The 72,089-nt window shown below is 47.8% G+C and overlaps 1 protein-coding gene across 1 annotated transcript; it reads left to right on the forward strand.

Annotated features, from left to right (window-relative positions):
• Positions 1-19,447: 19,447 nt before the first annotated feature.
• ENSA (endosulfine alpha) lies at positions 19,448-39,377 on the forward strand. The gene is made up of 3 exons (XM_088467658.1): positions 19,448-19,635; positions 30,455-30,580; positions 38,268-39,377. The coding sequence occupies exons 1-3, from the start codon at positions 19,579-19,581 to the stop codon at positions 38,436-38,438; spliced, it is 354 nt and encodes a 117-aa protein (XP_088323784.1). The 5' UTR covers positions 19,448-19,578; the 3' UTR covers positions 38,439-39,377.
• The last annotated feature ends 32,712 nt before the right edge of the window (positions 39,378-72,089 follow it).

Genomic DNA, 72,089 nt, shown 5'->3' on the forward strand with positions numbered 1-72,089 from the left:
AAGTGAAGAGGTTATCCAAAGCAACCAATCAGCTTCTGTCATTTCATAGACTGTGCTAGATAGATGACAGCTAAAGCTGATTGGTTGCTATGGGCAACTTCTCCACTTTATCCCTATCAAAGGGTTAATACATCTCCCCCTGTAGTGTGGTGTCACAAAAGCTATTTACACTCACCAGGGAGGACCCTGGTAAAATAATACTCAATATATTTCAATTAGTTTCTTCAATACCTTAAAAAACTCGCACAAAACACTTGTTGGCTTCAGCCGCTTTCCAGCTGGCTTTAAAGAAGCTGTTGAGATTGAGATCTACATCGTGTGCTGGGCTGCTGATAGGTGTGAGGGAGGGGCGGGGGGGGGGGCGGCATTGGACCTGGGCCCTCGCCGGGCTCCACCAACAATCCCGGGTAATTAGTGCCCGCTCCACCCCCCCCCCCCCCCCCCCCCTCGGCACCCCTGATCATCGTCAGCATTACTTTTAGTTAATCAGCCATCTGCTGATTAACTCTGGTCTACATCCGGCCTACTGTGGTATAACACACAGGTACTGAACGTCTACAACTAGTATGTTTTTTTTGCCTATTTCCGCCTTACCCTTACCTTAAAAATGAGCAAAAACCCATATGTCGACAGTTTAGTGGCGACATGTTAAATGTCAACATTATGAGTGTGTCAGCATTTTGATCACGTCGACCTAAAGGCCTGATTCAGCAAGGAATGTAGTTGCTAATATACCAGCAATCGGCCGATTGTTGCGTACTGCGCATACGTATATATCGCAGCGCGCCTTATGCCAACTAGCCAATGCGATCGGGACTGCGATCGCAAGCACTACGCAGACCCATCGCAGAGTGATTGACAAGAAGTGCCATTTGTGGGTGGTAACGGGTGGGTGGTCGGGCGGAACGCAGGCGTGCCAGTGTGTTTCAACGGCATTGCAGGGGTGTATAAATTATCCACTGTGATGCCATATGCAGCCTGAGGACTGATAGAGTGCGTGGAAGTCAGCAATTCCTGAGTAAGGTCAGAGCTTGGCCCCAGTAACAGGGGCGTATCTATAATGGGTGCAGGGTGTGCAGGGAACACGGGCTCCTGGGTCCAGGGGGGGCCCCGCACCGCACACCTTGCCTTGCACCCATAATATTAGTTACCTCTCCGGGGTCCCACATCGGCGCACGGTTCTGGTGCTGTACAGCGACTGGAAAATGGCCGAGGCAGCCATTTTCCCATCGTTTGCACATGCGTAATACAGGGAATATGGCCGACGCATCCATTTTCCCGGTGACCTGTGCAGACACTATATACTCTGGGCACACTCTAGTGCCCAGAGTCTATAACTCCAGCGCTGGCCGCGCACAGCTCAGTGCTCTGCCGGCCGCCGGGTGGAGAGGATGGGGCCCGTGTCGGAGACTGCACACGGGCCCCCTCCTCTCTAGAAACGCCCCTGGGCTTGTGCAAGTGTGCATGAGGCTGCGATGGTACTTCATTGTACCGATGGTTTCGCAGTCTTGCTGAACATTACGAATGTGAGTAAGGTAAAGTGGACGTCTTTATGTTGTGCTGAAATTGCATTGCAATCGCAATGGATTAGCATACTATTGACGTTGAACTGCGTGCGTAGGCAATATTGCGTACCGTAGTGAATCAGGCCCTAAATTCAGAAGTCACATATATAATGATTACTGCGCTGTAATCATTATATATGTGATTTGTATTTTACCAGAGGATTCTCTCTGTGGTCCTAACCCGACCGCCATTACTTGCAGCTGATCTTTGATTATTAATATATCTATTAACAGCGCCAGGAATTGTAGCAGTTCTTTCTGCTCAAAATACCTAAATTCAGAAGGTCGACACTCTGACTGTCTACTTTCTGAATGTCGTTACCATCCAGACTCCTTGTTTAAGTTACGATGGTTCTAGAGAGCCATCTTGCGGCAGGTCTGAGGAACTGCAGCCTCTAAAAATTAAAGCTTAAAATCTATACGCTAACTGGCAATTTTGCTACCATAATGGATATATAGAATCCTTTAATGATTTTCTTTAATGACCCTTAATTATATTTCAGTAGTCTATCGCTAAAAAGTTCACGCTAAGTGCTGAGCTGGAATCTTTTTTTTTTCTTCACATAGGCCAAGTAGGGACAAAAAATAAGCTGCTAACGCTTGTCCAACATCCAGATAAGTGCATTTAGCAACCACTGCAAATATATTTGACATTCTTGTGAAATTCTGCAGGCAAAATCCTGCTTACAAAGGGATGAGGGACTAAACATAGTGTGACAGGATCACCAGAGGTGGCGCTGGTGAGCAGCAGATTCTGTGTGGGGCAGGAGAGATCCACAAACACAGAGAAGAAAAGGATTGTGGGAAAGTGCAGAGGGGCTGCCTTGTGGAGAGCGCTCAGGTGAGGGCTAACGAGGCAGACCTACAGTCAGGTTGCATTGGAATCAGTCCAAAGAAGACTGGCAGCTACAGAGTCCAGTGTGCATGGAGGGCCTGATTCAGAGCCGCTCGTTCGCTCCGAGCGATGTTCGCACATCTGCGCATACGTATGGGTCGTAATGCGCATGCGCCAACCAGTCAGTGCGGTCGGAAATCGAGCGCACGCAAAATAGCGAGTGCCTGCTAATTTGAGTGACAGGATGAGGCGTTTGTGGGTGGTAACAGGGGAAGGTGCTTGAAAACGGGGAGTGGAGATCCGAACGCAGGCGTGCCAAACGGTCAAAACGGGCGTTTTAAGGGTGTGCTGTCGAAACTAGATTACTGGCTGAGACAAGATCAGTTTAAAATTGAATCGCAGCGACACCATCTTGCGACTGGCCGCAAGACGCCATTTTGCGAGATGGCCGCCTAAGCGCCATTTTAGATAAACCCACACTTTAGTACATGTGGCGATAATACTATTAGCATCATGCGAATGCATCTGTGACCATCGCCATAAGTTACGGCGATTCACCAGAAGCCTATTTCATGACTTTACGTCTTATAAAGGATATATTTCAGAAATGGCTTTACAGTATGTAAAGAAAATTGGATTGCATAATGGCTACATGACAACTAGCTTGTGTAGATAAGCTTCCTGGACAGTGTCTGCCCTCACTACAGGTGGTCTGGCTAGAATACACACCTTACATTAGCAGGCTTCCTGCAATGACATGACTTCAAAGACTAGAGTGTCATCTTATGTCTGTCTCTTGTAGCTGGGCTATTTGCATTTCACACAAGAGACTGGGAGAATAAAGAGTTTTTCTTTTGAAGCCTGGGACAGGTGGGGGGGACTGCTGGCAGAGTGGGCATGTGGAACTATCTGGCTCAGCATGTCACACTGCTAAGATGTTCACTTAGTGAGAGTTAAGTGTACCCTTCCTCATACACACATTAATGCGTCTTTATATCAAACCCCGAATACTCACACATTACATATCCACACATAAGGTTTAATAAGCTTTAAAGTATATGATTTAAGTTGGTTCAGTTAGTTTAAATGCTGAGAAATTAAGATATTTGATAACTAAGGTTTTATATACATGTTAAGACAGCCGTGTTTGGTTTTGTGTTGATGCGTACTCTTTCCACAGTATTCCGGTGTAATCGGTGGGGAGATCGCATCATGCATTCTCGAGTTATGGATCGTAGAGACTTCAAACAACAAAATGTATATTTTATGAACAACTGTTAGGATGACTGTTAGGGGGCGGGTGGGCAGAGACCCCTAGTTGTTGGAGGCTGGGTTGAGTCTATTTGAAGCAGCCTGTTAAATGCTCTGTAACAGATGGTTCCCCATGGGAACCAATGGCATAAGCAAGAAACTTCTCTATTGTCCTGTCTAATCTGGGGGGGTATAAACATGTGTGCTCAAACACTGGGTCTTTAGTCTTCTTGCTGAATGCTGATAGACGGAGGTTTTCTTTCTGAATGCCGGGATCTGGTCCAGAGTGCATGCGTATGTATACTGTACTTGGGGTCTGTATAATTCCTTTTCGCTAAATTGTACACAGATGATAGCGTGTAACTGACTGTACTTTTACTTGAATAATACTTTGTGCTTTGAAACCACATGTTCTGAGTCTGGAGTCTCTATTTATTGTATGACTGCGTACGCAAATTAGCGTCATCCTTAGAAGTTTATAGGAAGGATTTTAGAAGGTATAGGCAGGGATATATAGAGGTTCATTTTTTTTTTATTTTTTTTTATTATAAACTCTTTTTATTGAGCAAATCACAAAGAAAACAGTACATTCCAATATTCAAAAAAATAAGGTGCAGCACATAACATAATTTTATAATGGAAACTGTACTATTTCAGAACAATAATATAATCTAATAGAAGATTTTCTCGTTATAAGAAAATAAAGAAAATAGATGCAAGAAAAAAAACTTGCAGCAACGGCGTGGCAAACCGTTTAAGAATAGAGGAAAGAAAGAGAGAAAAGGAGAAGAAAGACAAATGAGAGTAAAAGAAAAAGAGGATGGGTGGACTCCGTATGGAGTCACTCTTTTACAATCTAAACATAATAAAGAAAAAAATATAAAAGGAAAATTTAGTTGTTAAATGGGGAAGTAACATTCTGGTATGTCAGCCAAGGGGACCAGATTTTATCAAAGGTTTTGGATGTATTACTTAATAAAGCTGTCATGTATTCCATCTTGTATATATACCAGATACTTGATAATATTGCCTGCATTGGAGAGGGGTAAGGATTTTTCCAGTCCGCTGCAATTTGACAAGTCATAGCAGATACTATGTGTCGGAATAACCTATTCTGAGACCGGGACAGAGAAGGCAGACTCAAGGGAAGTAGAAAATGCTGAGGGTCATAGGGAATCGTAATCTCAAAAAGGTGCGAGAGGAGATCAATAACCTCCTGCCAAATACTAGCTAATTTGGGACAAGACCACCAGATGTGTAAAAAGCTGCCCTCTCCATCGCAACCCCTCCAGCATCTATCTGAAGCATCGGGAAACATTACTTGCAGCCGTGATGGAACATAATACCATCGGTAAAGCAGTTTATAAATATTTTCCTTAATTTTTACGCAAATAGAACTGGTGGCAGCGTTGTCCCAGATCTCCGTCCAATCCTCAGCATCTATAGAGTGTCCCAAATCTCGTTCCCACGCTAACTCATGAGGGTCCCGATTGGAGCTTACTTCCCCTAGTAAGGAGTAAATAGTAGAAATAAGACCTCTAGTGGGGGCTCGTCTCCAACATAAGGACTCAAAAGAAGTGAAAGATCTGCTAATCAGAGTCGAGCTAATTTTGGAATGGAAGTGTCTAATTTGTAGGAACCTAAAAAATTCTTTGGATGGAACTGCCACTCTATCCCGGATTTCAGAAAATTGGGGAAAATTAGTATCTATAGTAATATCATTCACATAATAAATATTGCTCGATGACCAGGCTGTAAAAGATGATTTGCATAGTCCAGGAGGAAAAATTGGATTATGAAGTAGTGGTATCAAAGGGGACGGGGCTGGAGCTAACTTAAAACATCTATTGGCTAAATCCCAAACTGCTAAAGAGCGAGAGATTACTGGGTGAGAAGAAACCGTCCGGGGGCGATGAATCTTAGATAGCCACAAGAGGGAGGATACAGTGGCCAGTCCCAGCTCCTCGGCCTCAATAGCCACCCAGACCTTCCCTGCAGAGAAGTTACACCACTGAGCACAATGAGAGAGCTGCGCAGCGTAATAATATTTTTTAAAATCGGGAATACCCAGCCCCCCACCCCTAGAAGGCCGCTGAAGCAACTTTAGTCTAATCCTCGGGCGTTTCCGGTTCCATATGAAATATGAGGTTTGGTACTGGAGGAATTTGAAAACGTATGGAGGGATGTAGATCGGAAGGGTCTGAAATAAATACAAGAGCCGAGGGAGAACGCTCATCTTAACTGAATGTATTCTACCTATCCAAGAAATAAAATAGTTGGACCAGTCATGCAGATCAGACTTAATACAATCTAGAAGGCGGGGAAAATTTGCCTGAAACAGCTGATGATGGTGATAAGTTAAGAAAACACCAAGATATTTAATCTTTTTTTTATACCAGGTACAAGGAAGCAAGGCCTCTAAGGTTTGCTTTAGGGTAACAGGGATATAGAAATCAAGAACTTCAGTCTTGGTGACATTAATTTTATAACCCGAATGTTGGGAATATGAATTTATTTCCTCTAAAAGTGAATTTAGGGATTGGGCTGGGTCAGTGAGAGAAACTAAAATATCGTCGGCATATAATGCTATTTTATATTCAGAGGGGCCCGTGGATATTCCCGAGATAGCTCTATTACACCGGATCCTTGCCGCCAAGGGTTCCATAATAAGAGCAAATATTAAGGGAGAGAGGGGACAACCCTGCCGAGTACCGTTAGTGATCCCAAAACTGGCGGAGTAGACACCATTAACCGAAACTCGTGCTGTGGGGGAACGGTAAAGTGCTGCAACGCCATCTAAAAATTTGCCTGAAAAACCCATTTTGTCTAGGACAGCAAATATGAAGGGCCAGGAAATGCGGTCGAAGGCCTTCTCCGCGTCTAGAGCTAAAATCAGAGAAGGAAGTTTCCTTTTATGAATAGAGTGTATCAGGTCAATGGCCCGTCTAGTGTTGTCCGATGCCTGACGTCCAGGTATAAACCCGACCTGATCCGGATGTATCAAATAAGAGAGCAAAGGAGCTAACCGAGTCGCTAAGATTTTAGCATAAATTTTCAGGTCGACGTTTAATAATGAAATCGGTCTATAGTTAATACAATGAGTAGGATCACGATCAGGTTTAGGAATCACTACAATGTCGGCCCGAGTTGTATCAGGAGCAAAAGAAGCACCCTCCAAAATGTCATTAAATAGAGATGTAAGATGTGGGGCAAGTTCCTTTGTAAACAGTTTATAATATTGGGCTGTAAACCCATCAGGGCCTGGGGCAGCAGAGGAACGTATTGATCTAATTGCAGCTATTGTTTCTTCATCTGAGATACGGTCATTGAGAATAGATAGTTGGGATTCTGAGAGCCTGGGTAGGGAAGTAGAGGACAAATATGAGCGCACCCCCTCGTCTCCAGCAGAAGTGGGATAGGAAGAATCTGATAAATTATAAAGGGAACTATAAAAGGTTCGAAAGTCCTCAGCCATAACTTCAGGATCATAGGTAAAAGAACCAGAAGACGGAGAGTGTAATTTGTCTATCGCACCTAATGCTTGTCTGCTACGCAGTTTATTGGCTAATAAAGAATCGATTTTGTCAGATTTGTCATAAAAGCGTTGACGAAGTTTTTGCAAAATAAGCGCAGCACGGTGAGACAGAAGGGCATTAAGCTGACCTCGTAGTTTCTCAATTTGGGTTAGCACGGAGGCGCTAGGGGATGTTTTATGTTGAATCAATAGTACTGAGATTTGTGACTCAAGGGACTGAATTTCTTGTGCAGCCGCTTTCCTAACCGCTGAGGTTTTAGAAATGAGAAAACCCCGTATAGTAGCCTTATGGGCTTCCCAGAGGACACTAGAGGTAATATCAGGAGAGGTATTCTCCTCAAAGTAGCGGGTCATTGCTAATTTTATTTCTAGCAGAGCGGGGGGATGTTGTAAAAGGGAGTCATCAAGACGCCAGTTACGCTTTCCACGAGGAGAGCGATGTACATCTAAAAGAATATAAACACCTGCATGGTCTGTCCATGTAAAGGGGGAAATACCAGCTTCCGTAACTAGGGAGGTAATAGTGGAGGAAATGTGGATCATATCTATCCTGGAATAATGTTGGTGTGGAGCTGAAAAATGAGTATAGTCCTTGCTGTGAGGATGTTTAAGACGCCAGGTATCACAAAGGCCATAATGTTTAAGGGAAGCCAGGAGAGTACGAGAAGCCCTAGGAAGAGACATCCCAGAGGAGTTTGAAGGTGGGTTCGATCTGTCTAACAGGGGGTCAATAATGGTGTTGAAATCCCCACACAGAATAATATGGCCCTGCGCAACTCTGCTAATACGCCTGAACAAAGAATCAAAGAATTGGGGCTGGTCTTGATTAGGAGCGTACACTGACACCAGAGTGAAAATCTCAGTACGGAGAGTACCGATCACTATAAGAAATCGACCCTCTGGGTCTGTCACAGTTTTAATGTGGACAAAAGGGATATTACGCCTAATTAAAATGGCTACCCCACGTTTTTTACAATTCGCTGAAGCAAAGAAGGTCTGGGCAAACCACCTACCTCGGAGCTGAGAGTGCAGGCCCGTAAGATGCGTCTCTTGCAAAAATGCAACATCGGCTTTCTCCCTCCTACAAGCCCCCATGAGAATGGTACGTTTCTTAGGAGAATTAAGTCCGTTTACATTACTGGATAACAATTTAAGAGACATGGAAGAAAATATAAAGAAGTGCTACAGACATAACACACACGTATAATAAATCAAAAAATTTGGTCCAAATAGAGCCACCCTTAGGGACAGAAAGAGAAAAAAAGGGGGAAGAAAAACAGAAGAGAGCCACAGAGAAAAAAAGGCACACACAAAAAAAGAAAGAAACAGAGAACCCATTTGGGTAACAACCCTGGTAAATTGGGTCCAAAGCAAGGACCGCAATAATATCAATCAACATAACATTAATCAAAAATATTAAAGGGAGCATGGGGGGTAGTGAAAGGACCATCCAATAGAATCAGGACTGCCTGGACCCTTAAATATAAGATCAGCTATAACCAAATCAAACAAAAATCCCTGTAATACAGGGATCATAAACCTGTGTCAATATATAGGGAAAGAAAAAAAAAAAAAAAAAAAGGGAAGGGGGGGGGGGGGAGGGAGTAGAATGGGAAGGACAAGGGGAAGAAAGAAACATTATCTAAACATCGTAATATTCATACACATAATAACTACGTTTGTCGCAGAGAACCAAGAGGGCAGGACTTTTCCTCCCAGTAAACTTCAAAAAAAACATTGTAGGGAGCTCAAACCCTATTATAAAAAGAATATACACCAGGGAGTGACGAAACAGTTCAAGTGGGGTCACAGTCCTTAGTATGGTGTCGGGACACCCTGGTCCAGTCCGGTGAAGGAGGTTGGGAGCGTTGAGGTTTGGAAGAGGGAGCAGCAGTTACCGGATCTGAAGTCGGCGTCGGAAGAAGATTAAGCTTGGCTAATAAATCTTGACCTTGAGTAAGGGTCTTGACACTATGCACAGTGTTGTTTGCTGAAACCTGAAGCATAAAGGGGAATCCCCAGCGATATCGGATTTGATGCTGCCGTAGAAACTTAGTGACTGGCTGAAGAACCCGCCGCTTCTGAATAGTAGAGGGAGCCAGGTCCTGGAAGATTTGTAACTGCATATCTTGGAATGGTATCACTGGAGAGTCTCGAGTAGCTAACAAGATCCGCTCCTTTGAACGAAAATAGTGCAGGCGAACTATGACGTCTCTAGGAGGTTGAGTAGGAGAGGGCTTCGCTCGGAGTGCTCTATGGGCTCTATCACACAAACAATCTTCAATTGTAAGAGCTGGGACTAAGTGTTGAAAAAAGTCCTTTAGAAATGATGGTAAGGAGGGACCAAGGACTGATTCTGCTATATCACGGATACGTAAATTGTTGCGACGAGATCGATTCTCTTGGTCCTCTTGTCTTTCTTTGAGTGTCTCCACCTCGTCATGAAGTCTAGAGAGTTCTTTATCAAGACGGATTTGGGAACGGCATAAGTCGTCCGATTTAGATTCCAGCGCATCCGTTCTGTTGCCAAGGGATGTCAGTTCTGATTTAAATTCCGTTATAGCTTTTGACAGTTCTTGCTTGAAAGCAGTCTGAACTCCCTCCAACAAACCAGTCATAACCGCCTGAATTTGAGGATCAATACCAGCTTCGGATGAGCATGGGGAGGAGGGGGATTCTGGGGGTAGTGACGAACTCTGAGAACCCTTGGATTTAGATCCGAAGAAATTCGTAGAGGATGGTGGAGGTTTCTTACCTCTCTGCGACATAGTGATATAATAGTAATAAAAAATTAAAGAGAACTATGGTATGAAAAGTGAGACACAGGGCTCTGCAAGAATAATCCAGGCAAGTTGGGTGACAATATTAAACGAACATCTTTAACTCCAGAGATGCACCATCCAGGAGAATCTTGACCTCAGACAAAAGAGTGTGGGAGGCTGACAGAAAATATAATAGCAAATGGAGGTACACTGATTGTGGCTGCAATTGGATTTTGATGTAATTATCACAAAAGACCACAGGAGGGAGCCAGCGTAGAGTAGTTGGCAAATGTCTACCAGCACAAAAAATAAAAAATGTCAGGGCAAGAGCAAGCTAGATAGCTGAGTTGGATTAAACCTGTTAGGCTAGAGAAAATGAGCTGGGTATATACAGGTAGTTATGCGGCAGCTCCAAACACAAAGAGGCATATATACACTTTCCTTACAATATATGTGGAGCACAGCACAACACCAGCAAAAATAGACTCAGTGTTTATTGGGTACAAAGAAGAGAAACACTGCAGAGTAGCAGCTATATGGCAGGAGCTGATCTGCAGGCTTGATCCTGCAGGGGTTAAAGCTTTAGCTCATAGGAGGGCAGCCTTTTAGCGGCTGAAATATAGAAGAGGGGCCAGGGAGCCACCTGCACTGTGGATGCACCCAGGCTGCGTCTGTACAGCCAGGGATATATGACAGGGCAGAGCAGAGCTGTGTACTTAGCTTCTGGAGCGGGCACCGGCTCCCTCACTGCCTCCAGGCTGAGCAGGGGATTTCAAGATGGCGGCGGGCGCTCCCTTTCTGCTGACTCCAGCCAGCGCCAGACGCCCATACAGGTCCAGATGGAGGGCAAACGGATGGGTCCCTCTGGATGCCTCCGCAGCCGCGTCAACCTGGGGGATCTCAACAGAGGAAAGTCGCGATTCCGGCGGACCCGCGATCCGCGATCCGCCACGGAAATTTAGGTCCCGGCTTCAAGGGGGAAAAATAGGCCACAGCCTGCAGGAAGGTAGGAGACCTTCCCCGGCTCCGTAGCTCTACCCCCGCGATGTCTACTGAAGCTGGGCTGTGACAGGGAGCTCGCAGGGGACACTGAGGCCAAGTTCAGCCAGGCAAAGGAGGTATTTTAATGCCTCTCTGCCGGGAGCCCCTAGCATGCACGGCTTTCCTAGAAGGCTGTCAAGCCACGCCTCCATAGAGGTTCATTTTAATATCATCAGTGCATAATTAACAAAGCAGCGTCATCGACCACGTCACTTGGTTGTTTCTTAGCCTGAACTGTTCGCATGATTGCGGTAGGAAAATCCTACCACAAGCACTGCGAGCAGTTCAGACGCCTTTTGATGTACTCGATTAATCAAATAGGGGAGATGACGTAGGATTCGAGCGGCCAGGGGGCGTCTTTACAAAATAGCGAGCGCATGTTTTGTTCGCTCGCTCAGACATAGAGGCGTCAACAGACCGCAAAGAGCGAGCACTCAATTTAAATAGCCGGCCCCTTTTTCTGAACGAGCGGCGCAAATAGCGTCCGGCTCTGAATCAGGCCCGGAGGCCATTGGGGGCCAGGGGGCCTGAGTCCAGACTTGCAGGAGGCAGGAAGGACCGAAAAACTCCAAAGACTGTATAAGTGACATTAAAGCAGCTAAGCTGCAGGCTGAGGAAGCCAGAGCCTATACCTGGAGGAGACAGGGAAGGCCACCAGGACTGAGCTCAGGTGCTTTGTGCAGCTTTGGTAGCCAAGGCAGGCTGGAGCCGGCGATGGACCTGCAGAGGAGCCCCGCATGACCAAAAACGGGGGTATAGCCTAAAATAAAGGGTGTGGTCTATCAGGAAATCCTGATAACATCACTCCGAGGGTGTGCCCAGCATCCCCGGAGATGCTGGGCTGCTCCCGGAGACTGTGCCTGCACTGTCAGCTCCTCCTATGTGACAGGAGATGAATGCTGCAGGATAATGTCACACTGCAGCACCTGGCTACTGTCACTGAGGAGGAGCCGGCATTTTGGTTTCACCCCCTCCGAGGGTGACACCCGGTGTGGCACTCCTCCCCCCCTGCACCCCCATAGCGACGCCACTGTCCAGGATATACAGTTACTGTCACCAAGTTGCTGCTGCAATTACAGTCCATCTCTGGGTGTACACAACATACTGTCCCTCTGCGAACTGCCGCTCTTTTTAATCAACTTCCGGGATAACATGCCTATTTGTAAGCCAACAATAAAGTTTTTTAAAATAATTTTTTAGCATAAATATGGCTCCCAACAAGACAAACGACGCGTTGGAGAGAGCACCAGTCATTACACAGGAGAGCCACAGTCCCGTCGCCAGCGAGTGACATCATCACCCGGCTGCCAGATTCTGTCAGAAGCCAGACCCAGTGCCCATGATCTCGGCAGCAACAAAACCAAGAAGATCTGCCACATCGCACTGGATGCCAGGCGGTAAGAGAGGGCCACTTACCATCTCCATTTGTAGGTTACACTGCCGGTTATATCTGCCGATACGCCACACAAGGACTCCCTGCCATCCAGTGGTGTAACTAGGGTATTTGGAGCCCAGGAAAATTTGAAAATGGAGGCCCCCCCCCACTATGTGCGGCAAAAAATGGGCGTGGTCACAAGGGGCGTGGCCACTGAAAAATGGGGTGTGTCAACATGACACACACCCCTTTGTTGTCACTGGGAATATTTTGCCATTTGCACCTTAATGCAGTGCCCCTTATACAGTCTCCCCTATGCAGTGCCCCTAGTAGTGGTCTCCCTTATATAATACCCCCGGTATACAATGCCCTCTGTAGTGGTCCCTCTTATGCAGGCCCCCAGTAGTGCCCCTTATACAGTACCCCCAGTAGTGGTGCCCCTTATGCAGCCCCCGATTAGTTCACCTTATACAGGTCCCCAGTATTGCTCCCACATATGCAGTGCCCCTTCCACAGTCCCCCCTGTAGTAGTCCCCCTTATGCAGCCCGCCATTAGTTCCCCTTATACAGTGCCCCCAGTAGTTATCCCCCATATGCAGCCCCCCAGTAGTGCCCCTTATACAGTGCCCCCAGTAGTTGTCCCCCTTATGCAGGCCCCCAGTAGTTGTCCCCCTTATGCAGGCCCCCAGAAGTTGTCCCCCTATGCAGTGCCCCCTGTAGTGGTTCTCCCTTTTCAGTGCCCCCTGTAGTGGTCCCCCCGTGCAGTGCCCCCAGTAGTAAGCCCCTTATATAGTGCCCCAGTAAGAGTCCCCCTTGATGCAGTGCCCCCAATAGTAGTGGTCCCCCCCAGTAGTAGTCCCCAGTAGTGGTCCCCCCCAATGCAGTGCCCCCAGTAGTAGTCCCCCCTACACAGTGCCCTTTATAGTGGCCCCAGTAGGAGTCCCTCTTAATGCAGTGCCCCCTGTAGTAGACCCCAGTAGTGGTCCCCCCCAATGCAATGCCCCCAGTAGTATCCCCCCCAGTAGTAGCCCCCAGTAGTGGTCCCGTGCCCCCCCTCGAAGCAGTGCCCCCAGTAGTAGTCCCCTCCTTAGTAATAGTCCCCCCCCTGTAGTAGACCTCAGTAGTGGTCCCCCCCCGAAGCAGTGCCCCCAGTAGTATCCAACCCAGTAGTAGTCCCCTCCTTAGCCCCCCCGATAAATACACACTGAAATGAAACAATAAATAAAGTAAAAATTCCTACCTGAATCCACGCTGCCGTCAGTCCTCCCGGGCTGGCGCGCTCTGCATTATGGGAGAGATGTCATGACGTCTCTCCCATTACCCACTGCAGGAGCCGGAAGGGAGCCGGCTCTTGCAGTGGGCGCTGCGGCTGCAGCAGTCAATGAGTCTATCTGACGCTCATTGACTGCTGTTTAACACACACATCGCTCCAGCGCTGTTGGTGATGTGCGTGCAGCAGCAGTAGCCAATGAGAGTCTGTCTGACCTCATTGGCTGCTGATTCACACACACATCGCTGCCGCTCAGCGGTGATGTGTGCGCAGTAGCAGCAGCAGCCAATGAGAGTCGTCTGGGAGAGTCGACCGTGCGGCTGCTTCGACCGACTCTGAATGAGGTCCTATGTATTTTTGACAATATTGTATTTTTTTTTTAGTATTTCAGAGGGAGAAAAGAGATGTCTTAAAATCAATAATGTATGAAATGTTGTTGAGGGGCAACCACTGCTATTAGAATTGAAAATCGGACGACATATCGGGCACATTGTCTAGTGTGTACCAGCTATGTCGCTGACGATGCTCGCTCCCGTGCGTCGTCAGCTGCGTCCATCTCCGAATCATGGCCTCATTTAATTCACAAGGCCTATAGATGTGCTGTTTATAAATGACTTATCATAACTATTTTATATTACATGTCATTATTTCATACTTGCCTACCCTCCCGATTTGGTCGGGAGCCTCCCGAAAATCGGGTGCCGCTCCCGACCACCCGGAAGGCAAGGCAACTCTCCCGGGAACCAGCCGCAGCCATCCCGCACCCCCCGTTGCCGGCAACTTAGTATGCAGAACGGGGGATCAGATGACGTGATTCGCGTTAAATTGCGTCACCGAAGCCCCGCCCCCCGCAGTACAGTGCCTGTATTACGGGCTCTGAACAGTGGGGGGCGGGGCCACGATGACGTGTTGAGCAGCCACGCCCCCCGCTCCGCCCACCTGCTGTGTACAGACTTTTGTCCAGGCTGTCTCCTCCCGGAAGGGACAGCTTGAAGGTAGGCAAGTCTGGCTAAAGATATCAGTAGTAGGAGAGAGCGGCACAGGGTTGGAGGGCAGTCTCATGATTACAGAGGCCCCCACAGTAGTTAAGCCACGCCCACTGTGAAGACCGCACCTCACAGCACTGGTCCTTACTTAGGCTTTCCATATGATTGCTTTAACTTGGGACACACATGATTTACACAGATTCTGTGGCTGGCTGATGGGACAGCCAAAACGTCGGCAAGTATTCATTGGTCAAGCGCCCACATAACTAGCCACACCCCCTGCATCAGCACTCAGTAACTTTTTTTTTTCAGCTCCAGGACCATGTGGACCTTAAACTGGCACTGAGTTATGATAAAAGAAAATCACAATAGTGTAAAGCTGGGTACACACCTAGCAGATATATATGCAGATCGAGTAATTGTTCATACACACTGAACAACCATCATATTCCCTCTGTCAGCAGGTTCTGCCGGCCAGGAGTCGCGCCTCCCGTCGGCTGCAGCTGCAAGTGTACGGGCGGTCGGCTGATCGCTGGTACACACAGCACGATGGACAGATATATCTGCAGATATATCAGCCATCGGCTGTGCAGCACAGCCGACGCGATATGTCTGTGAACGACGATGTTCACAGACATATCGCTGGCACACACTGGCCGACGACGGGCAATCAATATATTGGCCGATAAATTGATCGCCCAATATATCTGCAAGTGTGTACCCAGCATTACACATTATACAATTATGGGTGCTCTGTTCACCCTCATACTTGGATAAACAGCCTCTGGTAGCTAATTCATGAGTATAAAAGATAACCACATAGCGTCATTTTTTTATTTTTTTATATTAAAATACATTTCTTAACTAACACAGCAAAAGAATCTAGGAAAAAAGAGCAATATAGTCCAAATATAGCTGATTCAGTAAAGATGGAGGAGATGTGGTAGCCAGCTCCTACGCGTTTCGTCCAGGGGAATGTCAGAAAGTTACTTTTGCCATTAAGTTATGAAGGCGGTAGTCACATCCATGGCCATCTCTCCCATTGGGCTTTTTGGGCAGTTGCCCAAGGGCCCAAAGATTGTAGGGGCCTGCCAACCCGCCCCCCTGCAGCCGCGGGCAATTTGTAAATTTGTGATATTTTTATAAGCCGGCCGCCGGTGCACTTTATTCCGATCTAACCTCCCCCCCCCATCCCCCTCTGGTGACGCGTACTCACCTCAGTCCCAGTTTCACTTCATCCACCGGCTTCAGACCAGTCAGACAGAGGGCTGGATTCAGAGCCGGACGCTATTTGCGGACGGTCGTTCCAAAAAAGGGTCCGGCTATTTAAATGGAGCGCTCGCTCTTTGCGGTCTGTTGACGCCTCTATGTCTGAGCAAGCGAACGAAAAATGCGCTCGCTATTTTGTAAAGATGCCCCTTTGCCGTTCGCAACACACGTCATCTCCGCTATTTATTAGATTAATCGGGTACATCGAAAGGCATCTGAACTGCTCGCAGTGGTTGTGGTAGGTTTTTCCTACCGCAATCACTGCGAGCAGTTCAGGCTAAAAGACAACCAAGTGACGTGGTCGATGACGCTGCTTTACTAATTATGCACTCCCATTAAACGCCCTTTTGACCGTTTGGCACACCTGCGTTCGGATCTCCACCCGTTTTCAAGCACCTTCCCCTGTTACCACCCACAAACGGTACATTCTGTCAATCAAATTAGCAGCCCCTTGCTGTTTTGCGAGCGCACGATTTCCGACCTCAATGACTGGTTTGCGCATGCGCATTGTGACCCATACGCATGCGCAGTTGTGCGAACATCGCTCAGAGCGAACGAGCGACCGCTTACGAGCGGCTCTGAATCAGGCCCAGAGTCTCTCTGCATGTGTGGGAAGTCTGATGGGCATGCAGGAGGGTTTAATTTTATTGACCATTTACATTTTTTTTCCTGTGAATGGGTGGGTAGGGGCCCCAGTGCATTGCTTTGCCCAGGGCCCACACTGCTAAGACAACCCTGATCACATCCAGTCCTGGGATGTAAAATGTACAGAGCCGTAACTAGACTTTTTGGTGCCCTGTGCCAGATAGAGCATTGGCGTCCCCCTCATTTTTCAAAGGGACATAATGCACCCAAAAAAGGGCCATGGCTTCATGGGGAAGGGCCAGGGAAGAGATAGGGGAGGCCAGGAGATGCTGGGGATAAATAGGGACATAATATAGTGCACCTGATGGGGAAGGGCCAGGGAAGAGATAGGAGAGGCCAGGAGATGCTGGGGATAAATAGGGACATAATATAGTGCACCTGATGGGGAAGGGCCAGGGAAGAGATAGGAGAGGCCAGGAGATGCTGGGGATAAATAGGGACATAATATAGTGCACCTGATGGGGAAGGGCCAGGGAAGAGATAGGAGAGGCCAGGAGATGCTGGGGATAAATAGGGACATAATATAGTGCACCTGATGGGGTAGGGCCAGGGAAGAGATAGGAGAGGCCAGGAGATGCTGGGGATGAAATAAGAGGAAGCCACAAGCAAGAATGATAATAAACAGAAATATGACAGGCCCAAACAGTGCCCCCTGCCCTGTGCGATGGCACCGACCGCACTAACCTAGCTACGGCCCTATAAATGTACATTGCATCTTAATGTACCACGGTGTAACAACAAACCGAATGACAGTCGCAGATCTCCCATCAAACAACAGTAAACAAAAGGCAAGCTGCTTAATCCTTACTAATATATAAAATAAAAAGTGTGTTTGTTGCTCAATCGGGGCCAAACCTTTGAATCGATTGACGACAATTCGCATAAGAATAGTTTACAGGCCGGGTTAGAATAGTTATGTGTTTTACTATACCTCCCACTCACATTCATGTATTTTATGTACTGGCGTGTGCATGATGCGCAGAAAGGAACACGCCACGCAGAGCACATAATAGGGAAATATGCAGTGCTGCCAGTCACACGGGCACTCACGCAAGACCCAGAATAGCTCACTTGAAATATAATGCACACTTCATTCTACACGATCAATTAAAGACATATACATATTGAATATGTTACATTCCAATGACTAATGCAAGCCAAGAAAAAGAAAACATTTAGCACAAATTGATGCAGTTAGTCTGTATCAGAGTGATACTTAAGGGGCCTATCCATTAGGCGATCTGAAAGTCTGAACGACTAGCGTTCAGACCTTCAGGTCGCCGAGGTGCGGTGCCCGCACTGAACGGCGTTCACTGAACGTCATTCAGTGAAGGAGCCCGACCTCCTATCTCTGAACATGCCGAACCTGACGAGCGTGGTCAGGTTGACGGTCATGTTCAGTAGACAGTCATGGTTGGCAAGGACCCAGCGTGCATGCGCATCGCTGGTCCTTGCTGGCCATTCATTACCCGACTTTGTGAACAATGTGACCAAAACCTCCTGGTTTTGGTGGGATTGTTCACAAGTCGGGTACTGGATATGACCCCGTAAATTATATACAAATGCACAGGTTTCAGGCAATGTGCTGCACAGCAGTAAGTAAGTCTGAAATTGCTTACCACAGAACTTCGGAATGGAGTAACTGCACAAAGTAAAATCCTCAATGTTTGTAGCTTATAGTAAGTCAGCGTCTTCGGACACAATGTGTAGGAGTCTGCTACAATAAACAAATCATGTCTACTGACTGCGGTTAATAATAGTCTGCAGCCATATATTAACGAGGAGATACCGTCCATAGCCGCTATTCATAAGAGCTGCCGGCCCTCACAATGCAAATAACTTGAAAGCGACTCGACAGGATTACAAGGAAATCCTTAGGAGTTGTTGGGATCTGGTTTAGATTAAATGGTTGACACGGACCTGGTAGTTTGAGCTCCTTAGCACTGCCGTCTGGCAGATTACTTGCAGCCAAATAGTATTCTGCCATCCAGGCTTGCTGTTCACATTCACTTTTGGAGGTACTGGCTTACCAACTCATGCCCAGCGTGGACACCTCTGCGCAGGGCACATTCTAATGACGTTTGGTCACGGACTTGCCTGGGCAACGCTGGGTGCTACAGCTGGTCAGTTAATAAAGAGCAGGAGGTGCTTGAGGGGCGCAGTTTAAGTCCTTTGGAAACAAGGGTCCAGTGGGTCCACATATATTGAACAAGCACCCTGGCTTTTGCATAGACCAGTGTTTGATGGGGCACTTTTGGGATGTCCTGCAGCTGCCGCCTGTACCAATGCTTGATGGAGGCTCTGGGGTAATTTTGATAAATGTAGTTTATTAATACATATATATATATATATATATATATATTATATATATATATATATATATATATATATATATATATATATATCTTGTGTGGCCCAATGTGAGGGGAACTCTCAAGCTTTACAGTTTATGACATCTTATTATAAATAGCACCTTTAAACATTTAATTAGTGAGTGTACACTTATTTGGGCACAGTACAAGTATGGAGATAGATACATGACACGCAGCAGGGGAGAGGTAAGGCTTACAGTATCATCATATAAATGTGTTAGATTAGGAGCTGATTGGTTGCTATGGGCAACTTCTGCACTTGTCCTCTTTAGAAGAAGGTTTGATACATCTCCCCTATAGCACTGACTGAGGATCACACACACATCACAGACACATCTCTGACTGAGGCAGCAGCAGCATCTCTCCCATGGCAACAGAATCCAGTCACGACCTGTTTCCCATTGGCTGCCCTTATCGCCCTCCCCGCCTCCACACATCGTCTCCTGGACCCATTGGCCAGCGCTGTTCCCGCCTCCTGCTGCCACTGGGTGGTCATGACGTCACCGCCGCAGCCGATTGGCTACTCGCCGTTTCTCTCCTCAGCGAGCTGAGTCCGTGACGTCAGGCGCGGTAGCCGCCATTTTGGAGCGCTGAGGTGACGGGAGCACAGGGGGGGAGGAAGCCTTTGCTGCTTGCGTTCGCCGCTGTCCGCCCTTTCCCCGAGCCGGTACGATGTCCGAGAACTACGAGGGGGACGTGCAGCTGGAGGAGACTGGCGAGGAGAAGCAGGTAATGGCGCCCTCCGTGAGGGGAGAGGGGGGAATCATGACATCTGTGTGGTGCATGGGGCCCAAGTGGCCCTCAGTGACTGGTGCTGGTATTATAGTGGCTGCATGGCCGGTCAGTGAGGAGGAGGGCCCCCTGTTCTAGGTTGTGTGGGAGATGTCAGTCACTGTGGGGCTGGGGCATATATATATATATATATATATATATATATATATATATTATACACACGCACATAATATATATGTGTGATGTGCATGTAACAGCTACAGCAATGTCACTGTTATGTATCTATATGTATTTTGCATGAATTGTGCCAATGTGATTGAAATTTAATCAGAAAGTGCTACATTTCTGTGGCACTATTTTCCCAATATAACTTAATGGGTTAATTCAATTGCAGGTGACGCCTGGGAGCAGAACGCACCATATTGCCCCCAGTATTGCATATTTTTATTTGCGGCCCCTTAGGGGTGGGTGCAAAATAAATACGCCATATCAGGGCTACTATGAGTGCAGCATATGCGCATAGAAGATCACGGGCGTTGCCTGCGATTGAATTCAGTGATCGCGCTGAGTGGAAAAATTTGTGAGTCCCAGGGACTCACTTTAGAAAATTGGGGTCATATTCCACTGTATATATGTATATTACAGTATGCATAAACAACCACCGAGCCTATAAATAAGGATGCCGACGGTCGGCATCCCGGTAAGTGTCTAATGCCTGGTGTCGAAATCCCGACGCCGGTCATTAGACCTATGCCGGGGGCCCAACACCTGACCTACAGATCGAAGGTAAGCCGGACACAGACAGCCGCTGGGGGGGGTTAGGTTAGGGGTTCCTGAGTCCTGGGGAGGACTTAGGGTTAGGCACCCTCCCGGGAGGTTAGGGTTAGGCTAGGGCAGTGGTCGGGGAACAGGGGTAAAACTGAAATTCCTGGGGGTAATGGATGTAGGGCTGGAGGTGCACGTGAACCGGGTGCGCCGCTTTACCCGGCTGTGCCGCAGGGAGGCCCTAAGCCGTACCCCTGCTGTGATGTTATTACCAGCGAGCTCCCGGCTCCTTCCCTGCAGCGCCGCGTTAGCCGGAGGCTGGAGTTCTCTTCTGAACTCCAGCTTCCGGCTCTCCCCATGCGCACTATGAGAGAGACGTCATGACGTCTCTCCCATAGTTCCGAGGAGCAGCCGGGCGGACAGGATGGCGGCGGATGCAGGAGCGGGGATTAAGGTAAGTGTTTTTTTTGTTTTTTTTTGTACAAGTGGCACTACAGGGGCATAACTATGGGGGCACTGCTACAGGGGCATAACTATGGGGGCACTAATATAGGATTTCCTTCCTTTCAAATCAAGGGGGTAAAGTCGGCGTATCTAAATATATTTTGGGGTAAAAGGTAAAAAAATTCCCTGGGCTAGGGGAAGGGGGGTTAGGATTAGGCACCCCCGGGGGGAAGTTAGGGTTAGGCTGCGGGGAAGGGGGGTTTAGGATTAGGCACTTAAAAGGGGTTAGGGTTAGGCACCCCTAGGGGAGGATTAGGTTAGGAAATAGAAAATATACTTACCTATCGGGATCTTCACTGCCGGATTTCTGCTGCTAGGATTTGAACCATGGCTGGCGGTAAATCATACGGATTCCCTATGAATATGGTGGACTTTGCAAGCTAAGAAGGATACATTAATATTTTCCTCTCATACGATGTACTGTGCATATGTAATTTGCTCCTTTTGCAATTAAAAAAAATCCCACCGCATCCATCCACCCATTTAATGCTGGAAAATAACTATATGCATAAGTACTGGGCAGTTGCTACTCAGTCCAGTTGCTTCTTGCAGACGATCTTGGAAATGGCTGGGGTCTTACTTGGAAGAGGATCGGGCCCAGGAACAGCATGGAGGATTCTGTATCACCTAGCCACTAGCAACACACCTCAGCTTGGAGGCCCGGGGCACAGAGTTGCATGTTGGCCAGTGCTGTCTACCCTACGCGCACAGGCAGGGTGTCAGGGAGCGCACAGGCAGGGTGTCAGGGAGCGGCAGACGCGAAGAGAGCCCGGCGGCATCACGTGACCGGGAGGCATAAGGTTTCAGGCGCTGACTAGAGGAGACTGCCGTCCGCGGTTATTGGTGGGGGAGCTGCTTAGGATGTAATTTGCCCGGCTGCTGCAGTGGCCGTCCTGCAGGACCCAGTCCTTTTAAAAACTGGAGTCCCTAATCGCTTCTAGCACGTAAATACTCGCTTTAGCGCGTATTTTGCGTTCACTGCAGCTGTGACCCTTGTATCCAGCCCATCTGTGTCACCCCTGTCTGTCTGCCCCCCTTCCCTTTAGAATGTAAGCTCTCACAAGCAGGGCCCTCTTCCCTCATGTGCGTCTCCTTCACTTAATTATACTTTAATATACAACAGTACCTAACCCTTGTCTGCTGACACCATGCTGCTTTATCTAAGTGTTATGCAGCAATGTATTAATCATGTATCTGTCCTGCAGTGTTTGGTTAATAACTGTTTTCTTGTGTGCTCATTTGTTTATGTACAGTTTAAGGCACTGCGAAACCCTTGTGGCGCCATATAAATAAAGGATGATGATAATTGTCCCCTAAGTGATAAGCATTTAAAAAAAACACAGGGTGCAACAGGCTTGAGCAGGTTTAGTCTGCAGAAATGAGAGCGTTTGGGATGTATTTTTTTTTTTTTTTTTTTTAAATAAGAAACTTGGTATTGGTGAAATGCGTGATTGAATGGGTCATTTTTGAGTCTGTGTTTGTAAGGTTGTACATTCCACAAAAAGCACACCTGCATTTTAGAAAGTGGTACCGTTGAAATAGGATAACTCCGCAGTAGTCATATTTTATTTCGAAATAGTTGGGAATAAGGTCTATGAAAATAGTGAACGCAAAGTGCGTTACATTTCTAAACTCTAACCAAGAGCATCAATGGGTGCAATTCAATTGTTTTGGCCCCTCCTTGCGTCCAACTGAGCTATTCAATTGATGCTCCTGCAGTGATCGCACTCAGCTAGAAAAAATTGTGGGTCCCAGGGACCCCTCACTTTAACAAATTGGGGTCCTATTCCAGAGTTTCTGGGTCCCATCACATATTATTATGCTTTTGAGCTCGCCATATACAGTAGCATCAGACCACCCCACATGCCCTGCACATAGCTCATGGGAAGTCACTCATATTACAGTACAGATAAAGCTTATAATTACATTGCCTTGATCTTACATGGCCAACAGGTGCAGTGCTGTGGGCAGAGAGGGGGTGAGGGCAGGCAGCAGTTGGAACAGTGCTGGGCACAGGTAACAGTTTGAGTAGAGGGGTGTAAGGGCAGGGAGCAGTTGGTGCAGGGAGGGGGTAGAGGAGGGTAAGAGCATGTGGCAGTTGGGGTAGGGAGGGGGTTAAGTGTAGATAGCAGTTGGATCTGTACTGGGGGGCAAAGAGGGAGTTAGGGGGCATGCTGTGCTGGGGATAGGGTCAAATACCTGTGGATAGCTGGGGTAGTACTAGGGGGCAAAGAGGGGGTTAGGGGCATGCAGTGGTGGGAATAGAACGGGGATAAGGGTAGATAGCTGGGGCAGTACTAGGTGGTAAGGAAGGGGTTAGGGGCACGCAGTACTGGAAGTAGGGAGGGGATAAGGGTAGATAGCAGCTGGGGCAGTACTGGGGTAAGGAGGGGTTTAGGGGCAGGCAAGTGCTGGGGGTAGGAAAGAGGTAAGGTGCTAACTGATTATGAACACTAACAGTCCTGTGGGACTACCCTCCGGACCCCCCTGCGCCCATGCCACATTGATTAATTGCAGAGTGTTGGCTTCCGCGGCACCCCCAGCCTGTTTGTTTTCTTAGCTGAAATGCACCAAAACTCACCCCCTCCCGCCTTCCCTCCTGCCCGCCACTCGCTTAATAACACTTACTTTGTTCCAGATCAGAGAATGCAGGGACATGTAGAGTGACACATATTCTCCTACTCGGCTCATGTAGCCGTCTGTATAACGCCAGAGCCGCCTTCATGCTGGTAGCGGTATGTATTAATGCTTACCACCACGGTCTAGGCTCTCAATTGAAACCCGATCAAGTCACCGCTGCAAATTCAGAGCCTAGACCGCGGCAGTAAGCATTAATACATCCCGCCCCGGGTGTGCCAGCCTTCTATGCTTGGGTCGCCTTCATACTAGATACTGTCTGAAGCCTTCTGTCCCTATAGCGCCGGGTCCCGCAGCTGCTGTATCTTGGAAGGGTGCCAAAGTGCTGGCTCCTACCCCACTTTAATAGTCCTCCCTGCCGCTGGGCCAGGGAGATGTCAATCAATTTACAAGTAGCCAATCCTGGTGGAGTGGGTCCCCGGGGACCCACCCCTTTTGAAAAAGTGAGTCCCCTGTGTCCATTTCCGAGTAAAATACGCGCTATAGCGCATATTTGCGAACACTGCTCCTGTCGGGCGAATAACTACCAGCGCCGGGATTTCAGTTCGCATCCCCAGGGGGTGGCAAGCTGAAATGCGCAAAAAGTGACCCATTTGGGCGCCCAAACGGTACTTTTCGCGACCACGCCCAAAACTTTGGGCAGGTGTAGCCCTTTGTAGCTTATCGCTCATATCGTCCATTTTAATCGTACCGTGTACGCACCTTAAGACCTCTTATGTACAGGTATTAAAATAAAGCATATGAAACATGTTTAATGCAAATCAACAAAGCCTGGTTGATGTGCTGCTGGGGCTCCAGAACATAAATGAAGCAAACGGACCTCCACACGCAATCTGCCAGGTTTTCAGCCTGCATCATAGCTGCCTGCAACGCTCATGAAATGAACACTTAGCACAATATAATGGAGATATATTGGAGTACTCAGTAAGTACACCGTACACTGTGCAGCGGGGAGCACACTCCCTGAACATTTTAAAAGCTACCGTAGGACAAAGTACAGAGTATTGTCTACAGGGTTTTCAATGCTCATGTATGCGAAGATTTCTCTTTGTGAATATTTGGTGCCCACTTGCCAAGATGGCATCTGTCACTAAAAGAGGACTTTAGACTGGATTAGCTGCTGTGTGCGGCTAAACATTGTGCTTTTGGGTGTGCACACACAGCTCTGGGGGATGTAGTTAGTGGTCAGAATCCCGATCTCCGAAATTCTGACCGCTGACCTCCCCATAGTGAGGGTTAGGCTGCTGGGGGGCGGGTTAGCCTGCGGGAGGGGAAGGTTAGGTTTAGGTTCAGAGCCTGAAGGAGGGGGTTTAACTTGTGACGGCTACATTTAATATTCTGTCGTGTGTTTCTTGTGCACGACAGAATATTTGCATTTTATATTCATTAGATAAAGGAGACCCTGGATGATATGTAGGGGGCCCAGTAATCCCCTCTTACATGGGGTGGGATTTAGTAATGTAAGGCGGTAACAGGTGGACCTGTCGGGTTAGCACTTATATAGGGGTATTCAATATGGAGCGAAAACTCAGTTTCTGCGATGTTTTCGCTTGGATGACGTCATTTTCGCCGGTTTTACTTTTACACCGTATTCAATTTGAAAACTTTTCGCCGGTGCGAAAAGTATATTGCATTCGACCCTGCGAAAGAGTATCACCAAGGAATGGTTGGCGAAAAAAAATGCAGAATTGGGGTTTTGGGGTGCAACATTTCGGAAACCACCATGAAACCTTCAGACAGTCCCCCAAAGGTAAACTGTCAAATTTAAAAAAAAAAAATACCTGAGCACCCCAAAAAAAGCACTTTCATTTTGAGGGCACAAAAAAAATGGGAGGGGTGCAAAGTTAAAAACTAGCGAACTACAATCTAGGGGGGGTCCCCAAGTATGCCCCTGGTGTTTTTTCCATTGCAGGTGTTTGTGGCAGGTGGATTTTTCAAGTTTTTTCACTTTAGCAACTTTTAAATATGCTCATCCCCATTTTCAAGTACCCCAAATTTGCTGTGACTAGTTATTTTCAGCCAAAAAAACTTCTAAATACTATTCTTCACCACCTTCCCAAATCCCCAAAATAGCAGCTATCGAGCCCGTTTAAAGACCCCAAAAACCTTCTGCAGGGATCCCCCATGTCAGAGCATCTTTTTGGGTGTGATTTCCCTCAAAAATCAGTGAAGTTTTCGCTGATTTCACACTCGCCCGGTGCCGTTTTCGCCGATTTCATATTGAATACGGGTATAATCGGGGGTGCGCGCGATACTTTTTCGCCGGCAAAAGCTCCGATGTGCGGCGAAAACATCACCAACGGGGTTAACGTTTCATATTGAATACCCCTCATAGGAGTCCTGATGACTGTTCTGTGCTACTTTAACGGGGCACTGCAGGTATTTAAGCCCTTTCCATTGTATTGCCAGCTTTCATTTTAAAAACTCATGATTACATCAACCAGAATGGGTACTCTGTTCTTAGAGTCCTGACCATTCTGTCACCTGAAGGGCTTTAAAGTGGCTGGCACCTTGGCAAAGGCCAGTCCCAGGCCACTGCTATAATGTGATTGCAGATTTGTATAAATGTGTACAAGAGCAGTGAGTTGGTTGTTTTGTGGTGGGTTTTGTTCTCTCTAAATATCATCTTCCTTTGAAGCACCTGCTACATATCAACCCATGTTATTTATTGCTAATTTTCTGTCTACCTGTTTGGTTGAGAGCAAAGTACTTTGATAGAAAACAGAAGGAGAGGATGTTAGGAATTGCTGAAATACTGCAGTGACCACTCAAGGTGATCCAGGGGGTAGTACTGATAAGGTGAGGTAAAGGCCAGTCCCAGGCATGTGATTCATATCCCTGGTGCTTGTGATCCCTTGTTCAATGCTAACTTGTCCACTAAGGGACATATTCAATTGGGGTTGGGGGAGAGGTTTAACAAGGTAAGTAACCTTGTGCCCAATTGTTGGATTACTGCGGGCATGCACGCTCCCAATACCTGTGGTATCCAATAGAAAAAAAGTGGTTTGCAGGGTTTTCAGAGCTGAAAACCCCACAGCGCATGGTCTCTGCGCCGCCCGGTGGCCTCCCCTCCATCTTGTCACTGGGGAGAGGCTGCTGGGAGATGTAGTTCTCCCAGTGCCGTCTACACTGGGAATACACTCGGGGGAAGCGCACCTGAAAAGGGGGCGTGGCCATTGAAAAGGGGCGTGTCAATAAGACGCGTCACCTTTTCGTCACTCTTGGGGGTGTGCCTGGCACTTAACGGACACGCCGGGCAGCTCCCAGGCACTGCTGACAGGTAGAATAGATGCCGGGCGCATGCGCCCAGCGTCTATTCACCGGCGGTGACCGTGTCACCGCACATTTCACCACCCGCGAGACACGGCAACCCGCGGGTGAAGACGGCACCTGCAGGATGTCTTAGAGGTGCGCTCCACAGTGAGGGCAGGGCGCTTTTTGCCCTCCAGAAGGAGGGCTGGGCTCAGCGCCTCGCTAAAACAGCCTAGCGGGAACGCTATTAGTACTCGGGGTGCCGCCGGGGTCCCAGAGCAAGTCCTGCAGACTTGCTTTGAAGGTGCGAGAAAAAAATACGCAGTGATTTCTATTGAAGTCACTGCATCCCATTTTCAGTCACCTAATTGAATAGCAAAACCCCACGGCTGAAGGAAAAACCGTGCGCCTCAGGCTTTTTTACATATCCTGCCTGCAATTGTATTCCCCCTTAATTGTCACTGGTAGCTTACTCCAAGCATGGAATCTGTATGAAATACTGCCGGCCACATTGCCGGCGGTTCGATTCCCAGCAGCGGCAGGCCGACAGCGCTGGAAATCCCGATCTCCCTAGGTAATTATTAACTAACCTAACCTACCTCCCTAACCCTCCCTTAGGAGTACCTAACCCTAACCTCCCCCCTCTAAGTGCCAAACCCTAATCCCCCCCCTCTAAGTGCCTAAACCTAAGTCCCCCGGGGGGCTGCCTAACCCTAACCTCCCCCCAGGGGTGCCTAACCTTCCCTCGCCCTAGCCTAACCCAAACCTCCTGGGGGGTGCATAACCCTAAGTCCCCCCCGGGAGCCCTAAACCTAACCCTCCACCCCCCGCGGCTGTCCGCTCGCGGCGCCCGGCATCCCTTCGATCGGGATGCCGGGCGCCAGTCTCCCGGTGTCGGGGAAATGAGCGGCGTCTACATCTAGACGCCGGGCATTTCACCCTCGCCGGGATATGACAGTCGAGAAGCCGGCTGTCTGTATAAGGTCAGCCGGCTTCCCGATTGCATCCCCCAAGCATGCTGCTCCTGCAAATAAAAATGAAATTCTGTGAGCAGGACAGAAAGTTCTGCATAGGTTCTGTTCCTCCGTTACAGTTGCTGCAGGGGGAGTCTCTGTCCTAGCTGGGACTACTGTACTTGGGCGGCTTTGTCTCTGGATCTTGGCAGAATTGCAGAGTAATAGTGATGAGATCTGTATGCTGACTCCTCCAGCTTCTGCTAAGGTCAGATAAGAGATACAGCTGTGAAGTGCTAGGCAGCTGGGTTAATGCAAATTGAGCTTTCACATGGGTAATAGCTGTGACCTTCAGGGGTGCTTGCAAAATCTTCTGTAATGGCGTGAAAGGGCCGGGACATCCAGGTAGGCAACGCAGTGTCGTAGGGACCTCTAGCCCCACACGTCACAGCAGGGGAAGGCAATGTGTGGACCTCCAGCTGCTGTGGAACTACACATTGAAGCATACTTTGCTACAGTTTTGCTGGTAAGGCATGCTAAAACTCTAACGGCATGCTGGGATGTGTAGTTCCATAATAGCAGGAGTATCTTGCATTTCAGTAGGATCCTGATGGCAACATGAGAGATTATCCCTCTAATGAAAAACATAGGTGCACTTAGCCCGGGAACTAAATTCCTGTGTCTGACAATAAGGGGTATTGTCAGTTTTACAGTTTTCTTAAATATCTACAGTATGTACCATTCATTTTATTCTTGTCTGGGTTTTTTTTTTTTTTTTTTTTTTTTTTTTTTTTTAATCTTGTTTCTAGCACATTTTACTGTTTTTCCATATATCAACCCTAAACATTTAATCTAATAGCAATTCTGTCTTTTGCATATATTTGGGGTAGAAATAATGCAAAAGGGCTGCCAGGTGGAAAATGATTGAGAACCATAGAACTAGCTGACAAAAGCAATGGGGATCAATGATCCGTATGCTAGACTGATACATAAGATTTTGTATTCATACCTTGTCCCTAACCTTACAGCACGCTGTGCCTGTGGGATGTGTTATGTGTTTCTTGGGCTACCTCTTCTTCAGTTTTATAAATCTCTACGCAATGTATCATTCTCTCGTTGGTTAGTGTTGGTGTCATTCTGTTAGGCATATACACCTGTGCTCATTCCTTAAATGGTTACTATATAAGGAGTGAGGAGAATCTGTTAGCCACTTCTGCTGTAAGCATCCATTTATATACCTGTGACTATTGCAAGGGGTTGGGATCAACTTGTATCCTAGATTGAGATGAGGGATTTCCCTATAAAGGGTTGTACAACCAATTGATGGAAAGAATATTTGTAGATGAATTTGTTCAGCTGTTGAAGAGTACAGTACTGATAAATGATTGTATGAGCATGTACGGTTTCTGCTGTTTCAGCGATGCCAGCTTGTACCGCCAGGCCTGCAGCACCATAAGTAGGTGTACATTGCTCTGCTCCACACTGTAAGGGCAAAAGCTTGTCTTCTGCAAAAATAAAATACACCCAATGACAGTCTGGTTTGTCTGTAGCTGGTTCCTTTAGGAAAGCACTATACAATACATCCTGGGCCTGAGGCAGCGCTGCAAGTAAATTGGGCGTATTGAGCATGTAGAGAAGAAACGAGTATACAGTACTTGCCCGTATGCAGAGCTATTTGCATCTTGCATGAGTATTGCGCGTGTGTGTGTGCGCCCCTGGTTTGCTAGTAGTTGTCGTTGACATCATCGGTGCACATAGTGTCGGTCTGGGGCATGAAGGGCTCACTGGAGGAATGCAGTGATAGCGGCCCATAATTAGGGGTGTGGCCAGCCGCCGGATGGGCTTGGCTAACTATTAGCGAGTGCATGGTCCGGGCCCCTTTAAAAAAAAATAAATAATAATTATATATATATATATATATAGTCATAGTAAATACTGCTGGTGCATGCATGATAATGTAACATGATTACTTACAGCAATGCATTGTAGAAAATACACCATAGTCGTGTGCAGTAAAATGTAACGTATGTATAATTCAAGTGCACGGTCTGGATCCTGATCCCTAGAGGAGGGGGTTGGCCTTCAGGCAGTGGAGCCCACCAGTGGTTTCCCATGTGGGCCAGTCCGATACTAAGTGCGCACTCCTACTTACCCTACACTTGGTGCAAAAGATATGCATCCGAACAGGCCTGCGTCCAGCTCTTCATAACCGTGAGAAAGCACCGTTACAGCCAAGTTCCACCTCAGTGGAATTCATCAGTGGAGATACGATCGAAATTTGTACGACTGTGTATCGCCTGTACTTGTGTGCGCTGATTGCTAGAGCACTTCATGCAAATTACTCTCTGCAAGTACTCATCAGCCCCCTGTCTGCTATGATGTATGTTGTCATTGGTCATAGTGATCTATATTTTATAAGATAAAGTGAATATTAGTGTGACTGATTTGTATTGCACAGGTCAGAGTATAGCACTTACCATGGCAGGATTAGTGGGCAGTAGAAGTGCCGCCTTGTTGTATCGTGCACAAATGGCTATTGTGCAATAATACTTGTGTAGGATGGTGAGCTGCAATGTTATTGCTGCCTTCTACTATTCACCTTTATATTTTATACTGTGCATGATGTTGACTGTTCAGCAATTCTGGAAATCTAGTAAGTCCTGCTTATAATACCTGCTATATAATCTATTTTATTGTTGTTTCAGGACTCTCAGGAGAAGGAGGCGGTAACCCCGGAGAAAGCAGAAGAGCAAAAACTGAAGGCCAAATACCCCAATTTAGGGCAAAAGCCAGGAGGCTCCGATTTCCTCATGAAGAGGCTTCAGAAAGGGGTAAGTGTGTTGGACATATTACATTACGGTTATCTTGGTGAATTTGGGGTTTTCAGGCATTTGTAGATTGATGTACACTTACACGCACATATTTCCGCTCTCTTCGTCTGGTTCTGACTCAGCTATGTCACCTTGTTCCAGGAGGTTTTCTAGAGCGGTCAGAGAACGTGCGTTTGTAATGGAGATCGGTTTGGTATTGACTTTGTTATGCTGTGATCTGAAAACGTCCTCTACCAGTTGTCACGTGATTTGGATAACCAATTAGATGACATTTTCAGATGCCAACTTGCGCTAAGTTGGCGAGAAGACCCGAATCAAAACCGAACCGCTCATATCTAGTTTGTACTGTACATTGCATGAACTCAACCAGCAGTCATCGGTGTAACCTGCCAGGGCCGGTGACGTCACTGAGGCGCAGGATCCAGAACATCTCCCCCTCTATAATGACAATGAGCTTATAGTAGAAAGGGGGTTGCTTGTAGTATGTGGCCCCAACTTGTCACTCGTAACGTACTTTGTAAATTGATAAGCGACTCCCACGTCATAATGACAACACTGATTGGCTAGTGCTCCTTTATTTTTACTGTTTTATTTTTTTTCACTATTCTTTCCTTTTGCTTCATATTCGGAGGGTTTTCACTCCCTTGTCATCAGCCCAGTTTTTTTTTTTTTTCTTCCTTAGTCTAAACGAGATACACATTGCTTTCTTTAGGTAGAGTACTAGAATGTACTGTTTGTTTTTATGGGACTTATATGTGCAAACACTTAGAACAAGGGGGGGAAATACTTTTGGTTTATTCTCGGGACAGAATTCTCTCCATATGACTTGGGATCATTGGGAAGTCCGGAAAGAGGTGCGAGTCCTTTGGGTTAGACCATACTTGTGACAGCAGGAACCTTTTTGCCTCTTCTCCTATTCCATGTGCGATTGGGAGAAGCATCTGGATAGCGGTCATGGCTCTGGGCAGTTTAGGACTCTGGCAGCAGGATGGCTGGCAACGCCAGGAAGAAAGGGGTATCGGAAACAATGAGTGAGACAGGTCACTGAAGCCTCCACAGATAACTGATCTATGGAGTTTGTCTGGGTCTTCATCAAGAGGACGAGAATGTATTGTGGGAAGGTTCCCCCCCCCCCCCCCCTGATATTATCAGATACAGCTAGAACCGCTCTATAGATCAGTACTTGGACAGGAGAATCAGCATCCCAATAGAGATTGTGTGGTATTCCTGTGAATTAGATACAATACTGGAAATGTCTCCTGATGAGAAGAAAATTCAAGAATAAAGTCCTTTTCATAAGAAAAAACAATGTCAGGGCTCTAGATTCCAGAGACTAGAAGGAAAGGTGGTCCTACCCTAAAGCGGGTAGGGGAAAAGGGGTGTATTCCCTTTTATCTCAGTAATTCCAATTTCAAATCATGATGATGTCAGGAACTGGGTGGCTGGAAGACTAAGGTCCCTTACACTGGTGTAACATTACAATTTCCCCAAAAATGGCTAAATCATTAGGTGAAATGGGCTGCGCAGAGAACAGATTTTGCCATCTTCCCAATTCAATTTCTACTTCAGGGTCCATAGGGTATCCACAGGATACCTTGGGGTATAGGTGTGACGTCAGTCGCTGGGCACCATAGAGTTAAGCTTTTCAGCCTCCCAGGATGCACTAGGTCCCCCTCCTATACCCCGCCCCCGGGCCAAGGCACCTCAGTTTAGTTTGGTGCCCGGCCGGAGTCGGGTGCACCTGTTGGAGTGGGGGCTAGAAGAGCCCCTGAAGCTTTTCTTCATGCAGCTGTGGCTGCACATCTGGATGAACAGCATGGACAGTCAGTCCTGACGTCCATGCTGTCTTCCCTACACCCCGCCGGTACCAGAACGCCGGTACTGATCCGGGGATGCTGGTGGGCGTCTGGGGTCACAGCTAGCGGTGACCCCAGATGCTCCGGACCATGGCCGGATTCAAGGGGGACAGAGGTAAGCAGCGGGGTCCCGCGGTGGGTCCCCGCTGATCACATGGTCCTAAGTCCCCAGGCAGGGGGCTCCCTGGGGACTGGCTGCAGCGTGGAGCCAGGCGACCAACCTGCGCTTCCACTACCCCCTGGGACAGCGGACCGCAGCAGAGCGGTAGCGCTGCGGCGTCCCAGGGGTTAAATGCATGCCAGGGGAGCGCGCCTTCCCTGTCTCACAGCCGGCGCCTCCCCCGCTGCACACAGCCCTCTCTGCACTGTGCTGACTGGTCGTGTCAGTGCTCCTCCCCCAGGCCAGCTTCTCTCTGCTCCTCGGCGGCCATCTTCTCTGCAACGCATGGTGAACGCTGCTGGAAGCCTGGAAGGAAGCATCGTGGTCTGGGTCCCCACGCATACCTCTCCTCCGCTGTGGCTCAGGTCTGTGTATGCAGCGCTGTGTCCTACCAGGCCCTGTGTCTGTGTAGTTGAGTGATCAGCGCTGTTAGTGCAGGAATTGTTATTTCTCTGCATTGTATGTGACTGTGCTAGCGCTGCCTGTAACTTTTCTTCTCAAAACTGTCAGCTTTATTACTGTCCCTGTTCTTTCTGTTAAAGCCCTTGCGGTGCGGTGCTGCAGGGTGGTCTCTCGCCTATTTAATACTTAATTGGTGAGAGAGGTCACATACGTGGTGCCATCATGTCTGAAAGTGATTTTCCCCTCCGGCTACAGTGTACCACGTGCAAAGTACCGTTAGCGGAGGGGGAGGGTAGCGCGGAGGGCCTTTGCCGGCAGTGTTTGTCCATGGCGCGGCCTATTACGGTTACAGCACCGGTACAGGAGCCGCCCTGGGCTTGTTTCGCTCAGGCGTTAACAGCTTTAGTGGGCCAGTTAGCTCCGCAGCCCGCGTTTACTCCGATGGGTTTGTCCCAGCAGTCTGTGGTGTTGTCACCCATGCAGGGGTTCCCACGACAATTGGTGGTACCCCACAGTCTCCCTATTTCCCCGCTCCCGGGTTCTCAGGAACCAGCGTGGGTTAACTCCCTGACGAGTTCTGTACAGCACTTGTCGGATGTGTTGCAAGGGGAGTCTGTGATGCGGCCTCATAAAAGGCCGGTGGCGTCTCTGTCCGCTCCTTATGAGGATGACGAAGGGACGTCTGATGATGGGGAGATTCTGGATCCTTACGATCAGGAACCTCTCCATACTAAGGACGCTGATGCTAAGTCCAAAGTATATATTCCTGGACTTATTCGGGCGGTCCGCACAGCCTTGGTGATTGAGGACGAAGTTCCCCCAGCGGCTAAATCTAAGTATGCCTTTTTCAAAGATGTGAAGGGCGATGCCACAGTCTTTCCTCTTTCGGGTCAGTTGGTGGACCATTTAGAGGAGGCGTGGAAACAACCTGGCAAAAGATACCAGCCGCAGAGACGCCTGGCGGTGGCTTATCCGTTCGCGGATAATTATTTTGCTAAGTGGGAATCCCCTCCACAGGTGGATTCTCACGTGACCCGTCTTGTCCGTAGTGCCACATTGCCGATGCCATCCATGTCCTCCCTTAAGGATGCTACGGACCGCAAGGTAGAAATCTGCCTGAAGTCCGCTTATTCCCTTGCAGGGGGGGCAGCACGGCCGGCTATGGCCATTTGCTGGGTTACCAGAGCGATGGAGCGCTGGGCGGATTCATTAGAGGCTTCTTTTGAATCCGACTGTCCGGCCGAACAGGCGGAGTTGATTGGCAATCTCCGTGATTCGGCCACCTACATCAACGAGGCGGCTCTAGACATTAGTACTCTGGTGTCTAGAATTTCTTCAGCAGCGGTAGCTGCTCGTCGCACCTTGTGGCTGCGATCCTGGAAGGCGGACGCAGATTCCAAGAAAGGTCTGGAAGCGTTGCCGTTTACCGGAGAAGTTCTCTTCTGTCCGGATCTGGATAAGATTGTGGCCACGCTGGCGGCAGCCAAATCGGCTTGTCTCCCGTCGGCCGCTGCTCCTTCTGGTTCTGGACCATCGTCCTTTCGGTCATCTAGGGCCCAGGGCAGGCCCAAACCACAGTCGTTTCCTCAACAGGCTGGTCCTAAGAAATCGGCCAAGCCCCGGAAGCAGGCATGGAGTACCAGACGTCCGGCCCCCAAGCCAGATGACAAGCCTGCGGCCTGGCGGTCCGGGCCTCCCTTTGGGGGATCCCAGGGTGGGAGGCTGCCTGCTACAGTTCGCCCAGTGTTGGTCAACCACTACGATAGACACTTGGGTTCTGGAGGTGGTTTCCCACGGATACGCCCTCTCCTTCCGGCACAGACCCCCGGCTCGATTCTTCACCACGGGTCTACCATCAGACCGGAACAGGGCTACGGAACTGCGGGAGGTATTGCACACTATGCTCCAGGCTGGAGTTATAGTGCCTGTTCCATTCCCCCCAGAGGGGCCAGGGTTTCTATTCAAATCTATTTTTGGTACAGAAACCCAATGGGTCATATCGTCCGATTCTCAACCTCAAAGCACTCAACAAGTCTTTGCGGGTCCCGAAGTTTCGGATGGAGACCCTACGGTCCATCATTCTAGCGCTGGAACCTGGGGACTACTTGGTGTCATTGGACATACAGGACGCTTACCTGCATGTCCCTATTCTTTTGCGCCATCAACAGTTCCTCAGGTTTGCAATCCGCAGCGACCACTTCCAGTTTCGGGCGTTACCTTTTGGCCTGGCGACAGCACCACGTGTTTTCACCAAGGTGATGGCGGTCATGGCGGCTTCTCTGCGGCTGCAGGGAGTCCGCATGTTGCCGTATTTGGACGACCTGTTATTGGTGGCAGGATCTCCAGAGCTCCTGTTACGCCACTTGGACCTGACCATTGCACTGCTGCAACGGCACGGCTGGCTAATCAACTGGCAGAAGTCCACTCTAATCCCGTCTCGGAGGATTCTGCATCTTGGAGCCTTATTGGACTCGGGACAGCAAAGGATCTTCGTGACGGAGGACAAGATCTCTGCTTTACAGTCAAGGGTGCGCAGTTGTCTGCACAGCCGCCGGGTGTCCTTACATTCGGCGATGAGGTTACTGGGCTCCATGGTGTCGGTGTTCGACATGGTGGAATACGCCCAGTTTCACTCCAGACCTCTGCAGCACCTGATCCTGTCCAAGTGGAACGGGCTGCCTCAGTCTCTGAAGTCCCAGACGATTGTGCTCACCCCGGAGGTTCGCCTGTCCCTTGCGTGGTGGTTACAGACGACCCACCTCAACAAGGGACGTCCGTTCTGGGTTCCAAATTGGGTCCTGTTGACAACGGACGCCAGTCTTCGGGGCTGGGGAGCAGTTTCGGGTCCACACTTGTTCCAGGGCAGGTGGTCGCCGACAGAAGCGGAGCTTCCAATAAATATCTTGGAACTCCGTGCGGTCTTCAATGCTCTCCAGCAGGCACAGCGGTTTCTCCAGGGTCACCCGGTGCAGGTCCAGTCGGACAACGCTACCACCGTGGCCTACATAAACAGGCAAGGAGGAACTCGCAGTCGGGCGGCTCTCGTAGAGGTGTCTCGGATCCTGGTTTGGGCGGAGCGCAGTCTTCTGGCCATATCAGCGGTCTTCATCCCGGGAGTGCTCAATTGGGAGGCGGACTTTCTAAGTCGCCAGGATGTTCATCCGGGGGAATGGTCCCTGCACCCGGACGTTTTTCAACTACTGGTGGACAGATGGGGTCTTCCAGAGATCGACCTAATGGCGTCCCGGCACAACAACAAGTTGCCGGTGTACGGGTCTCGCACACGAGACGAAGGGGCATCTCTGGTGGATGCTCTGTCCGTCCGGTGGACGTTCCGATTCGCATATCTGTTCCCTCCGGTATCCCTTCTTCCACGGGTAATCCGGAAATTAAAACAGGAAGGAGGGACGCTCCTGTTGATAGCTCCCGCGTGGCCCAGACGGCACTGGTTCTCAGACCTTCAGGGTCTGTCCGTGGACAGTCCTCTGCGGTTGCCGCTACGAACGGACCTCTTGTCTCGGGGTCCTTGTCGTCACCCGGACCTGATTCGGCTGTCTTTGACGGCGTGGCTGTTGAGACGGCCATGCTGAGGTCCCGGGGGTTTTCCAGCTCTGTGGTGCGTACCATGTTGCGAGCTCGGAAACCATCTTCCGCGAGGATATACCATCGCGTGTGGCATACGTTCTTCCAGTGGTGTCGACCGAGAGGTTATGCACCGCGGGAGTTTCGTCTGTCTCGGATTCTCGCCTTCCTGCAAGCTGGACTAGATCATGGGCTTCGCCTTGCTTCTTTGAAGGTACAGGTTTCGGCCCTATCTGTCTGGTTTCACCGTAGGATTGCTACAATCCCGGATGTGCGCACCTTTATGCAAGGTGTTGTCCGCATTCAGCCGCCCTTTGTTCCACCTGTGGCGACTTGGGATTTGGCTGTGGTCCTGAGGGCTCTCCAAGGACCGCCGTTTGAACCACTGGGCTCAGTGGATCTTAAATGGCTAACAGCTAAGACTGTTTTCCTTCTGGCTATTGCTTCGGCCAGACGTGTTTCTGAGTTAGGGGCTCTTTCTTGTAGACCCCCTTTCTTGGTTTTTCATGGGAACAGGGCAGTGCTCCGCACTCGGCCCGAGTTTCTTCCCAAAGTTGTTTCCCAGTTTCATATTAACGAGGAAATAGTTGTTCCGGCCTTTAACTCACCGGGTCTTTCCGTGGGTGAGGCCTCTTTGGATGTTGTGCTGGCCTTAAGGACTTATGTTGACCGCACTTCTTCGTTTAGGAAGTCGGACGCTTTGTTTGTCCTCTATGGCTTCCGTAAAAAGGGTTGGCCTGCTTCAAAGCAAACTTTGGCAGCCTGGATCCGTATGGCTATTTCTGAAGCTTATCTTCATGAAGGCCTGCCGGTTCCTCCTTCTGTGAAGGCTCATTCCACTAGGTCTGTGGGTCCTTCGTGGGCGGCTCGACGTGGTGCCTCTGCAGTCCAGATCTGCAAGGCTGCTACGTGGTCCTCTGTCCATACCTTCGTGAGGTATTACAGGTTTGACACCTTCGCCTCTCAGGATGCTTCCTTCGGGCAGCGGATTCTCCTTTCTGCACAGGAGCGTCCCCACCCTTAAAGGATACTGCTTTGGGACATCCCCAAGGTATCCTGTGGATACCCTATGGACCCTGAAGTAGAAAATATGAGATATGGTAAGAACTTACCCTTGTTATCTCTATTTCTACGAAGTCCATAGGGTTCCACAGGACTCCCGCCCTGTCGCACCTGTGCTGCAGATGGGCTTTGCTCTGGTCACCGGTTTTCCGTCTCCCTCTGGTGAGAATGTGATTCTTGTATGTGTCCAGATCTTTGTTCTCTCTCTTCCTTCTCCTCCTCCGGCCTATGGCTTGGTAACTAACTGAGGTGCCTTGGCCCGGGGGCGGGGTATAGGAGGGGGACCTAGTGCATCCTGGGAGGCTGAAAGCTTAACTCTTTGGTGCCCTGCGACTGACGTCACACCTATACCCCAAGGTATCCTGTGGAACCCTATGGACTTCGTAGAAATAGAGATAACAAGGGTAAGTTCTTACCATATCTCATATTTTTTCTCATGTGAACAGAAAAGCTCTGAGCCCATCTTGGGGGGTGAGGGGGGTCTTTAAAAAGTGGCAGTTTTGGGCCATTATAACTGTTTCTAGGGTTTTCGGTCTCTATCGAAGCATGTGATGGCTTGTGCTCACGTGTTGTATTGCTTCCTCAAGGTCAGCGTCTGTTTAAAAAATCTTTGTTGTTGTTGCAGCAAAAGTACTTTGATTCGGGAGACTACAATATGGCAAAGGCCAAGATGAAGAACAAGCAACTGCCATGTGCCGGGCCTGACAAAAACCTCGTTACAGGCGACCACATCCCAACGCCGCAGGACCTTCCGCAGAGGAAGTCTTCACTCGTTACCAGCAAGCTAGCGGGGTAGTCTGCCGCTGCAGACCGGTCTTGTCCACAGCTACACTGTACCCTAGAGCCGGGAAGGCGGACGGACTCTTGCATAAACTCGTCAACTTGTTAGCGCTGGAAGGGCTGGTGCCTCTTTGTCATGCAATGTCTGATCTAAGCTCATAGTCGCTTTCCAAGCCAACAAGATGTCACGTGACTACAGATTTGCAGTGGGTGATGGACGAAATGTGTGATGAGTTCTTGGTGCAGACAGATTGGCTCAGACAATTACCTGACTGTTATATAGTGTAAGATATATATATCTCTATCTATGGGTTTTGCATTCCTTTTTGTTTGTGTGACTCGGGCATGCTGGAGACTAGTCACATTGGCAGCAGCGATTCCTGGGACAAGATTGGCCATGTGAGTGAACCAAACGGCTCAAGTGCGTCTTCTCTTGTGCGTCCAGTCAAGCAGCGCTTTGCATGGATAAGGGGACCCAGTGCTACATCACTGTGTAAGATAATCGAGCCTGTGACCTCTTCACCATATCTGTGAGCGGCTAGGGAGTCTGACGGATGTGGTGAAATGTTGTACTTAGACTTTCTCTGTCTCTTGTGCAAATGGTACAATGTGATTAGTTAGCCTGTATCTTTGCCCTGGTTTATAAACGTTCTATTGCCATATTGATTTTACAGAGCAAAAAGTTAGTAACAATTTGGAAGTAGAACGTTGGTGGTCCTATAGTTTTGGTTAAAACCATCATCCTTTTAAGCGAGAATAATACATTGGAGGCGGACATATTGTAGGAGTGGCCAATATGAATGAGGGTTTGGCGTATTTGGTCACTAGAAGCCAGTGAAACCCCCTGAAATGTTAGTAAATCCAAAATCCTATCTCCCTCTTGTTTGCCTTGGCGTTTAGGAGGGTAGATTTCTTAAAGCAAAAATAAAATCTGTTCTGAAACAGGCAGCTAGCATGATTGAGTCTATATGGTACTGTATAGTATTGTAGCTGTTGCTCTTTGCTATGCCAAGTTTATTGCCAAACTGTCAGAACAGTATGTACCATGGAAAGCCAACACCTGGAAGGACTTTCTAAAAAGGGGTTTGCCAGTGAAAGTAATTAGTCTTCCTTCCCTCTGATTAGAACATGGATGACCTTTCCTTCAGACCCTTGGCATTTTATGATATGCAGTTGTCCCCTGAATCTACATATTCTCTCAAGAGAGCTACAGGAAACTAAAATATGATGGATCGCTAAAATGACAACAGGCTCCCAATTGGACAAGTTCCACGACATCCAGGCAGAAGTCTGGGGCTTGCGCCAGTGAATTTGATCCCTCCTCTCAGTACGAGTGCGGTCAGAGGTGTTTCACATAAAAAGGCCGGGTTCTAGAGTATAATCTGTCGCTTTGGGGAAAAAAGTGCCCTGGAAAAGCCTTTTTAATATAATTTACAGTAAAACTTTTTTTTTTTTTTTTTTTGTGTGGACCTCCTAAAATATCTAGTGGCCTGAAGGGTTTGGTTGTGTGTAGTTAAAGTATGCCTGCGGTATTCTAAAATCTTTTTGGTCTGAATTGTTTTCATAGTAACACAGCCATGGCCTGTTGAATCGAAGCCACTTTGCGCTTATATATAAATCTGGTGATAGCGCAGTTTATTTAGGAGACGTCCAACACACTGTTCACTCATTGAGTGCATACATTACAGGGTGTCTCCATCTAAAATGGTTTTGGCTATAGAATAGCATCTGAACAATGTCTCTGCTTGCCTTCCTCTCTATTTTTCCGCAGGGTATAAAACATGGCCACCCTTTGGTGACACCCAAATTGAGCACAAACATTGGGTTACCCCTAGTTAAGCCATTCATGACTATGTTGCATCACTGAAGATGCTTACTACAATGATAAACCTTCTAGTTGTCACGCTTTATCCTAGAGTGCAAGCTGCACTCCTGTTCCCCCACAATGCATTGCAGATGCCACATAGCCAAACCTCCGTTTTTGTTTTCCAAGGGCCCAGGGTAAACTGGTAAAATTTACAAAACAAACATCGGATAAGTTTGTCGAACCGTTTTCTCCAGCATGTGAAGGATTTACACATGGTGGCCGACTATGAATAACTATATCTGTACAGTAAAAATGTTTAAAGTCAGATTTTCTTTTCCTCATTTTATCTGAGCAAATATATACAGTCTTATATGGTGTATGTACATAATTTTTGTAATTTGTATTACGAAAACAGGAATTTGTGCACCCAGTTGAGCACTTGCAGTAATGTACAACCAACTCTTGTGCAGTTCTGACAGTACAAAATACTGTATTCGGGTAAAACGCGTGGTTTGTGATCAGGGCATGAGCCTGGCGAAATGCATTGGGTTGAGAGTGATCTATAAGGAAAGTGTAAAATAAGGGTTGGACTGTATGTAGTGTACCTTATATACAGCCTAAATGTGCATGGATGGACATAGAAGAACATCTGGTTCAGTAAAAGTTTTCTGCACAAATTTGTTTTTGTTTTTTCCCCTTGGGTAAAATCTGTTTTATTTATAGCACTTACAGCAAACAATACTGGTTCCAAAGACCTTGATCGGATGAAGACGCCTCCTACCCTTGCAGTAATGCACCATTGTAGCAGCTAATCCATTTGTAACCTAGCTTGTGTATTCTTGAGTCTTCCATGCTTCTTGTGGGCTCTGCAGCCAAGCTCCACCCACTTGTGCCACATGATTCAACTGTCTATGACCGGGGTGCCAAGCTCGTGGCCGTCCAGCTGCTGTGGGACTACATATCCCAGCATGCCCTGCCACAGTTTTAGCAAAACTATGGCTGTGCATGCTGGGATGTGTAGTTCCACTGCTGGAGGGCTGCAAGTTTGACACCACTAGACTATAACACTCAATGTGACCCAGTAATGTGTATTCAGAACATATGTCCAATTCTCAACTTCACAAAAAACAACACTTTAGTAATAATTTTATTACGGAGAATCAATGAAAGTATTGTTACTGAACTCGTATACGATATCTGGCCTGGACATATTTGTATGTTGTATTTCTATTGGTAGTTTGTGAGAACACTGGGTAAAATGCTCGTCTGCAGCAAATATGGTGTTCTACAATGTAGTACAGTAACAATTCTAGCGATACTGGGCACAGAACAGTTTTAATGAAAGGGTAAGAATGGCAAACATGTCCTGGATCCTATAGCTGCCAATCCGATATTAGACTTTATCAGGCTGTTACAATGAAGACCAATTAAAGGAAGTGATTACAGTGCTACTTTTTGCTGTACACTCCACGTTTTATATAGGAATATTAGATTGTCGGAAAAGGGGACTGTGTTTCGTCGCATCCGCCATCATAAAGGACACGTATGGATGTCCGAGGAGAAATGTCCTTCAGAATGGCTGGAGAACAATTGAGCTGTCTGGATGGGAGCCGTAATCCACAGGAGCACCGAGTGAGCCATGTGCTGAATAATAAAATCGGCCCATTGCCTTTAATGATTTTCTTCTTTGACTAATGACATTGCAACTTCTGAACAGAAGAGCCCTATTTAAAGGGTTACATTAAAGAAATCATCGGAGTCAGATGGAGAGTGGTGCGAGAGAGAGTTAATCTGAGACTTTTGGAGTAATACATTCTGAGCATGCACAAAGAATGGACTTGGAAAAACAACTGACTTATATACATTCACACTGAGCATGCTCAGGGCACTAATACTGAAAGCTTGTCTCTTAGTGCAGGATGATGGCTGGAAATATGTTCATTTAGCAAGTTAGCAGTTCTGGGTGCCCCTATCTCATGCTGCATAGCCCATTGACTGTAGATGCATACATATATTTTCTTCAGGGTCCATAGGGTTCCACAGGGAGACAATGGGGTGTAGGTGGTACTTAGAGGATCGGACACCAACAGCAAAGCTTTTTCTGTACCAGGATGATCCGGTCCTTCCCCCCCCCCTATACCCTGCCCACAGCATGAAGGAAACTCAGTTTTTGTTGGTGTCCGACAGGAGCTGGATAACCGTTCTACAGTGGGGCTGCTTTTTAAGCAGTCCAAGCTTTGTTTTATGATTTAGTTTTTTATTTTATTTTACTATAACAGAGAAAGCAGTGCTAGATAGTCCTCTGGACGTCTGCACTGCTGCTCCATCACCCCTCCGCGACTCCAGCCATAGGCTAGGTACTCTCAGCGGGGTAGCGCGCGGGGGGGACCTAGATAGCGTGGCTACTCAGACCCCAAACTCAGCCGGGAATCAAGGGGACAGGTAAGGTGGGTTGCCTGCGTCTATGTGCAGCCTTACCTCTGGTCTCAGGAGACAGACCGGATGCGCTTATGTAGACACTGGTTCGTATGGGACATAAACCACCAGGGGCATAACTTTTATACTGGTGCAAGGAATGGCTGTGGCCAGGGACCCGGTGGTTAATGTCAGCATAGGGGAGATGGCCCCTCCCCCAGCTCAGGGTGCCATTCCACTGCGGTCTTGCCCCTGAGCTGCTCCTTTCTCCCTCCGCCCTCTCAGAGACTCACGACCTCCCCTGGGGGCTCCCAGGGTGGCAGGCAGACTTCTTCAGTTTGCCCAGTTCTGGCGTCAGACCACCACAGATGCCTGGGTACAAAAAGTGGTCTCTCACGGGTACACCGTCATTCCTGCGGCGGTTCCCCCAGCAGTTCTGTTGCACAGGCCCTCCATCGGACCCAAGCAAAGCCTTGCTCCTCCAGAAGGCCATTCAGTCCTTGCTGCACTCGGTTAATAATTTTGGTCCCGTCATCACAGCGAAGGACGGGTTATTACTCTTCCCTTTTCTTGGTTCAGAAGCCCAATGGGTCTCATCGGCCTATCCTCAACCTCAGGTCTCTGAACAAGTTTATCAGGGTGCCCAGGTTTCGTATTGAAACTACGCTCTTTTGGCCTGGGGATTTTATGGTGTCAATGGACATTCAGGACGCTTGCCCTACATGTACCTATGGCACCCTCTCATCAGTGATATCTCCCGATTTGCTGTCCTACAAGCACTGCCTTTTGGGCTTTCTACAGCTCCACGGGTCTTTACCAAGATCATGGCAGGTATGGCAGCCCATCTTTCTTGTCAGGGGATCAGACTGCTCCCATAATTGGATGATCTCTTGCTCTTAGCTAGCTCTCCAGGGGTCCTTCACCGCCATCTACAAGTAACCATTGCCTTTCTACAAACGCACAGCTGGCTGATCAACTGGAAAAAGTCTTCCCTGACCCCTTCTCAAAGAATAGTGCATTTGGGAGCCAGAGAATCTTCCTGACAGCAGACAAAATTTCCGCACTACAGCACCAAGTGCGCAGGTTACTCCACAGTCGCCGAGTATCAATTCACTCTCCAATGCATAACTTGGGATCCATGGTGTCTAACTTCGACATGGTGTTCGCTCAGTTCCACTCCAGACCCCTACAACACCTGATCCTCTCCAGGTGGAATGGGCTGCCCCATCTGATCAGATCCCAGACGATGGTCCTCTTGCCGGAGGTTCATCTGTCCCTCTCCTGATGGCTACAGGCATCCCACTTAAACAAGGGTCGCCCCTTTTGGATCCTGAAATGGCTACTCCTCACCACGGACGGAAACCTACGCGGGTGGAGCGCAGTGACCGGCCTTCACTACTTCCAAGGACGCTGGACACCTGCCGAGGCGATCTTACCAATCAACTGCCTAGGACTGAGCCATTTACAGAGCCCACACTGGCTCAGGATATTATTCAGGGCAGGCCAGTACAAGTACAGTCCGACAACGCCATGGCAGTGGCCTACCTCAGTCACCAGGGAGGCACTCAGTCTGTCAGCAATGGCAGAAGTGTCATTCATTCTCACATGGGCCGAACGCCATCTCTGCAGTGTTCAACCTGGGGATTCTCAATTGGTGGCAGTGGATTTCCTCAGCTGTCATGAAGTGCATGCAGGGGAGTGGTCTCTACACCCAGAAGTCTTTCAGCTTCTGGTGGAGAAATGGGGTCTATCGGACATGGACCTCATGGCCTCACGACGCAACCACAAGCAGTCTTCATGACGCATTGTCAGTGAAGTGAACCTTCCATTTGGCATACCTCTTCCCTCCAGTCTCCCTTCTTCCTCTGGTTTTTCGGAAGTTCAAGCCAGAAGGGGAACAGTCCTATTGGTAGCTCCGGCTTGGCCCAGATGCCATTGGTACTCCGAGCTTCAGAGTTTCTCCATAGACGCTCCTCTCCAACTTCCTCAATGACCGGACCTGTTGTCTCAGGGTCCCTGTCTACATCCGAACCTGGCCCGTCTGTCTTTGACTGCGTGGCCCTAGAGACATCCCTCCTAAGGTCTAAAAGGTTTTCTAGCTCTGTAGTCCAGACCATGCTCAGAGCGTGTAAGCCGGCCTCTGCCCGGATTTATCACCAGGTGTGGTGTGGTACCAGAAATGATGACACACACCCCTCCCCAGGTTTTTAGGGTTTCTAGAATTCTTGCCTTCCTTAAAGCAGGATTGGATCTTGGACTCCGCCTGGCCTCTCTGAAAGTTCATGTCTCTGCTCTGTCCATCTGGTTCCAGCGCAGAATTGCTCCACTGCCAGATGTTGTTCACACCTTCCTACAGGATGTTCTCCGTATACAACCTCCCTTTGTCCCTCCTGTTGCTCTGTGGGACTTGTCCACGCACTTCAGGAACCTCCATTTTATCCCCTGGACTCAGAGAGACATCAAATGGCTCACTGCGAAGACTTTTTCTTTCATTAACCCAGGGCTGTTCTTCGAACGTGCCCTGGCTTCCTTCCCAAGGTGGTCTCTCTCATTTCCACCTTAATGAGGAAATTGTAGTTCAAGCCTTCCAATCACCAGACCTTTCGGCAGGTGAGGCCTCCTTGGATGTGGTCTGTGCTCTCAAGATCAACGTAGACCATGCTGGTTCCATCAGGAAAACGGATTCCCTCTTTGTCCTATATGGATTCCACAAGAAAGGATGGCCAGCTACAAACAGTCATGCAAAGCCATCTAGTCAGAGTCTATCTCACAGGCTTAGCCGCAGACTGGCCTTCCTGTGCCGGCCAGAGTATTTGCTCATTCTACTCGCTCTGTTGGTCCCTCGTGGGCACCCCGCCATGGCGTGTCTGCAGCTATGCAAGGTGGCCACGTGGTCTTCTATCCACACCTTTCTTAGGTTCTGTGCTTTTGATTCATTTGCCTCTCAGGATGCTTCCTTTGAAAGCGGGGTTCTCCTCTCAGCTCAGGAGCGTCCCTGCTCTTGAGCAACTGCTTTGTGACATCTCCATTGTCTCCCTGTGGAGCTCTATGGACCCTGAAGCAGAAAAGGAGAGTTATGGTAATACTTACATTTTTGTCAACTCTTTCTTTGAAGTCCACAGGGCATCCGCCTTGACGCACCTGGCTTCTATGGGTTTCTTCGCTTGGTCATTGGTTTCTTCTCTGTGTGAGAGTGTGATTCTTCAGTGTACCAGTCTTCCTTCTCTCCTTTTTTTTTTTTTTTTCCAAGTTGCTCTCCTTTAACTATTTTAATTTTTTAGTTCAGCTGTCGTGGAACTCTAATTTTGCAGAAGGTCCTGTCCTGCACTGATGAGCCCCACTAAGCAGCCTTTCTGTCGGTGGGATTCAATCCTTTGCACTGCTGAATGTCATGTTTTGAGCTTAAAGGGTATTTTTTTTTTTTTTTAGAAGTCTGGTCATGCTGAACAGAGGTGTAATATTCCCCCCCATATTCTTTGTCATCATTTATCAGTAAGACCTAGATAACCACCTTTCTCTAGGTCTTTGCTGTCTTTAACCTGAATTGGATCAGCCATGTTGCTTGCTCTGTTGAGGCAAAAAAAAAGACACTACCCCCCCTCACCCGCCCGAGGACGCAATGGTCATGCACCGTCCCTGAGACTAGTTCTCGTAGATCAGGCTAGGCGTTCATTGTCTGTGTCGGTCCATTGGTTGGTGGGCATTCGCTTTGGATACTAATGCAAATTGTGAACCAATTCCCCACGGGGGAACATTCATCACTTGTCATCGTTTATTTTCGTGTTCCGGTCAGGAACAGGGAAATCAACCACCTGCCTGTTCTATAAAAGTCTCTGCAAGACAAACACTCTAATACAAGGTACATACATAATGCAAGTTTAACAGTAAATTGGAGTACTCAGTGGGGAGTCTTGTTTGGGGTCCATTAGCTTCTTTCTCCACAAGCCATGAACAGGCGCTCACACCATACACGTGTGTTGATAGTCTTCTGCCTCATCAAATACCAACTGTAGTGCGATCCCCAGTGTTGTAACAACATCCTGTGCAACTTTCTCTACTTTGCGCAGGGACAATTCATCTTGGTTTGTCAGCTACAGCAGAAATAGATGTTTTCTGTTAGTCCCTGGTGCTGGAGATAGTACCCCTAGAAGAGGTTTAGGGGTCTATTTACTAAGCAGTGTTAGGAGACAAAGAGAAAAGTGATAAGGTGCCAGCCAATCAGCTCCCAACTATCATTTTTCAAACACAGCCTGTGAGATGGCAGTTAGGAGCTGATTGGCTGGCACCTTATCACTTTTCACTCTGTCTCCTAACACTGCTTAGTAACTAGACCCCTTAGTGTTTGCCCAAATGTACAAACCCGGGAATATTGTGAGCTCTGAATGAGGGCAATAGCAATTTACAAGGCACTGAGGTTTAAAAAGTGTTAACCTTCACCTATAACAAAGTTGTGCAAAAATATAAAGTACAATGTAGTGTTTCAGTAAACTAAGGATGTTCTAAAAACACAGCAACAGTACTGAGCCAATAAAGTATTTAGCAACAACTAATAAACAAATGAAAACAATATACACAATACAAATAAATAATAAAATATAAAAGAAGTTGTCACTTTGTTGAGATGTTTTGCAATGAGTTTTCCTGATCACTTTCTAGGATTATATTACATAATATACCAGGGTTCCAACATTTGGGCAAACACTAAACCTCCTCTAGGTGTACCCTCCCCAGCGCTGAAGACTAACACAAAAATATCCACTATTGCACCTTAGGACTACCTTATTCTCCTGTCTGCAGGACACAAACTACCCCTACTCTACATATGGTATCTACTCTGAAGGCGCCAATCGCACTATTGTGTTCATTCCCTGTTGAGTTTCGGGGTAACGGTGGATAGTCCCTGGCAAAGTAACACTTTCCTTAGGGCAGTAGTGATAAGCTTCCAGCATCACCAATAATGATATCCGTTTTCATAAGATTATTATGTAATAATCTGGTTATTTTGTAATATAGCTCTAAATGATGAGAATATGTAGCACCTGCTGGCTGCATATGGTATAAGCTACAAGCCCAGTACGCTGCACTGGCCACACGCACAGGTTGCCAACACCCTATTCCAGCCAGATGACAATCTCCCTGGTCACTGTACATCTGTAGTTGCTGGGAGTTCTGGCTGTTGTGTGTGTGTATACAGAAAAAATGTCCTCTCTTTACACACTACATTCTGCAGACCTGTATGTGACAACCTGCCAGCACAAGGGACTTGCACTCCAAACATTAAACAATGTCACTGGCAATCTGCCTTTTATTGTCTATTGTTAGCCGGAGAATGACTTATGTAGCTACTAGCGGCTGAGTAAACAGCACACAGTCCTCCAGGTGTTTGTGGGGGATGTCAATACCAACACCGGAATCCTGAGCGTCAAAATACCGACGCCTAAGGGCGCTGGCCCCAAACGAGGTAAATCCGTGGCGCCCTTAACATTTGCCGTTGTAACGGAGGGTTAGGTTTAGGGAGCATAGTTGGATTAAGCACCCGCCCCTCCCCCAAGGAGGGATAGGATTAGGCACCACTAAGGGAGGTTTAGGGTACTTACCTGCCCTGTTGGGATCTTCTCCCTTCGGGCTGTCGGCTTCGGGATATGAACTAGTGACTATTCAGCTGCCGGGACTTCATACCCATTGATTGCGTCTGTGGAGTTGAATGCTGGCCCACAAGTGCCAGTGGTGTCATACTGTAATGACAACCCCTTGTGAGGACATCATGGTTAAGCACAATAACTTGTAAAAAGATTTTTATATTCACAGTTTTCATACTGGTTGTATACTATATACTGGCAAATGTTACCTGCTTATTGAGCGAGGTTACTTTCTTTTTAAGCATGATCGTTACTCTTGTCCCTGGGTATTCCCCTGCGTGTCAGTAGGAACCGTGTGACAGTGCAGGCAGGTATCCTAAATAACTTGCTAGCTGCCATTAGACTCCAGCAGGGCGAACCACAGCCACTCACAGCTGAGAGGTGAACGAAGAATAGGGGATTCATACGCGGTCTATCGTGATCTCAAAGGATTGATTATTACAGACCTATGATGTGGTAGGTATAGATATTGTGGCTATCTAAGCCTGATCAATTCAGTTTAGCCACATGGAAACTTTTTTATTTTTTATTCCCTAGCCCAGTGGTTCTCAAACTCTGTCCTCAGTACCCCAAACAGGTCACGTTTTCCAGGTCACCCAGCAGGTGCACAGGTGTACTCATTACTCACTGACACATTTTAAAAGGTCCACAGGTGGTTATAATTATTTCACTTTTGATTCTGTGAAGAGACCTGGAAAACATGCACTGTGTGGGGTCCTGAGGACTGAGTTTGAGAACCTGTGCCCTAGCCTTAACAAGGATCATCAGGGCAGGCGTGGTTATTGGGACGACAAAATAAATGGGTGTTTTACCTCTTTCCTTTCACATAAATTGCAAAATGGAGATGGGACCATTGCAGTCATCCAATCAGAGTTATCAGTACATTTACACTGAATGCCTTATTCATTCCACCTTCTCCACAAAACTTATCCCTGTGGAGTGACAAATTTAAGTGGGGGGGGGATCTCGGACATGGGAACTCGGTGATTCTGTCAGGTGGAAGGAGGCTGCTTTATATTTACGAAGAGAGCGAGTTTGACCTCAGAATATAAAGCGGCCCTAATATTAAGTGCGAAACATACATAGGTCTAGCAGTTTAAATTAGCGGTGCCTTAAATTCTGAAGTCAAATCTGGGGTTTTTTTACCTTAAATTTTCACCCTTTAGTTGGATTTGCCCCAATGGCCGGGTGTGCGATATGACAACGGATCGGTCCGCAAACTGATCCGCAATCCTAGCGGCCGATTGCTAAGCTATATACACTTACCAATTGGCCTCTCGATGTTTGTGGGCTGACATTACAACTGGGTGGGCATTTAAATCTGCCCATCCAGTTGTGATGTCAGTGTCTGAGGTCCCTGCAGCAAGTGTACGGGCGGTCGGCGATTTGCCCGTACACCGTATCTTTCCGATACATCAGTAACTGCTGTGCTGCCAGGCCGACCTGATATATCTGTGAACCATGTCGCTCACGGACATATCTGGTGTACACATCCGCTGATCACTCGCGATATATTGCTTGGCGATAGAACGAGCACTGTATCTCCAAGTGTGTACCCAGCATAACTGCAGATAAGGTCCATGTCTATCCATTCCTAAAACCATTTTGCTCACAGTGTAGTAATGCGATAGGCCACAAGATGACACTGCAGTGCTTTGTAATACAGTTTGGTTACATACAGTACAGTACTGTCCTGCACAGCTGACAGATAAAATAATTTCCTGTGCAATGTGTACTGTATCCTGTGCGATTTCCTGACCTATGATAACACTTTGTTGCTGCCGAGTAATAATGTAGCTCTATTCAGAGGGCCTGTATCCATCTTTTCTATGAGTACACTTTGCAAGACAATCTGAAACACTACACGGTTTCCAAAATATATTCATCTCTTTGCTACTAAAAGAGTTATTTTTTAATTGTTACTGTTTTTGCTCACACCCTATAGAAGTGCAAGCACAGGTGAGCTGGTTTTCCTATCATAACAACCTGCCACGTGCACAGTTGGAACTTCACCCTTAGATGAGATCGGTCCCCCCCCCAATCAAAGCCCCCCCCCCTCCCAAATAGATAAAAATGAATAGGAGATGAGATGAGAGGGAGGACATCAGACAGGTACAGACTCCAAATTGGATGCAGGGAGACTAAAACAAAAGGGGGTGAGAGACAGACACGGAGGGATGGGCAGGGGAGGAGGAAGTCCGCTATGCTATTGGCAGTGACTAATCTGTGCTCAGTAACCTGTTCTCACTTTTTCAACGCAGTTTCTCTATTGCCTACAGGAAGCACATTGCCCAGCCTACAAACGTGCTGGCCCAAATGATTTCATTTGGGACTGGAACACCTATGGCACCCCTGAGAGTATAGGATCCACTGTCTGTGATTTTCCATATGTGTAATTGCTGGATCTAGGAGTTGCATTCATCTGAAAGCCAATGAAAGAAACATCCTCCTATTACTGCAATACTCGGGGAGATTTTTACTCCCTGATACCCTAAACAATTAAATGTATTTTTTCTCCTCCTGCCAGTGTTACATGGGCGGGGCGGCGACTAGGGGGCGGCTGGAGGTGCACTGAGTGCGCCCCTGCACCCACCACCAGTGTCCTCCAGCCCGGCGTCACAGGCGGGCTCCAAGCCGGACGCCCGCTGAGATGTTATTACCAGTAGGCGCCGGTCTCCTTCCCTGCAGCGCCGCGGCAGCCGGAGGCTGGAGTTCTCTCCTGAACCCCAGCTTCCGGTTCTCCGCACAGGCACTATGGGAGAGACGTCATTACGTCTCTCCCATAGTTCCGAGCAGTACCTGGATGGACGGGATGGCGGCGAAAGTAGGAGCAGGGTTTAAGGTGTTTTTTTTGTGTGTGTGTGTGTGTAAGCGGCACTATAGGGGCATTGCTATGGGGGCATTACCATATGGGCACTACTACAGGGACATTAGTATATGGCAGGGCTTGACAAATCCCGGGGGCCAGGTCGCCATGGCTACTAGATTTTGCAGTGAGGGAGGAAGCAGATCCTCATCAGCTCCGGCGGAGATTCGTGCCTATAGTATTGCGATGTACATATCATGCACAGGATCATAGGCGCCGAGAGGGGGGGGGGCGGGTACAGTTTACCCGGGCTTGCCAGAGGGGCCCGGATGCAGCGTTGCCCCCCCTTTCCCCACAGCAGCTCAGCACACAGGAGCAGTCTCCTTGGCTGTGGGGGGGGAGCGATCACACTTATCGCGCCCCCCCCCGGTTAGCGCTGGGCTGGGGTGCTTACAGCGCCCCGCTACCCGGCGTGCAGCAAAGTGGTTTATTTTATTTTTTTGTCAAGGGCGTGGCCATTCCTCTTGCGATTAGGCCACGCCCCCCCTTTACCTGGGAATGGCCGGCCTCTCTACAGCCCTGCACAGGTGTGCATGTGACTGCTGTGCCTGTGTCCGCCCCGGCCTGCACTGACGACTCCTCTCCATCCTGGCCTGCTCTGATCCCTTCTGTCTGTCCCAGTCTACGCTGATCCTCCTGTACGTCCCGGCTGTCTATTGTCCCCTATCTCCAGTTGCACAGAGCTCTCCGGTAGTAGGGTCTATGCGTGGCCAGGGATTGCGGAGCGGCTTCAGAGGGATAGTGGTGTGACCACGAGGGAAGGGGGGGTTCTGTTGTACTTTCTGGCACCATTATTTTATGTGAAATGTGATCCATTATTACTGGAGGGAGGAGGGTGGGGGTGGGGGTGGGGTGGGGTAGGGGAGTTGTGCAGACCAGTGAGGGGGGCCTCCATGTTACTGTATCCATTCAACTGTGGACTAGTATAGTGTGCATAACACACAGAGCTGCGCTTCTCACTCCTGTAACTTTTTTGGGGGGACGGTGGTCTGGCTCCTACACTTTCATCCTGGCTCTTAGATTTTAGAAAAATTTGTCAAGCCATGCTATATGGGCACTACTACGGGGGCATTACCATATGGGCACTACTACAAGGGCATTACTATATGGGCACTACTACAGGGGCATTACTATATGGGCATTACTATGGGGGAATTACCAGGGGGGTGTCAAATTACTGTCTTGCCCCGGGTGATAAAACTCCTAGTTTCGGCCCTGACATGGGGATACTTCTATTTCTGCAGTGTTCCTTGATGTAACGCGTATTGTAACTCTTATCAACATTGTCCACGATACAGTTGTCAGCGCAGTTCACTTTCCCTACATCTGTTGCTGGCTGGTTGTCAACTATGACAGCTATTTGCAGTATATTATGGCAGGTATTGTTACTGACAGCTCGTAAATGAAGATGTCAAGGAACTGCTTTATTTTTAAGTTCTGTATGTGTTTTTGTTATATATGCGGTGCTAGCAGTTCCTTCAGGCGTTGCCTGGTGTATTCTTTTTGTGTTTTTTTTTTTTCTTTTCCTCCTTCCCCCTCTCACTGCCGCCTTCCTGTCACGTCTACCCATCCAGTCGTCTCCCTACCCTCTGTACTGCTGCCCAGTGTTTCCAGGTACCTGCACCCACCACCACCAACTCACGGACCTCCAGGCAACAACGTGATCACTCACATCAGAATCCACACTACTGGGGACAGCGGCTTACCTACAGCTGATGCGCGCAACATACATTACTCCCCCCCCCCCCCCCCCCCCAGTTTGACATCTTTTTGTCCCCATAGAATTTTTTTTACGTAGACTTTTTAATTTACTCTGTCGTCTCATGGACTGAAATGCTGACGGCAAATGTTGGAACTTGTTCAATAGATACCTATAACTGCGTTTAGTCTGGCAAGATGTGGGTTGATGGTATGCATGTGAGGCCAGATTGGTGATGGGTCGGCCCAATTTGGGTCAAGAAATTATCAAATGCTGTCAGGACTCGACCACTGTTGACCTTTTTGTACAGTCATCTCATACTTACCTCCTCTCCCCGCTTTTTTGATCTAAGTTGGGTTATCATTATCATTGCCCCATCCCCTAAGGCACAAAGCCGTGATTTGAGGGTGTCCTGCTCTACTGGCTCTACAAATTTCTCTGCCCCATATTCCAAAGGCGCAAATTAGGCCTCAAGTCAGCCAGTCACTGGTCCCAGACCAATGGAGGGATACAATCGATGGTGGGGCGCACAGGCTTGCCTTTGCTCTCGCCATTCGCTATGCATATTCCAATAGGCCGCTGACCTTTGTGAGATTTATCTGCCATGCCCAGCAAAAACTGCCACCGCTTGTCATCACTCCAGATTTGTGCAGCCACGACCACCACTACCATCTCAGCCTACCTGCCCCATGGTAATACTGACTCCAGGCAAAGCGGTGTTGAGGACAATACATGTCAACAACTTAGGCCCATGCTAAGGGCTCCACATATATTTTCTTCTTTCTTTGGTCTTTCCTATCCACCAGCTAGTGACATATTGGAGCTGTGGTTGTGCCAACAATGCAGTATCCCAACTTCGGAGTCCCACAGAAGGATGTCCCACTGTTCAGCTGATAGGAATCTTAAAGTGACATCACCTGTGCTGGCAGGTAGAGCTGTATAACTGTGTTACATTCACCCCCATGAGTACGCGAGTTCTGATGGACTCAACGGCCCGGCATTCAACAGCCTGTCCCAATAAACCTGAATGGATGGTCCCATGCTCCAAGTGTATCTAAATTCTCTGCAGACCTCAATGGCGGGAGAGTAAGTTATGAAGTTCGTGCTATAGCAGTATCCTCAGACGTGCCATACTAGGAGCACTTCCTGGCTGCTTTTTGCCAGAGGAATGGGAGTTTGGGCCAAACTACACCAAAGTGGACATCCTCTAATCCAATCACTGTACAGATATGAGAGCACCCATTTGGTACTTCACATGCCCTAGAAAAAAATGGCCTAAGAGCTGGCGTGCACTAGGACCTGCCGTTGCTCTCCCCGGAGGTCTGACCACCAACATGCACTACTGCGCATGCACAGCTTTTGCGGTAAAGGTGAGTGAAGGATGGTATGTGTAGTTCCACTATGTCCCAACTGCCCGGAAGCTGGAATATATGTGGAGCTATTCAATAATCTGTGGAAGGCAGGTTGGGTGCCGGCAGCTTACCACTTCAGAATCACTAGACATTACCTTAGTATAGCATGCCAACCCCCCTTTTGGGTTTACACCTCGCTGTCAACATTCATAATGTTGGCAACACAATGTTGACAGTTACGATGTCAACATTGTTGAAATGTCAACAGGAAACATTTCGACATTAAGATAAGGCTGCGGGCAGGATGCTTAGGGTTAGAGGGGTTAGGCTGCAGGGTGGGGGTGTCAGGGTTAGGCTGTGGATAGGAGGGTTAGACTGCAGGGTGGGGGGTTAGGCTGCAGATAGCAGGGTTAGGGTTAGAGTGCAGGGTGGGGGTGTTAGGGTTTGGCTGCGGGCTGGAGGTTTAGGCTGCAGGGTGGGGGGTTAGGATTAGGCATGAGAGGGATGGTTAGGGAATACTTCCTGGTGGGCAGGTGGATTGGAGGTCTACTCTGACCTGGAAGTGACAGTCACATGACCGCCAGGTCCCGGGAAAGCCGCACTGGAGCCACTGCAGCCTCCAAGAGCATGTAAGTCACCACTAGGCCACCAGGGAAGATATGTCGACCCTCTAAATCGTCAACATTTCATCAGTGTCTACATACCACACCCCTGGACCTCATTCAGAGCCGCTCGCAAAATGCGAGCGCTCGCTCTGAATGAGGGCGACCGCATCTAAAAAATGATCCGGCCTCCTGGCTGCTCGCTAGGCTGTGGGTTACCACCCACAGCTTTAACGAGCGGCCAGGATGATGGTCGCGATGGTCAAGGCCATCGCGACCATCGGGGCTTGCGACGAGACCCTTGTGGTAGGGTCTCGTCTGCCGCAAGCCCCGGAGAGCTTTCGGCTCTAATAGAGCCGGAAGCTCTCCCACTGACATCACTGGTGATGTCAGTGGGGTCGCCCACAAACGGCAAGCGTTCGCATGGGAACGCCTCCGTTTGTGAAGCCACCCCCCGCCACGCCTACAAAATGGGTCGAGCTGTAGATCAACATCGACAGCCGCCCCTTTTGTAGTGAGCCACGGAGCGAGAGAATTTCTCTGTGCGTGCGCACAGCCAAACATCGACCCGCTTGCAAGGGGGTCCGAATGAGATCCTCTGCGATATTTGGAGGCCTGCCAGTGCGACCAATATAAAAAATTATTCTACAGAAGCCAGATTTTCCTGTATCTTCTGAACTAAAGCACATGTATACTGCACTTGTGTTGTGTGAGCAAATGTATATGTTTGGCCCTATCACGTTTAACATACCTCCCAACATCTGGTGTCCACGCCTTGCAGAGCAGCAGATGAGAGAACGAGAGCTCACCAACCTTTCCCCCAAGCAGGAGGGCAGTACAATGGCCGAAAGCCAGGTCTGTCCCCCCAAAATTGCGACGTTGGGAAGATTGAATTTAATGGACCTACCTGTTAGAAAAGACCATTTGTGTGCAATATCTTTCATGTCCACAAGATGGCAGACTTGCTTTAGAATTTTTATCCAACAGTGTAGTATATAGTATTTCATAGGTTCTGAATCACAGATCACCAGCAGTGTTTGCCTGTGCAGTCTGATTTGAACTGAAAGCGAAACACTCCCAACCCCCAAAGCCGTCACCCTCAAGAGGAATAGAGACAGGATGCTGGCCTAGTCTAAGCAGAAGTGAATTTCATGCACATTTTGAAAAGAATGATTATAATAAGTGCTATTTTATTTCTATTCAGTTTGTTTAGCACCATACAAAGGAACAAGATAGCAAGAAGGATCTCTCCATTACCGCTTCCGCTAAGCTCAGACACCTGGGAGTTAGTTATTAATTAAAGTGCGAGGGATGCCCACCCAGGTTGCCTTTTCGGGGAACACCACAATAAATCATGTGAAGTCTCTAGTTGGTAATTGCCTGCAAGTCTTCACCGAGGCAGCAGGTTGGCAGGGAGGACCGTGTAACCAATGAGAGAAATCATGGTGTAATTTCATGCAAATCAAAATGAGCCTGGGTGATATAATTTTTAAGCTGCACTTTTGCTATTCAGTTCAGCATGTACGGTGCTGTGAATAAGTAAGTATACATTAGTACTAGAGAGCCTGGACGTGTTTCCACTCTAGTAGGGATTATATGAACATACAGTCCCGTCACTGACCTACCAACTGGCCTACCAACAGTATCATGGATGTCCACACCACACGCCCTCCACCCATGGAATTTACTTACCTTTTCGGCATCCAGAGCCATTTTCCTGGTGCTTTCTTCAAAAATATGGCACTAGTGTTATATATATTTCTGAAGAAATTAATGGAAACACTGTGTTAGCGCCGTTTTCCAGGAGTTATTGCGCATGCACAGTAGGCTCTGACACAGTGCGCCAGCATGAGTTCTTCCAGGGGTGGGGGTGACGGAGATTGCACACCAGCCCCATTCTATAATGGTGTCCCCGTGTCCTGGGTCTATCGGCTGAGCAGCGCATGTGTTCGAGGGCTACAAAAACAGCATGGTTCACTCCCAGTGCTTGAGCTCTTCCTGATTCTCCGGGCCTGGTGGAATGATTCATAAGCTAAGGACAGTATACAATAATGGACAAGTTTCCCTGACAGCCGCGTCCATGGTACTAAAACATTGGGCGGAAAATAAACACAATTTTCAAATAAACTTTAATATTGAATAAATAACTGACCAAAACTCATGTTCACTACTTTATTACAAAGAAAATCCTATTCTTTCTTTAATGATTGATGATATCCTGAACCTCTGTGCAAGCAGGGGCGGCCACTAGGGGCCTTGCATCTGTCTTCTGCAGTTACTGAGTATGAGGTCATCACTGTGACTGAGAATGGGGGTGGGTGGGCAGCAAAAGTGCCCTGGGTGGTGGGAAATTGATATCTAGTTAAGGAGTACCATGCACAGTTCTTGTGTCAAGTTAGCACCCTGAGGTGAAATGGGTGTGCGCCCGGCCTGTCCCGTTCGCTGGTCCGGTCTTGACAGCGCTGTAGACTCCAATTTTGTCTGTGACTCCTGACGCCGTCCCACCGATAGGACTTTCCTTCCTCTGGATTACGGTAGGTCCAAATCACCATTCCCTGTTGGCAGGCCAGCAGCGGGGCAAAGAGCATACAAAATATTGAACAAAACAATTTATCAAATAGGCTTTTTATGTATTACAAACTGAAACATAGCTTTAAGGGCCTGATTCAGGAATTTGCACGTGCGCAGGATCCGTTCTGCGCATGGGCAGAACAGATCCTGCCCCCGTGTGCCTCTGCCTGTGCGAGAGGCAGAGGCATTTACGGGGCGGTGCTGGGACAGCCTGCGTACCCTGAAACGGGGGCGTGTCACCCCTGTTTTCCGGGAGTGGTAAGGCCAGGACCTGCGCAGATTCTTGGCCTCGCATGCCGGCCAGTCTGCCTAAGTGACGGTAGTCCCAGGCTGCAACCTCGGTCACAGCGCTGGGATCACAGAGGCAGCAGAGGGGTGTCAGACATTGGCATATTTGCCAGGACAGAATCACAAAGCTGCTTGTGTGCGGCTTTGCAATACCGTCCTCTGCTGAAACTGGCCCTAAATTCCCTTATAAATAGTGAAGCACATGAAATAATCAATGAATGATCTGAAACTACAAGTCCCAACATCTCCTCCCACTGATCAGCTGGTAAAGCATGCTGGGACTTGTAGTTTCACAACAGCTGGAGAGACACAGGTTGGCCAGGCCTGATGTAGTGGAACTACACATACCATCCTTCACTCACCTTTACCGCAAAAGTTGTGCATGCGCAGTAGTGCATGTTGGTGGTCAGACCTCCGGGGAGAGCCACGGCAGGTCCTAGTGTCCGCCGGCTCTTAGGCCAAAAACATAAGCAGTGTAGTGCACTTCACTCCAACAGTTCTGCCTGTTATAGGAATATATTTTTTTTATGAGATTTTATTAACGTTTCTGTCAGGAAAAAAGGAAAGTGTACAGCATAAAACCGGAGGGGAAGGGAAAACTGTGAGTGGTACATAAATATCAATCGTAGAGTATTGTAGCATGTAAAGAAATTGTAATAAACCTATGAAAGCATAAATTTAAAAGCGTAAAATAGTAGAATACCCAAGTTCTGCACAGAGTGACCTGCAGTCTAATACGGCAGGCAATCTGCTCATTTTCCTACGTTGTGCGAAGAAAAGCACGGGAAGATATTGTTGACGGAGTTCTCTCACCCGACCGAATTAATTTGCCCTCTTAGGGGTATATTTACTAAAGTGAGAGATTTTAGAAGTGGAGATGTTGCCCATAGCAACCAGATTCTACTTAACATCTAACTAGCACCTTCTACAAGATAATAGCTAGAATCTGATTGGTTGCTATGGGCAACATCTCCACTGCTAAAAAGCTGCACTTTAGTAAATTTACCCCTTAAGGTGCATACACACGCAACGATTTTTTTAACTATTTGTCGTTAACGACGTCGTTATCGTTCAATCGTTCAAAAAATCGTTCAGTTTCTGAGTTATAACGATGAACGATAATCGTTCAAGCGCACTCCCGTTTGTAGTTTGTAGTTATCGTTCATCGTCCACTTCAGACTGTCCAACATAACGATTTTCATTAAGGGAAGGAACATTTTTCTTTCATCGTTGTAAAAATCGTTTATTACACTTCAAAAAAATCATTCACTTTTTCAAGGGAAAATCTGACAGAAAATTGTTGGTTACAAAATCGTTACACGTATGCACCTATAAGTGAAAAAAAAGTGAACGATTTTTTGAACTGTAATGAACGATGTAATGAACGATTTTTACAACGATGAACGAAAAATGTTCCTTCCCTTAATGAAAATCGTTATGTTGGACAGCCTGAAATGGACGATAAACTACAAACGGGAGCGCGCTTGAACGATCATCGTTATAACTCAGAAATTGAATTATTTTTTGAACGATTGAACGATAACGACAGCCGAAAGCTCTCTGGGGGTCGCGATGGTCTTGACCATCGTGACCATCATCATGGCCGCTCGCTATAGCTGTGGATGGCCACCCACAGCTATGTGAGCGGCCAGGAGGCCGCTCCAAAAAAAAAAAAGCCTGGCCCTGATTCAGAGCGAGTGGCTCTGAATCAGGCCCTCAGCTCACTGCTAGAGATATATTCAGCTCTAGGGATAAATTTACTAAAGAGTGGGTTTAGAAGTGGAATTAGTTGCCCATAGCAACCAATCAGATTCTAGCTATTATGTTCTTGAAGGTGCTAGATAAAAGATAAGTATAATCTGATTGGTTGCTATGGGCAACAACTGCACTTCTAAAAACCTGCACTTTAGTAACTATACCCCTTATATTCATGAGCAGATATTGTCTAATCAATCTCAAAGTGTGAAATTCAGTCTACTCAGAGACAGATACATCTGTTTGTCCTTTTATATATATTACTGGCAATACGCTCATGATGGAGGGTCTGTCAGACTCTCTAATTGCTGGAAGAGGCCGGAGCTTGCTCTTGTCCCATGTATATGCTATTAGGCATCTAGCTGTCTGAGTTACGAGTGACGAGCACCATCTTGGTTTTCGATGAGTCTGGTAGTTCAGGCGAGAGGAAGGGGCTCAGAAAGGCTCATCGGCAACCTCATGCTAATCCAGAATTATTTTATGAAGCTCCCACACCCCGGTATTTGGCCGGTTTTGGTGCATAGCCACCAAATGTGAGACCTGGAGCCCTCAACATCAAAGCTCCCCCTTCCCACAATCACCAGTTGCTGTTGGATAAATCTTGTGGATCCCTTTTGAGATTTTATTCGTAAATGCAGAGGAAATATAGTTATGGAGGCACTGTGCAATTGTCTTGTCTCCTTCAAGATGTCCCTCGCCTTTCCTTTACCTGACATTCTTCCAGTTGTTTTTCTTCCTATCACTAATGTATCTAAAGAACATTTTATTACCCTTATTTGCTGGCTTTGTGCAGTGGTCTGTTAGAGCAGGTGCTGTTTTACACCCCTCACCACCTCCTTTGGCCGTGTTGTTTTCATATGTCCCATTTTCTCTGCCCTAACAAGCCCACCTGCAGTGAGTTACCTCCTGGACTATATGTACAGATTGCTAAATGGAGCATTTTGTGACCTGTTCCTGTGGTCGGTTGGTCAGTCGCCCGTGTCTTGTATTTTCCCTGTTCTGTTGTTCAGCCTGTGACTACCACGTTCTAAGGTTGTTGTTACCTTCCCTGGTTTCTCTGTCCCGGTCCTGTTGCCCTCAGTCTGCCCCGACTGTAGTTGTGATGTCAGTATTCCAAGTGCTGTAGGTTTCTGTACACCCGAGGGCAGCCAGTAGGGGGGTGGTGCCCAAACTTTCTTGAATCATGGCACCCTAGACTATCAGGATTTTTGTCACAGCACCCCTAGGCCAATACGGTTTTTGGGAGAAATTAAGCAAAAAATATTAAATTAAGCAAATTGTGCTTACCTGCGTCCTTAGAGTCAGTCATGTGGTGGTGGACAGGTGTGCTTGTGTTTGTCCACACATATATATATATATATATATATTCCACGTTATGCCGGCACTCACTAGTAATATATACTTGACTCTGATGCCCGTCTTGTATGTATCATCAATATCCACCAAAAGAATAGACGGCACTCAGAGATTTTGCTTGGCCCGTTGGCCTTTATGGAATATAACTTTATACCTTTTGCAAAATCTCTGATCGCCGTCTATTCTTTTGATGGATATAGATATATATATATATATATATATATATATATATATATATACATATATTTTTAAATCAAATGTTCTCCTTTATTGAAGCATTTCAATTACAAGCATAAGAAATATCAATTATAGTACATTCAGTGGAATTACAACATTATACATTTCTGGAACACAGAACCAATATACATCGAAGTTAGTCGATCATTACATTCTGTCCACATATTTTCTGACTGGCAGCCGCCAGAATTGGTTTTGTCTATTACATTGACCATAAATAATTTGCTTTAGTCCTGGACCACCAACCAGTAGCACCCCTGAAAGTACCCGCAACACCCAGTATGGGGGAACCACCGCACTAGGGGAAGGCCAGCTGCGATAGACCTAAGATCATGCTGAGACAGTGAACTTGGGGCTGGATTCAGACCCGCTCGCTAGATGCATTCGCACGCACCCAGCGTATGCAAATTCAGAACACACCCAGCAAGGCAGGCGATCGCACGGCAAGGCATAAGCACGCCCACTACGACTCAGCATGCGATATCTCTGTGTTTGCAGACGCTCACCCACTTGCGCACGTCATCTCCAGGACGTGTATGCAACCATCAGTACATCGAGTTCCATCGGAAGCGAACGCAGCGCTTGTGGTTGACTATACCCTAACGCAAGCACCGCGAGCACTTCAGTGTGAAATACCACCAAGTGACGTGTACTATGACGCTGCCTCTTAATTATGCGTGCCTCTGAAACGGCGCTTAGACGCTCAGACACGCCTGCGTTCGCACCTCCACTCCCCGGTTTCTAGTGGCCAGCCCCTGTCACAAACGGCTTCTCCTGTCACTCATTGTACAGGGCTGTCTATGCGCTTCCCCATCGCTCGCACTGGTTCCCGCATTGCGATGCATACGCATGTGCACAATGCAAAAAATCGTCTGGCTGCGCGCGAACGCTTCCTAGCGAGCGGGTCTGAATCGGGCCCTTGGTTTTCCAGTGGTGGTTTGGGTGATGGGTCCTTCCCCATCCCTGTGTTATTCCTGCCTGGTATCCTTTGTCGTGTCTGTCGTCTGCTTTCATTTGACTCCTGGTAGGGAATACGTTTAGGATGCTGGTGGCTGCAATACCGACCGCCAGCTTCCCGACTCCTCAATCCCAGCTAGGGTTAAATGACAGGCGTCTAAAATATAGACGCCTGTCATTACCCCTACGCCGGGAGACCGGCACCCGGTATCCCGATCGAAGGGATGCCAGGTGCCACTGGCAGACAGCCGTGGGGGGGGAGGGTTAGGTTTAGGGCTCCCGGGGGGGACTTAGGGTTAGGCACCCCCCCAGGAGGGTTAGGCTAGGGGAAGGGGGGGTTAAGGCTAGGCACCCCCGGGGGGAGGTTAGGGTTAGCCACCCCCCCGGGGGACTTAGGTTTAGGCAGCGGGGAAGGGGAGGGTTAGGTTTAGGCACTTAGAGGGGGCATTAGGGTTAGGCACCCCTAAGGGAGGGTTAGGGGGTAGGTTAGTTAGTACTTACCGTGTTTCCCCGATAATAAGACACTGTCTTATTTTTTTTTGGGGTCAAAAAAACTCCATAGGGCTTATTTTCGGGGTAGGGTTTATTTTAATTAACATTGACAGCATCATGCCCTCAGTCCTGCTTTTATCCCCATCATGGCCTCAGTCCTGCTTTTATCCCCATCATGCCCTCAGTCCTGCTTTTATCCCCATCATGGCCTCAGTCCTGCTTTTATCCCCATCATGCCCTCAGTCCTGCTTTTATCCCCATCATGGACTCAGTCCTGCTTTACAATTCTTTACTTTCCATTATTTTTTTATTTAAATTTTTTTGTTAGGGCTTATTTTCGGGGTAGGGCTTATTTTGGACCGTTTTTCAAAAGTAAGGGTAGGGCTTATTTTCAGGGTAGGTCTTATTATCGAGGAAACACGGTACCTGGGGACGATCAGGATTTCCAGCGCTGTCGAGCTGCCGCTGCCGGGATCTCTTCCTATATCGGCCTGACGCTGCCGGGATTTGAACTTGCGGCCGGCGGTATTACATACCGATTCCCCTGGGAGTGACCCCTGCTGGACTGACTACTTATCTTACGTTTCACCCTGGCGCTCCTATGAATGCCGTTCAGTCGCTTATTTGCGGTGCAAGTCGCTTTAGAAAGAATTGCTTTCCAGTCTAATCGTGTGGTTCCAAAGCACAAAAGTTATTTTTATGTAAAAAGGGGTAACACGATATAAGTTTAACAATTAGAGTAAAAAGCAAGATAATGAACAATAGGTACAGCCGATACATACGCGTGCGCACTGGTCCCAGTATACAGTCATTCAGTCCAGAAGTCTGCCGTCGCAAAGAAATTGTCTGTACACTGAAGCCAGGACACAGCTTATATACGGTACAGGTTACAGAGATAACAAAGGGACAAATTGACAGGTTCTCATTGGTTCTTGCTTCTGGTCAATCTGGTCATTGGTCAGTTCATACGGTGTCATCAGGGGTATGGCTCAGTCTTCCAACGGTCACATTGTGTAGCTTCCCGCCGAAAGAACTGGTTAATAATATTGGCTACAACACTGCATACAAGTAATATCATTCTATTCAATAACTCCCTATCATCCATAACTAGCGGACCATGATGCGACTTCTTTGCCGACAGAAACGGATGTCTGCAAATAAACAGGGATTTAGTATGATACCAAACATGACACGTCCACTGTATTCTGAACCTTAGATCTCCTTTAAGTACATCTTACATCATAATTATTAGCTACCAATATCTTTAATAACTCTGGTTATTATCTATAATATGTGGGAACCATTTTATATGTATGCGTTCGCATATGTGCGTCTGTGTGTGGAATTCGCATTTGTGCGCATTGGATTGCACCGATGCAAAGTAGCGTCCTAATAACACGCCATCAGACTACAGACGACTATATCGTCAGATAATAATTGTAAAGCGATCATACCCAATTATTTGACTTTGACACTCCGGACTGCTGACCTGTCTATTGTTTGTTTGTGATCCTTCATGTGGTTAGTGTATCCCTTCTTGGTTTGTCCATACGTTATTTACCTCTCCTACATGGCTACCAAGCTACCTAACCTGTCCATTTATACTAGTTCCTGTCCTGGGATTCTGTTCTCCCTCAGTAAAGCTGCACACACACACACAACGATTTAGTAACTGAACGATTTTAGTAAACGATTTTCATTAATTTTTTCAAGGGAAAAATGAACGAAAATCATCTACTAAAATCGTTCATTTTCTAAATGTAATGAACGATTTTTTTTGAACTACAAACGATTTTTGCATATTCCCTTACAAAAAATCGTTGAGTCGGTCAGTCTGACTGAACTACAAACTACAAATGTGAACGCGCATGAACGATAATCGTTCATCATTCTAACTCCGAAAGTGAACGATTTTTTGAACGATATCATTATCGATAATCGTTAAAAAAAAAATTGCTGGGTGTGTATGCACCTTTACTGATCAGCGATCCCGGGCGTTTAATTTAAGTAGTGTGCAATCTCCATGCGGGCTCCTCCCTCGCCCCAGCGCATGTGCCAAAATCTGCTAGACATACCTCCGGGAAAATTAGGCCGGCCCCATTCTCCTGGTCATATCTTTAGTGGCGGCCGCAAGCTCAGTATATTGATTGTCTGCACTCATTATAGATATATGCCAGCAGCGAACTCCTGCTGATCAATACACCGTGCAATCCTTTGTTCTGTTTTTATGTGATTAGTTTTCTGTTACACTAGTTTATTTATGTACCGTATATACTCGAGTATAAGCCGAGTTTTTCAGGACATTTTTTGTGCTGAAAAAGTACCCCCTCGGCTTATACTCGAGTGAAGTGTAGCGCTGACTGGACGGAGTTCGGTCAGCGCTACACAGCACAAACACACAGCCGCCGGAGCCGGTAGCTGTGTGTTTGCTGTAATCAGCAGCCGCTGAGAGTCTGTCAGACTCTCATCGGCTGCTGCTGCTCCCACTGCGGGAGCCATCTTCCGGCTCCCGCAGTGGGTAATGGGAGAGACGTCATGAGTAATGACGTCTCTCCCATACAAAGTGGCCGGAGGAGCTGTTAGTGGCGGGACCAGGAGCGGGAGTTTCAGGTAAGTGATTTTTTTTTTTTTTAATTCTTATCACGTCTCTCTCTACTGTGTGGGGGGGCTACAGGGGGCACTTACTACAGGGGGAACTAAAAGGGGGGATTACCACTGGGGGTACTACCAGGGGGGGGGATTACTACTGGGGGCACAACCAGCTGCTGCCATTTGCCACCCTAGGCTTATACTCGAGTCAATAAGTTTTCCCAGTTTTTTGTGGTAAAAGTAGGTACCTCGGCTTATATTAGGGTCGACTTATACTCGAGTATATACGGTACCTCTGATTGCGTCTGTCCATCGTTATATATGCTGTTTTCCTAGCACGTGTAAAAACTGCTACTCCTTCTGGGAAAATCACACAATCACAAAGTTGTATTACATTTAATTATGCATTTCATTAGTTTATTATGTATCACCTATCAATACCCACTCTCAGGCCAGGATTCACAGAAATTACCCGTTTGACTTAAGCCAGCCTTTATAAAGTATCAATCCTTGAGTTCCCTTAATGACGGGCATTGATTAAAGAGGTTTGCCCAGTTAAGGTGCCCATACACGGTGCGATGTACCGTGTAGGGCGACTGCCAATCCGTCGGCAGACGGATCGTGCAGTCCCCTCTGGCACTCGTGCGGTCCCCGCAGACCGCACGATATGCCGGCTTCCCCCCCTTCATCTGAATGGCATCGTACATCGCATCCCAGATCAATTGGTTCTGCAGGAAGACCTGGGCATGCGATATACAACCCCGTGGGAGCGTGCAGCACGATATCAGGTACCATATCATGCCCATACACGGCACGATATAGCACCTCTATCGCGCCGATCCGTCGGATCGGCACGTATATATCGTGCCGTGTATGGCCACCTTAAGATGTCTTATTTGTCATGCCGGCTTTGCCCTGCCATGAAAAGTAGTTGACACTTATCGGTGGTGGCAAGGTGCAATATTTATAAAGAGTTAATGAACGTATTCTGTCCCAGGTCAGACCTTGCGTAGGATAAGCACATGTTGCCATTTGGGGGGCATCCGTAAAAAGCCGGCGGCGGCGGTTTCAGTAATGGGTGTTTTGGGTTGTGTTATTGTGTCTCTCTCATCCCTCGCTGTAGAGATCTCACAGTAATGATTTCAGTCCTCTCAGTCACTGGCGAGGCACCAGCTAATTAACTCAGTGAGTATAATTGATGGCTTGTTCAGACATTCGAGTAGGATGCTGACGCCAGGCAGAACTCAATAACAAAACGCTGGAACGTAGTGTGCCGGTCTCCTTTTGTGCCTACACATATACAAGCACTCTGTTTCGTTTCATGGCTGGCTCGCTGGGTACATAGAGTTCATCCGACCTTAAAGTGCAAGGCCTCCCATTCTGCCTATTTTGGTCAGGGATGATTAGGGCAGGACTATTTCCAGGTGAGGGATGAACATTCATCGCCGGTTTCGGAACATTCTACTCTTCCAAATTGTTTTCGTTGTCTCCTGAGAGGTGGCGTCGGTAGTGCTGCCTCACCACGTAATCTCATTGGTCTGTGGGGAGTCCCTTCATTTCCTAAATGTGGGTGGTAACTGTATTATGCTGTGACGATCAGTTATTGTTTTATCATGCTCACGAAGAAATCTGGTCGGCCAATAGCCGCATTGGTGTTTCTATGCAGTCTGTTGTAGAATGGTCCATGGACCACGACAAAAGCAGATATACACAATTTGGACGGCATTATTATATATGGCCAAGTTGGCCTCACACCTGATCCTTAAGGTGGGCAGGCACCTATGTCTGAGTACTGAACAGCAGGATTTTATCTTGATTGATGGCTGTGATGTCATTATACAACTGCATTCTCAATCCAGTCCTGCACGGCATCTGGTCTGGATGATGGATGTTTCCGGGCTCTTAAGAAAACCTATTTGGCACTTTTAAACAATTTGACAGGGCATCCGTTCTCACCAAGCGCGGTAGGGGGATTTGTAAGACAATTAGCGTTTCAGCCATCTTGCTAGTTATCCCAACTGTATCTGAGCTTTGGCTGGCCCTGAGTTACGTGGGTGTATCTCATCTCTATAAACTGCAGTCGGCCTGACAGATCACCCACGGTGCACTTAATGAAAATTGTTGAGTTGACAAGTCTGACTGAACTACAAACTACAAATGTGAACGCGCATGAACAATAATCGTTCATCGTTTGACTCAGAAAGTGAACGATATTTTCAAACGATTATCGTTAAACTATATCGTTAACCGATGATCGTTCAAAAAATCGTTCTGTGTGTACGCACCTTAAGAGCTAATAGCAAAGTCTGGCTTCTTATTTCTTGTAATATCTATTATTTCAACTGTAATATTTAATAACATGGGCCTAGCTGTTCTGCAGTGGTCTAAGGGCCTGATTCAGACTCGCTCGCGAGCGCATCGATGTTCCCCCACTGCGCATGCGCCTCCTCCGGTGTGCGCATGCGCGATCCCCAGCGAGCAGGGCAGTTCCGTCGCTACGGGGCTTGCTACAAGACGGGGCGGCTGTCGATGTTGACATCTCGCCTCATTTTGTAGGTGGGGAGGGGGGGTGGCTGCACAAACGCAGGCGTTCCCTTAGGAACAGCTGGCGTTTGTGGGCGGCCCTACTGACATCACTTGTGACGTTAGTAGTGGACTTCCTGCTCTATTAGAGCAGGAAGTCCACTCAAGCTTGCGGGAGCCGAGACCCTCCCGCAGGGTCTCGACACAAGCCCGATGGTCGCGATAATCACGACCATCACCAGGCCGCTCACACTAGCTGTGGGTGGTCACCCACAGTTTTGCGAGCGGCCTGGAGGCCGAAACAAACAAACAAAAAACGCCCTGATTCAGAGCGAGCGCTCGCAAATAGCGAGCACCTCTGAATCAGGCCCTAAATCTGGCTTGTTGCTTGCCATAAAGGGCCATTGTTTTGCTCCCTATTACACCAATGAGTCAGTATGTACAGGATGTGCTAATTACGTTTGCTTATAATATGTGCTTAATATACAAAGTGTGAGTCATGTCTTCTGAGTACAGCATGTTTTATTACCATGTGGAATATATATTAATTAAATGTAAATACTGGTTCTGTCCGTATCAGGTGTGTGTTCCGGTATAAGCACGTGATATCACAACCGGTTGCACAGGGCGTCTCTGCCATTTGGGAAACTGCTTTTCCTCTTTCACATGCACAGATTGTCCAATCTGCTGCTTGCTGCCTGGGCATTCTTGGACTTGTAGTTCTCCATCAGTTGGCGGACCACAGGTTGTCTCAGCCTGGATAAAAGTATTTTTACTGCATGAATTAATTATGGATGTGCTTATATATAGAAGTAACAATAAAAATAGGCATTTAAAAAAAAAAAAAAATAGATATAGCGCCCATCACATAGAGTTGGACGCATGTCTGACTATGGCAGTGTTTCCCACCTTCAGTCCTCGGACCCCTAATAGTGCCTGTCCTACAGGTCTGCTCAGTATCACAAGTGAAATAATTATCTCCACCTGTGGATCTTTTAAAATGTGTCAGCCAGTAATGACTACACCTGATAGGCTAGGAGATTGGTGAAAACGTGCACTCTTATGGAGCATCTTATGGGGCATCCACTAGACGATTTTCCCACCTCTTAACGATTTTCCCTTGAAGTTTCCCCTGAAATTTGATCTTCCACTCTGAACAATGGGCCTGATTCAGAGCCGTTCGCTATTTGCGGTCGTTCGTTCAAAAACAAGGGGTGGCTATTCAAATGATCCGTACGCACATTGCAGTCTGTTCACACCTCTAAGTCTGAACGAGCGAGCAAAACATACGCTCGTTTATTTGTTAAAAACGCCCCCTGGCCGCTCGCACCATACGTCCGCTATTTATTAGATTAATCGAGTACATCGTCCAGCGTATGAACTGCTCGCTATTCTTGTGGTTGGTTTTTGCTACCACAAATTTGCGAGCAGTTCTGGCTATAAAATAACCCAGTGACGTGGTCAATGACGCTGCTGTATTAATTATGCACACCCATAATACGCCCGTTTTGACCTTTAAGCACGCCTGCGTTCGGATCTCCACTCCCCATTTTCAAGCACCTTCCCCTGTTACCACCCACATACGCCTCATTCTGTCACTCAAAATAGCAGGCACTCGCTATATAGCGTACAAACGATTTTTGGCCGCACTGACTGGTTCGCGCATGCGTACTAAAAACCGTACGCATGCGCAGATGTGCAAACATCGCTCGGAACGAGCGTACTGCCGCTAACGAGCGGCTCTGAATGAGGGCCAATGTGCAAAAGATTTGCAAAAGATCTAACGATAAACTATGTTGTTTCAATCTGTGATTGACAGCTTTCAGCTATAGTGGGCAGATAGGGGTTCATCGTTTGATCGTTCAGCGTGAACGATGTGTAAACGATTTGTAAGCAATCAAGTGAAATTGACCTGCATGTTCAGTCGATGGAGGAGACGATCAAACAACCAGCAGGAGCGCGCATCGTACATCGTTAGAAACAACTACTGCACGATTTGCAAACGATGTTAAACGATGTTTGCACGATTATCGAACGATTTTATCATCCATTAGGGGGCATCCACTACACGATTTTAGCAGGCGATTGAAAGATAACGACGTTGTTATCGTTCAATCATTCAAAAATCGGTTATAAATCGTGAAGTGTTTGGTCGTCAACGATGCGCACTCCCGCTGGTCTTTTGATTGTCTCGTCCGTCGACTGAACATGCAGGTCAATTTCAAATCGTTCAGACTGAAAGATAAAATTTCAAGGGAAAATCGTTTAGAATTGGACAGGGAGTAGATCGTCTAGTGGATGCCCCCCTTAGGGTTAGTATAGGAGTTGGGAAACACTGAAATAGGAGATGCAAAAATCTCCTTTATTATACTGCCCTTGCAATACCATACAACAAGGAGACCAGCAGCATGGGGCAAATTCACTATGAGAACTGAGGAGCTCATTCAGACCCGCTGGCTAAGATGCAAACTCTCGCTGCTGCCGATGGTTTGCAGTGTGTGTATCGCAGTGCGCATGTGCATACCTTAGCGAAAGGTCACAATGCACTTGCTCGCTGCGCGTAGACAGCCCAGCAGAGTGAGTGACAGGGGAAGCCGTTTGTAGGTGGTAACGGGCTGGCCATTAAAAACGGGGGAGTGGAGGTGCAAACGCAGGCGTGCCTGAGCATCTCAACGGCGTGTTAGAGGTGTGCACAATTATAAGACAGCATCACAGTACACGTCACCTGGCTGCTTGTTACACTGAAGTGCTCGCAGTGCTTGCGGCAGGGTATGGTCAACATCAAGCGCTGCGATAGCATCCGATGTTACCCGATGTACCGATGGTTGCATACACTTCCTGAACATGATGTGCACAAGTGGGCGTCTTAAAACAGGCTGGTGGGTATCTGTATACACTATGTGATCGCTCTCTAAGAAATACTGGACATGATAATGCTTTGCTGAGCGATAGCACTACCTATGCAATGTGCATACACATCGTGCTAGCGATCGCATCTAGCGAGCGGCTCTGAGGCCCTCATTCAGAGCCGCTCGTAAGCGGACGCTCGTTCGTTATGAGCGAGTTCGCTCATCTGCGCATGCGTACGGATTGTAATAGGCATGCGCGAACCAGTCAGTGCGGCCGAAAATCGTTTGTTCGCTAAATAGCGAATGCCTGCTATTTTGAGTGACAGAATGAGGCGTTTGTGGGTGGTAACAGGGGAAGGTGCTTGAAAACAGGGAGTGGAATTCAGAACGCAGGCGTGCTTAAAGGTCAAAACGGGCGTTTTATGGGTGTGCATAATTAATACAGCAGCGTCATTGACCACGTCACTTGGTTGTTTTATAGTCAGAACTGCTCGCAAGATAGCGGTAGGAAAAGCTAACCACAAGAATAGCGAGCAGTTCATACGCTGTTCGATGTACTCGATTAATCTAATAAATAGCGGACATGACGTATGATGCGAGCGGCCAGGGGGCGTATTTTTCAAAAGACATAGAGGTGTGAACAGACCGCAAAGAGCGAACGGTTCATTTGAATAGCCACCCCTTTTTTCTGAACGAGCGAGTGCAAATAGTATCCGGCTCTGAATCAGGGCCAGAATTAGGCCCTGAGTCCGCACAAATAGTGTAAACCCCATTCCCTTCCCCTTTCCCAGAGAAAATCAGACCCATGAAGAAAGAAAGTGAAGATTGTGAATTCATTTGGAAGCATAATAAAGTGGAAACAAGACTTTGGACGAGTATTTATTTAAAGAAAAATAATAAATCTGTAATAATATCAACTGTATTTTTTTTTTGTGCTGTTAGGTATGTTTCAAGAACTACGTGTTCCTGCGAGCTGCAGCTGCCAGGGTATTCTGTCACTTGTAGTTCCACAGGCTCCAGCAAGCTCTGGCAACCATAGGACAGCACAAGCAGTCTGTGGCTGCCAGGATTTGCTGTAACTTGTAGTTCCCCAAACGTAGTTAATTATTTTAGCACTTTAAAGCATTATACTAGCACCCACCACCCAAGGGTACTGGGTAGACCAGTGATTTCCAACCACGGTCCTCAAGGCACACTAACAGTCCTGGTTTTAGTGATATCCATGCTTAAGCACAGATGGTTAAATCAAAATAACTAAGGTACTAATGAAGTCACCTGTGCTCAACTGTGGCTATCCTTAAAACCTGGACTGTTAGTGTGCCTTGAGGACCGTGGTTGGGAACAGGCAGTTGTACAGATTCTGCAGCCTGACGAATCCATGGGGGTACTGTTATGGGCCTCATTCATAGATGTACAGTATGCAAACTGTGTACAACTCCGATGGTGGGTGGACCGCGCATACACAGGACCCGTATTGCGCATGTGCAGAACGAGTCCTGCGATATCACACGCCGTGCCCCCATGATTGACATGCTGCGGCAAAGCCGAGGCTTACTCAGATGGCCGATGCTGCAAGCACCGCAACCGATGGTCGCAATGTTGATCTGATCCCTGCATTTTTGGACAGAAGCACCGGTGCTGAGATGCTGGCAGGTGGTGTCTTTTTACCT

The sequence above is a fragment of the Taudactylus pleione genome, unplaced genomic scaffold (genome assembly GCF_031769625.1).
Source record: "Taudactylus pleione unplaced genomic scaffold, aTauple2 ptg000073l, whole genome shotgun sequence".
Taxonomy (NCBI): domain Eukaryota; kingdom Metazoa; phylum Chordata; class Amphibia; order Anura; family Myobatrachidae; genus Taudactylus; species Taudactylus pleione.

Excerpts from the sequence above, each read along its gene's own strand:
- ENSA (XM_088467658.1), top strand. The coding sequence starts at position 19,579 with ATGTCCGAGAACTACGAGGGGGACGTGCAGCTGGAGGAGACTGGCGAG. Across the intron at positions 19,636-30,454 it reads AGACTGGCGAGGAGAAGCAG|GACTCTCAGGAGAAGGAGGC; the intron begins GTAATGGCGCCC and ends TTGTTGTTTCAG. Across the intron at positions 30,581-38,267 it reads TGAAGAGGCTTCAGAAAGGG|CAAAAGTACTTTGATTCGGG; the intron begins GTAAGTGTGTTG and ends TTGTTGTTGCAG.